The sequence below is a fragment of the Lynx rufus genome, unplaced genomic scaffold (genome assembly GCF_022079265.1).
Source record: "Lynx rufus isolate CCGP_SWC_20201006 ecotype Redwood Valley unplaced genomic scaffold, mLynRuf1.p SCAF_1, whole genome shotgun sequence".
Taxonomy (NCBI): Eukaryota; Metazoa; Chordata; class Mammalia; order Carnivora; family Felidae; genus Lynx; species Lynx rufus.
In genome coordinates this window covers 212,299,842-212,363,354 of record NW_025814823.1, presented here as the reverse complement: position 1 = coordinate 212,363,354, position 63,513 = coordinate 212,299,842, and the positions used below count along the sequence as shown (strand labels likewise).

At 40.9% G+C, this 63,513-nt stretch overlaps 3 protein-coding genes across 5 annotated transcripts in view; all 3 read right to left on the bottom strand.

The window, feature by feature from the left end:
- Window positions 1–3,110: 3,110 nt before the first annotated feature.
- On the bottom strand, window positions 3,111–34,493 carry SLC45A2 (solute carrier family 45 member 2). The gene is made up of 7 exons (XM_047074133.1): window positions 34,036–34,493; window positions 31,294–31,470; window positions 15,726–16,051; window positions 11,025–11,168; window positions 10,217–10,340; window positions 5,661–5,875; window positions 3,111–3,332 (listed from the first exon to the last, which is right to left on the bottom strand). The coding sequence occupies exons 1-7, from the start codon at window positions 34,418–34,420 to the stop codon at window positions 3,111–3,113; spliced, it is 1,593 nt and encodes a 530-aa protein (XP_046930089.1). The 5' UTR covers window positions 34,421–34,493.
- A 5,659-nt stretch (window positions 34,494–40,152) lies between these two features.
- Window positions 40,153–56,770, bottom strand: AMACR (alpha-methylacyl-CoA racemase). 2 transcript variants are annotated; one of them, XM_047093658.1, is made up of 5 exons: window positions 56,441–56,770; window positions 53,362–53,505; window positions 52,195–52,355; window positions 48,664–48,850; window positions 40,153–40,903 (listed from the first exon to the last, which is right to left on the bottom strand). In XM_047093658.1, exons 1-5 carry the CDS (start codon window positions 56,685–56,687, stop codon window positions 40,494–40,496), a joined length of 1,149 nt encoding a protein of 382 aa, XP_046949614.1. In that variant the 5' UTR covers window positions 56,688–56,770; the 3' UTR covers window positions 40,153–40,493. The 2 variants fall into 2 exon arrangements, with proteins under 2 accessions (XP_046949614.1, XP_046949624.1); XM_047093668.1 differs by lacking the exon at window positions 52,195–52,355 and having other exon boundaries at window positions 40,800–40,903.
- Window positions 56,771–63,287: 6,517 nt separating this feature from the next.
- The window catches only part of C1QTNF3 (C1q and TNF related 3), a 22,102-nt gene continuing 21,876 nt past the window's right edge, over window positions 63,288–63,513 (bottom strand). For both annotated transcript variants that reach the window (XM_047074113.1, XM_047074122.1), the window contains exon 6: window positions 63,288–63,447. In XM_047074113.1, the coding sequence (XP_046930069.1) occupies window positions 63,288–63,447 (160 nt within the window). The remainder of the gene's footprint in view (window positions 63,448–63,513) is intronic.

Below are 63,513 nucleotides of genomic sequence, written 5' to 3'. Positions count from 1 at the left end.
TCTGTCCTGGTCGTAGCAATTTAGTCCTTTCTTGAGGCTGCCTAGAGAATAGGGATCAAACATCAGCCTACCCATCCAACTGCCAGTTTGGACAGAGGTGCTACTGTTCTCTTTGGGTGATCTAGTTTGGGATTAAAAAAAAAAAAAAAGCAAACCTGGCAACTTGGGCATCTATTGTTGTGGTTCTTTCACAATAAATAATCATTATACAAACACGTCTGCTTAAATAGCCTCTCAAACTGTAAATCTTTTAGTACTTTTGTTGGAAATGTCCTGTATTGTCTGAGATTTCAGGCTCAGTGTGAACACCTGCAGCCCTAGCATCCCTCGTCCTGCATTCTGTAACACAACGCAATGTAATTACTAAGCATTCATAGCTTTGCACAAAAACGAAAGCTTCCCGATCTCCTCAATCCTGAGCAATCCTGAGAAGTTAGCTTTTTAGAAAACCGAATAATGCTTTTGTTTTAAAGTAGTCAAATAGGGATGCCTGGTTGGCTCAGTTGGTAGAGCATGTGACTCTTGATCTCTGGGTTGTTAAGTTCAAGCCCCACCTTGGGTGTAGTCTACTTAAATAAATAAATAAATAAATAAATAAATAAAGTTGTCAAATTAGTCTATCTTTGCTCTTTAGGAAGAAAAAATATTGATACTGATATCAAATAGCAATTGGGCTAATAAAAACTGAACGACAATCCCCTCCAAGTCCCCAAAAACAAAATAACCAAGCAAGAAACACCCAGAAAGAACAAACAGTAGTAGCATGGCAGTGTATCCATGTATAATGTTGATATTAGCCTCTCATGGAGAGATTCTCTTTGTTACAGGAACTTGCCATTTCAATTTTGAGAATAAGATACTGGGTTGGTTCAGGTTTTTAAGAAGGTATGTTGAAGGGTGTGCTTCTGCCATGATGGGCCCTAGAAAAACAGAAGGGGCTAAGGGCAAGGCCTTCATGAAAGAACTTTGTGAAAAGAATCCACTTGTCCCCATTCAAACTTGAGGGCTTCTGAGAACATGGCTAGAGAGAGCCAAGACTATGACTTCTGTTTACCACAAAGACAAAAAAATAAACCAGGAAATGGCCAAATTTATTTTATTTTTTTGAATGCCAGTTGTGTGCCAAGCCCTGTACTGGGTGCTGAGATCACACACATCAACTAGACACATTACCGACTTGTATATTTAGGAGACACAGCCATGTACACAAGGCAACTAGGTCATGGAACAGTGAGTTGAATGTCATAATAAGGCTAAAAGAAAGTGCTATGGTAATACAGGGGGCAGAAAGCTTGGTTCTGCTGGAGGATAAGAGACTTCCTTATCAAAATAGTATATGAGATGGACCTAGAAATAAGGGTACAAGTTAAGTGGGCAGGGATGGCAATTTAGACAGGTAGTGGGGACACAGGACATTTGCAGCTGAGGGAAAGCAGTGATTAAAGGTTTGAGGTTGGAATGTCAGTTGCATGGTGCGGGAAGCAGCAGACAAAGCAGTTTGGCTTTCCTTTCTCCTACAGGATTTCCTGGGATTTCTGATCTGAATTTAGGTGTCCCTGCATTTGCTTTATTTGTCTGGGAATAGAACATTACTGTCAGAGAGAAACAAGAGAACAAGTATACTGAGAACAAGTACTTGAGTGCCTAAAAGTGGTTAAAGGCTTTTAAAATTGGATTCTATCCACTCATTCAAACCTGAGTGGAGTCGAGTTAAGAGAGCAGAGTGTTTGAATATCCAAGTGTGTGTGTGAGCGCATGTGTGTGAGGGGATTTAGGGGTGGTGGTGAATGCATGCCCTAGCTCCTTTCTTCATCCCAGCAGCCCATCCAGTCCTTCAGCTGAAAAGAGCTTCCCTTGCCCTGTGCTTGGCCAGAGACGACTACTTTTAACTTCTTGGGGTCCAGGTAAGATGGTCCTTAACTGCAGGTCCTTCCTACCTCACCCATTCATTGATTTCAAAATCTTCAATCACCAGAACAGTCCTTGGAGAAATGATCAGGAAATAAACATTGAAGTCTGCAAATAATTCTACTTTTAAACTTTGCAGACGCCAAGGACAGGTGAATTACAAGGGAAGCGTTTCTTTTATAACACAGGGTTCTGGGTCACATGGGGTCCTCTGAGCATTTGCTCATCATCATCCCACAGTATAGGCTAGAGAGCAGGTTTCTCCCTGATCACTCCTCTCAGTCATGACCTCGCCACTCTATGATGGATAACGTGAGAGGGAGAGGGAGGAAGGAAGATGGAGTGGTTTTGAGTGTTGACTATCTCATGTAATTTACTGAATACCATACTGAAAATGGAAACCAAAAACAAAACCAATGGAGCTGTATGGAGACAGAATGGTGGTCAGTGGACCAGTTGTTCACCCTCGGGATGGTGAGACTGACTGGGAGATGTGGCTGCCGCTGCCCAGCATCACACGGGCATGTATCACCCAGAAAAGATCAAAATTCACAATCTGAGGTATGCTTTCTACTGAATGTGCACTGCTTTCCAAATATCATTAAGTAAAAGAAGAAGAAGGAGAAAGAGAAGGAGAAGGAGAAGGAGAAGAGGAAGAAGAATTGTAATTTGAACCATTGTATTGTAAGCCAGGGACTGTCTGTATGAGTAAATGAAGTATGAATTAAATATGAGTAAGCTAATATCATAAATCATCAGCAATATTTTGAGTATTGGTGAAATAATGAAAAGTATGACCCTCCGATTAAATATAGATCTCTGGTTAAGAAAAAAACAACACATGATAGAATAAACACCATTGTCCTGTGTAAAACTAGTCGGCTTCTGGTGTTTTGTCAAGGCCTGGAATGTCCTGAGATGCAGTAGGAAGGCGCATGGAGGCGCCATCTCCCACAATTAACCTTTGCCACCGGTGAATGGAGGCAGAGCCCAGTCTTTCCCGAGATGGATGATGCCTAAAATAAGGAAACTGCTGTGCAGAGGGTTGGCAGAAAGTGAGGTGCAGGCAGATCACTGTAGCTGAAGTCATAACGCAGGGCAGCCAATGGGCAGACCCCAAAGCTGCAGAGCCAGAGGACAGACTGATTTCCTACCATGTCCTTCACTGTGTTGGAGGTTAGGGATGATGTCTCCCTATTGACCTAATCCACATATCTTACGAAGAGAGCCACAAAACAGCAGCCGATCATGGCCACCACAGAGGCTGTGATGACCACAATGACGCTCCCGGCCTTGTTGACCAGGAAGCCCAGGCCACCTCCAACCAGGATCTGAGCCAGCTGCACCATGCAGGTGAGGACTGCGCAGTCCAGGCCCTGCCCTCTCTCACTGCCGTCCAGACTCCCTCCCGGGGCCTGCTGTCTCTGCAAGGGAAACACAGGAACACATTTAATCTACGCGAACGATACTTTGGGGCAGAGGTCAGCACACTATTTCTGTGAAGAGCCAGATAGGAAACACGTTCAGCCTGTGGTTCCCATGGTCTCGGTCGCAAGCACACAGCTCTACCATTGTGGTGTGAAAGCAGCTACAGTAAACACACGAGTTGGCGTTCCAATATAACTTCATGGACACTGGTATTTGAATTTCATGTAATTTCCACTTGTCACAAACGTTATCCTTCTACTGATTTTCTTTTTAAAATTTCATTTAAAAATATTAAGAGAATTCTTAGCTCATGGGCTGTACAAAAACAAGTGGCAGGCCACATGTGGTCAATGAGGCATAGTTTGCCAACTCCTGATTTAAGGTCACCGAGAAGCTCCAAATTCGTGCCTGAGGCTGTTTTTCCTACCTGCCACCTACCTTCAATTCCCTTGTTAGTGCCCATGAAGGTTAAATGATTCATATATGCAAAATTATCTCTTCCTAAGAAGTCAATAAATAAAATGGAATGGAAACTCAATACATACTCCCTTCCTTCCCTCCTTAGTGTTAAAATTTCAAATATGTGTAGAAGGATGTTGAATCCCAGATCTCCATAGGAGAAACAACATAAAAAAAAAAAAGTCAGCCTTTCAATATGGTTGATATGCGGCCTGAATCAGTTGATAATGTCGCCACTTATTGGGTGTATTCTTTATGCTAGGCCTGTGCAAGATTCTTCAGCAAATGTCGCTTCACGTCTTCCTTCCCTCCTCCCTGGATGCACGTATTACCATTATCCCCATATAACAACAATAATACTAACTACCTTTTTTGGAGTCTTTGCCAGGTGCTAGGTAGGCATCACGCTAGACAGGCCACCTGCACTATCTTGTGGAGTTTCATTTTCCAACAACTCTATAAGGTGGGCATATTATTCCCATTTGCTTGATGAGGAAGCTGAGGCTCTGAGAGTTTGAATGACAATTCCTATACTAGTAAGGTTGAAAAACAAAAGCATTGTGCAGAAAAAATGCACATTATGCTTTGCATAAGAGAGGGAAAATAAGAAAACAGATTCATACTTGTCTGATTTTCATTTTAAAATACTGGAAAGATAAACAAAAACCTAGTAAGAGTGCTTACTTGTAGGCCCCCTGGGGGGAGATGGGGAAATGAGTAGGTGGGAGCCACCTGTCAGTGTGTACGTGTATATTGTGTATATTGCTGTGATTGTTGAACCATGTGAACATATTGCCTTCTCTAAAAATGAACTCGTTCTAAGTGATATTTAATAAACAAATGGATGACTTCCCCAGTGTTGCACAACTGCAAAGTAGGGGCAGCAGGATTCGAACCCAGGTTTCTCTGAATGCAAAGCTTGTGTGTTTTTGCCCTAGCTTTCTCCTAGGAGGTTCTGTTCTTCGTGATAACTGTCTCTTTAGCAGCAAAACCTGTGTGTGCATCGAGACGTTAGTGACAATGTTTGCCAGGGGATGAGAGTAGCCACGGACTCTAATTTGGAAGGTTTTAACTCCTAGCGCAACTCTGCCCTGCGGCATTGGTCAGAACAAATGATAGAGAAGACTAGGGTTGCCCGGGCACATGAAAGGGTCCAGTGTTTTTGCAGCTTCCTGCTGGGATGGATTAAGCTTTATTTCTTTAGCTTTTATATCACTACTCCAGGTAAGGAAATGTAAGTCTATTCTCATGGAGAAAAAGTGACATGTTTTGAAAAGAAGAGGTGGTAATCTTAAAGCAGAAAGACCCCACCTACTGTTTTTTTAGGGCAGCCTGGTGCCTTCCCCTCCAGCCTGAGCTCCAAAGGCAGAGAAAGGCAGCCAGGGAGTGACCACCTGCAACCCCAGCTTTCCTCCCTGTGCCCAGGGTCTGACTTACTAAAATCTGGACTCCAAGGGAATGTGGGCTAGGAATTTCCTACCTTTAACCAATAACTCCACCACTGCAGCCATTGGGAGTGGGGGACCCAGAAATGCTGCAGGAGCACTGGACATTGGGGCCGTTGTCAGAATCCCCAGGGTCCCCTTTCTTTGTGTGATTGTAGGCTGGTTTCTCAGCATTCCTGAGCCCCCTTTTCTTAATCAAATAAATGAGAGTAGCAGTACCTGCTCCCCTGTTCTCCAGGTACACAGGGCTTCAGAGTGAGGAGGAGGGTGTGGGCTAAGAAGGTGGTCATGCTTCGACTGGACCGTCATTACATTTGGCTGGGCATTTGAGAGCTCCTGTTTTAAGACCCTTGTTTCCAGCCCTGCCCTACACTTTCCTACCAAATACCCCCAGCCTTCAGGTGAGGTTCAATGACGCACCTTCTCTTCTTGCTCCTCGCGGTGGTACTTGGCAATGAGGTTAAAGGGCACAGTGTACAGAGTGCTGGACATCACACCAAACGAGGTACACAGAGCCAGGGTGGAGTAGACATTCGGGAAAAGTCCAATAAATCCTGTCCCCAGGCCAAATAGCAAATACCCCATGAAGTAAAGACCCTTTAATCCAATGTAGGATACCAAAGATTTCTGAAAGTCTGTGGGGAAAAGAAAGAGAGAAATTGCAGCTGACGGTGTCAGTGATAATTTCAGACAATCCTTTCTTTTGAAGATTCACTTTTTTTAGGAGCCTTCCTCTGATACCGAGTCGGGAACAAAAGAATCTCCTTATCTGTGCTTAAAAACAGCTGGCTTTTGGAATCAGCCTTAAATCCTGTGCATACAGAAGAGCTGGAAATTGCCTTGCTAGGTTAATCTTGTTTTCCACAGGGAGGGACCAGGTGCTGTTCAGCAGGCAGCTGAATACCAGTGGGATGCAAAGAAGTGGAAAAGCCCATTTTGGCTATGGGACTGTGGGGGCGCAAGACATGGAAGAAAAGTGGGGTCCTTCTGGTTTACAGCAGTCTAACCTAACAGGATACAAACAACAATCCAGGCGTATCTTGGCCCCACGGCCCCAAGTCAGACTGGAGGAAACTGAAACAACCAAATTTAAAGAATGATCCAGGTCATCTGGTCCCTTCACTTCCCACCTGGGAAGGAAGTGAAGGATGCCCTTTATCTAAAGACAGGTTCCCTGACTTGCCAACACTTCCCAGGCTGGTGAGGGGCTCTCACCACACCCAGAACCTACCTCCCCATTGCTGGCTCCCTCACACCCGGTCCATTTCCGTAACTTCTCAAAACCTCAGCTTCCTCATCTAAAAAACCAACCCCCAAGATTAATAAAGCCCTTCTTTGAGGTTGTCATCAGGATCAAATGAGATCCGATGCTTATGACATCACTTAGCCCAATGCCAAGCACAGAGAAGACATCCGGTTAATGGTGACTATTGTTATTGCAACAAATACACGCTTGTCTGAAGATGGTTGTCTCTTAACGTGGTTCCCCTCCCAGTCAGTAAACTTGGCTTGCTCATAAAAGCGTTGTAGTAGATTAGTAGAGTTCATTTTTAAAAATTGAGAATTCTGTTTTAAAATGTTTTACTGAGGCGCCTGGGTGGCTCAGTCGGTTAAGTGTCCAAGTCTTGATTGTGGCTCAGGTCATGATCTCACGGTTGTGAGATCGAGCCCTGATGTGGGCTCCATAGGATTCCATCCCTCTCGCTCTGCCTGTCCTTCTCTCTCCCTCTACCTCTCTCTCTCCCTCTCTCTCTCTCTCTCTCAAAAAATAAATTTTTTAGGGGTGCCTGGGTGGCTCAGTTGGTTAAGCAGCCGACTTCGGCTCAGGTCATGATCTCACGGTCCGTGAGTTTGAGCCCCGCGTCAGGCTCTGTGCTGACAGCTCGGAGCCTGGAGACTATTTCGGATTCTGTGTCTCCCTCTCTCTGACCCTCCCCCATTCATGCTCTGTCTCTCTCTGTCTCAAAAATAAATAAACTTTAAAAAAAAATTTTTTTAAATAAATTTTTTAAAGGTTTTACTATGTTTTCCAACATGGTAGGAAAATTCCCTTAGAAAGCTTGATCTTTCTTTTTTAAATAGCTGTTCCAATCCACATGTTCCCTATCTTTCCCCTGCCCATGCTACTGGAACCCATGAATCCAGGGGATGAACGATAGAGACCTCAAATGTGTCTATTCAAGAACAAAATTTTCCATATCTGTTGGAAACAATGGTTGGATTTAATTCACCTAGACAAGAAATCTAATCTGTATTACATTTAAGTCAATTATGGAAACTAAACACTGTCTCAGGTCATCTGATGGAAGTCAGAGCTCTGAAAATGACAAGTGGGAAACGTTGTTTCCTCTATTAAATCCGTACCATCCCTAGAAGGGCTGCTGTCAAGGTTGAGAGTGAAAGCTATAGAGAGCTAGGAGAGTTCCTGTTTGCTTAATGATTACGTTTATACAAAAAAATGTAACCCAGGTGTCTCAGTACCTAAAAGACACCATCAGTATTCACTGGGGAAATGCTCTCAGCCAAGTACATAGGCCAGCCAAGAAAAAGGCAAAGAAGCACAAAGAGATATTTGGAAACATAAGTAACTTCAGTACAAAGACGTCAGGCAAAAAATCCTCTATTCATGAAGAGAATCAATAAGTGTAAGGGCCTGATACCCAGTCGTGGTTACGTCTTCATACTATGTCTTTCATCAGTACTGGAGGGAATGACTGATTTAAGCACCCACTATGAATAGTAGCGTATGATATGAAAAATTGGCTATATTTCAGTATTCGGTATTGCTATTTTCATGGATCTAAGTGTGCTTGCTATGTAAAAGGAACCTGAAAATACCATACCTCGCCCTCCACCTCAGCAGCCAGAATGCCCTGCCAAACTCCATCTGGATAGAAATTCTGGGTCTGCATCTGATGTTATATGATGAGTCCAAAATACAGGATGTACTCTGGAATTAAAGGAAATGATTGATTCTGCCCGGGGTGTTTTGGAGTGCAGAGGGAAAGAACTTGGAAGATTTAACAAGGTCATATTGGAGCTGAGTCTAAAAGCTTGAGTAGCAGTTGTCTAGATGTGGAATTAGAAAAAGCATCTGGTAGAAGGAAAAACCAAAAGCAGTTTGAAAAACACAGAGCTGAGAAAGTCTGTGTAGTGAGTCTTCAGGGGGAGTGAATCTGTGTGGGAGTGACAGAGGTCAAGGTGTAAACCAGACCAAGCTGAAAATCATGGAATGCCAGGCTGAGGACTTTGACTTTATCTTACGGGCATGGAGAGACCCTGAAGATCCTTAGGGCTGGTTGGTATTTTATAAATAAAATAGTTCTAATTCAAGTGAAAGGGATCCCATAGATCTACACATTAACATAACTTTGGAAAACTATTCAAATAATCGTTTATTGGATACAGAGCTTTTAACTCAAAAGGGCCTAAAAAATAACATGCATTTTAATTTTCAAATGCCTAAGAGTAGCTCCTAATGGAATGGTCCTTAGTAGGAATTCTTTGAGAAAAAAAATATTTTTAAATGTCACAAAACTAAAATGCTAATTACTTGTGGAAAAATGGGTTCCTCTTACAAGAATGAGGTGGTATAAATAGTCCCCCCACCTCTTGATAGCACAAAGGGATTGAGATGAATAACTTATTAGTCCCTTTTAGTCTAATGCTCTCTGATTCTATTTTAAGTACTTGAAATCTTCCTCCTGGAATTTTCTTAGTTCATTCACCCTAAAGGGAAAAAAAGGAGTTTTGCTAAAGAAATATAACCTTTAAGCCACCATTATTTGGTTATCATAAATTTTAAAATAATAAATTTTATGGTTTCGTGGTTATGGGACTCATGAATTCCTTATATGTTTGTATTAGGTCCCCTTTTCCCACTCGTGCTATATTTTGAAGATATTTTTTTGATCTTGAAGCAGGTTTCCTAACGTACTATGGCTGGTTGGAGGCCAGATCAGGTGTCATTATACATGTTCACTCTCTTCCCCCTCAGGAAGCACACTTCAGTGGCAGAATGAGTGCCCCCTGGGAATGGTGACAGGGATTGTCCATCACTTCCCCCTCTCCCACCTGGGCCATAACCCTGCTATCCCCTGGGTCTGCCCAAAGCCTAGAGCTCCGAGTTGCAGGCCAGCTATTCTCCCCAAAATCCAGGAGGAGCTTCCATTATTATTAGAAGCCCAATTTCTACTCCAAATGGGGGACCTGCATACCTTTTATCAGCCAGATTATTTCACTTAATTCAATGTATACAGAGCTTGGAGATTTCCATACACATTGGCAGGCACCATGAGACTAAGGTTATAATACATTAGTTTGGGGTTGTTTAAAACCAATCACAGAAATCTCTTTGTTTGCAGTGTCCTTACAGCTGAAACTTAGCTAACGGGGGTTAATGGACTCCAGTCCCTGTGGAAAGCTGGTACCTTAGGAAAAAAGTTGTCATCTTCAATCCTTGAAAAGTGCTCCTGTGACATTTCACCCTGCCTACCTGAGCTAAGCTAACATTTTGCATGTTAATTCTGTCACCCAGCATTTTAAGCATCCTTCCTATGCTCAATCATTTATAGTTCTAATAAACATATCTGTGAAACTCCACCAGTGATCTTACTCCAGTAGAACACTAATTAATACTCACTGTTAATCAATACTCTCTGCTGGGACTCTAGCCCTTGTCCATCCAATACTTCTCCATCTTGTTTACAAGATTTCCTTTTATTTTCCAGGGAACTTTGATCAGGTTCCCATAGATTCCAAGGAAAAAAGTGATCAATGAGAAAAACAACATAGAATTCAGTATGGAAAAGGATACTTCATGTGGTCCTTCCTAAGGGACTAGTCTTTCCTGATCTCCATATATTTATCATGAATCTTGTATTTTAAAGAGCAAAAAATAAATACAGAAATATAAAGTCCAAGATTCTTCTAGACCAGAGCCCTTTAGAAGATACCCTCAGGAAGAAGAGACTTACAAGAATAAAGTGAGGAGAACATGGAATTGATGCACAGGCCCCAACATCCAACCTCGACCCCTCTTTCGTAGATGAGAAACTCTGTGGAGTTGTGTGCAGCATAGGGATCTCCATGGTACACAATCTGAAAGAGATATTTGGGGCTGTTGAAATGCAAACGCAGTGTGGTAGGGACCCTTTCCATGTGCTCTGCTTCTCCATCTCTAGGGAGTGGCAGTCCCTGCCCAAAGGGCCCTTCCCAGGACACAGAGCTCATTCTCCCATGATTACATCACCCCTTTCATCCTTTTATACTTCTACTCAAGGACCATCAGGAAGTCCTAATGCCATCAAGTCTAGACAACATCTCCCTAGATCATTAACACCCTTCCTTCCACGTAACATCCTGCCCCCAGCTGACTTAGACAACCCTGTCCCCCTTCTGGTACAGCCAACAGGCTTCTGACTCATCTCTGCACATGCCATTCCTATAACTGCTTGAATTATTTTCTCTCTTCTCTCTTTCTCCAGTTCCTATTCACCTTTCAAGGCCTGGATCATACTGTGTCTCCTTTATTATGCCTGCCATGACCACTGCAGCTCACATTGATTCCTTCTTCTTTGTTGTATTTGATCAAGCACTGGTCCCATAGAGATGTCTAGGGTGTAATAACTTGTCTCTGGGACCTGTCTACAAGGCAGCTCTTTGAAAGTACTCCTTCTCACACTCTTACTGTGCCCATCTTAGGGGTTAGCCCAGAAGGCACTCAACAGGTGCAGAATGAAGGATTAATGTGCAAGTCAGTGAGTGTGTTCACACATTTATTACCTGGCCCATGAAATCTGTGAAGAAGAGCATGTTAGACAGGAAGGCAGTCCATCCAAAGAGGTGGCTGATGCAAAGACAGCGGTAGTGGGGAGGCATATTCACCAGCTCCCTCAGCAGTGATTTCATGGTCATTGCCTTCCTAGTCTGGAAGAAAACATGAAACAGGTGTGACCTTCAGTGCAGACATGCAGCCAGCTGTGTGAGCCAGAGCACACAGCCATGTTACATATCTGTCAGTTGACAACCTCAGGGTCACACTTACTGGGCATGGCACCAAGGTATCCATGGAGAGGTCTTATAGGAGGGGTTCTGTTAATTGTGTGTGGATATTTAGCAGTTTCAGGTCCAGAAGAGGCTTTGGAGACATAAGGGTAATGGAACTGGAAATGGGGCTTGTTTTGGGTCAACATGCAAGAGATATCTAGCATCCTATCTTTGAATGACAGAACCACTGCACAAGGACAGAGCTCACAGACCTAAGCTAGCCCCGAGATTATTATAATTCTTAGATTTCTTGACTCTGAAAGTGTGATAGACCAAATTCTAAGATGGCCCCATGATCTCTGTTTCCTGGTGTTACATGGCAGAGGGATTTTGCAGAGATAATTAAGGTTACTAATTTGTTGACTTTGAGTTAATCAAAAGCAAGATTATCTGGGTGACCCTAACCAAATCACATGAGCCCTTTAAAAAGCAGAGAGTTTTCTCCAGGTGGGAGCAGAAGAAGAAGCCAGAGTTTCAAACACAAGCAGTGTTGGCTTTGAAGGTGGAAGGGGCCACACGGAAGGGACCTGAGAGTGAACTGTAGGAGATGACAGTGACTCCTGGCCATTAGTCAGCAAGAAAACAAGCACCTCAGTCGTACAACAAGGAGTTCTACCTGAATGAGGCTCAGAAACTGATTCTTCCCCAGTTGAGCCTCAAGATGAGACTGCACCTCCATCAACACCTTGATTTCAGCCTTGTGAGACCCTAAGCAGAGAACCCAGTGGAGCCCACCCAGACTCCTGACCTACAGGACTGTGAGATAATAAATATGGCTTCAAGCTGTTCAAGCTGTGGTAATTTTCTAGGTAGCAATACAAAACTAATACAGAGCCAAACAGTTCCCTGTTCTTGACCAAGTATCTCTTCTCAGTTTATTTCCCTGGATCTTGCGATGAGTCAGACATATAAATGAGCCCTATGTGGAGTCAGAAGTTAAAACAATATAGAACACACACACACACACACACATACACACACACTGAATACACATGCCCATATTCTTTAATTTAGACTTAAATTATGTTAAAACCAGAAGCTACACTTTCTTTTTGTATCAGAAGCCTTGAGAAAATGAGAATTTTGAACTATTGACACAACAGTTTTGAATACAAAGAGTCAAACAGCCTTTAGCATTTAGTTATATAAGAGAAGAAAGAAAGCTTGAGAATATTGAGCAGTCAGCTGCCCTGAAGACACTGAGACTATAAACATCAATCATTGTGGGTGATGGGTCTTTCTTGTCATATCTTTATTTAATCTGAATCTTGACATAACGAAATTGAGTCCTGGCTAGTTTATTTATAAGATGGTCTCTGGGGAATTTCTATTTTCACTATAACAAAATATTGTTTTTATAACTCTACACTTTATATGATAATGCTTTTTACTTTTTGTTGTGGAAAATTATATTTACTCATTGTAGGTTTGTTGTATAAGTTGATTTTTTTAAGTTGTCAATTTTGTAGTATTTAACCAACTGACCATGACTGAACTGATTTTCTTATACAGTCATCCCCACCCTTATCCATAGGCAATACATTCCAGGACTCCCAGTGCATGCCTGAAATTGCACATGGTACCGAAACCTGTAGACTATGTTTTTTCTTACACATACGTACCTGTAATCATGTTTAATTTATAAATTAGGCACAGTAAGAAATTAACAACAATAGCTAATAATAAAATAGAACAATTATAATAATATATGCTAATAAAAGTTATGTGAATGTGGTCTCTTTCTCCCAAAATATGGTATTGTGTTATACTCACTCTTCTTCTGGTGATGATGTGAAATGATAAAATGCCTATGTGATGAGATGAAGTGAGGCGTGGTGACATAGCATTAGGGCTACTACTGACCTTCTGACGATAAGTCAGAAGGATCATCTGCTTCCAGATGGCGGCTGACCACAGGTAACCGAAAGGTGGAAAGTGAAACCGCAGTTAATTGGGGACAACTGCACTTAATCAGTATTTAAAAAGTATAGGCATTCCTTTGGAATTAGAAAAAATAACTGTTTTTGCATGTAAAATATGGTAACTGTTAAAATAAATGTTTGCTGTAAAAGAAACTCAGTGCAGGATTGTTACTTTTTAGTAACCACAGGAAGATAAAGGGGTGCCTGGCTGGCTTAGTTGGTAGAGCATGTGACTCTTGATCTCAGGGTTGTAGGTTCAAGCCTCCTATTGGGTATAGAGGTTACTGAAGAAATTAAAATATAAATAAATAAGATAAAATAAAAAGCCTGGGTTTCATGCCTCAGACTAAGTGATTTATTTTTACTTTCCCTGTTTTCTTTCCAAAAACGCAGAATTTTAAAAAGTGAATGTGGCCAGCAAGTATTCATCCTCACTCCAAATATTAATTTAGGCTTCTGCCTTATACATAATTTTCATTCTACTTTCATTGTTAATCTAACATTTTCTTTCATCCAAAAATAAATATGAGCTTTCAAATTGTGCCTACTATTTCTGTAAAAGCTGGGTATGTGAATATTCAAAGCCCTTTGGGTATTTTAACTCAGAATGAAAATTCAGCTGGCATCTTATTCCCTGACTCATCAGCTCCCTTGGTGAAACCCTTTCAATGGTTTTGAGCCCTGAGGAGTTACTCTACTGCATGTATTGTGCTCCTTTGTCAGCCGGAGATTGGGTGGTGGTGAATTTATACATGAGAAAGGCAATATTGGGAAGAGAGCTTCCTAGTCTCAAAAGGAGACTATTGAAATGCTGAAGTAAGCAATGATGGCATGGAGGAATTGCAGATAGATTTTATGGGATCTAGTTTGAATCCTGAAATAATTTAGGCTTCTTGCCATTAAAAAAATAATAATCCCAGTTATCAAACTGCACAGCCACCCTCATTTTGTAAAGTAAGTATATTCTACCTTGGAAAATAAGTATTGGTAGTAAGTATTGGAAAATAAGTATTGGCTTATTATGCCCCCTGGTAGGGCTGTCTAAGTTCTTGAGCATAGGAATGGGACATTAGTCAATTTTATGATCCCTAAATACCTGGTAGAGAGCTTTGTACATACTCCGTACCCAAAGTAGTTTGTTGAGTGAATACTGACTGTGATATGCTCATAGACTTATATAAAGCTTAAAAAGCACCGTTCCCTGCTTCATCTTAGTTGAACATCCCAATAACCCTAGAATATAGAGAAGACAACCCAACAAGAGAAGTCAAGCTCATAGAGATGAGATTCACTGAGCTTGTTTGAAAGTTCTGTTAGAGCACAGATGAAGTCTGTTCCCTATTTGTGTCTGGACTGCTCAGCATTCTGCCAGGCTCATAATAGGCACCTCTACCAAACACCTCACTATGTGGTAGGAACCACTCTAAGTAACATTGCATGGATTCTCTCATGTAATCTGCACAAAATACTTAAAGGTAGACAGAATCACTTTCTCATTTTACAGAAATGTAAATGCCCAAGGTCATGCATTCCAGAGCTGGTAGAGGCAGGATCTGAACATTTGCGCTTTTAATCTTTAGGCTCTTTATAGCAAATGCCTGATGGTTGTTGAATGAATAAAATAGGTCAGCCAGCTAGAGGAATCAAAATTTAAACCCAGGTCTTTCACAACCTCTTTGCCAGTGAGGAAATCCTCTGTACTTCCATCCCTGAGGTATTGCCATCAAAGTCAGCTTGAAGGAGTATGCAGCTGTGTGTCAGTGTTGTCCAACAGAACTTTCTACAATGATGGAAATGTTCCATACCTGCACTGCTTTGTACTGTAGCTCCTAGCCCCAAGGGGCTATTAAGCCTTGGAAATGTGGCTAAGGCAACCAAGGAACTGACATTTTAATTTTTTTCATTTTAATGAATTTAAACTTAAATAGCCTTATGGGACGAATAGCCAATATATTGGTCAACATAGCCCTAGCCTCTTCTCTCTGACCATTTCCTCCTAACCTAATTTCTCTGTAATTTAGTAGAATTTTCCTTAAATTCTAAGCTAATTAATTCACTGACTAGTTCACTGAAAATGGCCTAAAAAAATTTTTTTTCAAATCAGTTCATTAGACATGAATTAAACATGCCCAGCCCAGTTACCAACCCAGGGATGCTATCATTTGGAAGAACAAATTTATAATCCCAATCTAAGAAGTAAAGATATTTCTTAAGGCCTGAAGATGGTTTCCAGGCTTCTCTTACGGTCTAACATTTTGGAACTGGCTTCATCTTTCCTAGTTTGATGCTCTGAAAAGAGTAAGAGGAAGACCAGAGGAAAACGCACACAATTTTTTTTGAGGTGCAAATTTTAATTCAAAGGGATAAGAGCTATAGGAGACTGGAGAATTCAATTAGACTTCACATCAAATTTTCATATCAAAAAAGCAAACAAAACCAAGAATAATAAACAAAATAAAAAGGGTAAGAACAAGGATATTTTTCCTGAGTGAAGAAAAAAGAATTTGCATCTTACCTGTTTAGCAGGATTTGGGGGTTTTTCCCCATGCATTGCCAGCTCCGGGTTTACATAACCATTTTTAGCTTTCTCAATAGACCCATACTGGTACATTTTGTCTGGTGACAATGGAAAGTCCTGGGGGGCTTGCTGTGGGGAAATGTCCTTTATAACATCTTTAAGTGGGGCTTCAGGGATACTACAGAGATGAATAGTAAAACACAAAGTGAGCACCAAGGCGGAGAAGAAGAACATGACCTGGAATTCTGTGCCCAGCACTCTTCCTAGCTCCAGATGGGCCCAGTCGATGGCACCCAAAAGGTAACCCAGCGTACCTCCAAAACCTGGAAAGCAAGAAAGCTGCATTAGCATATTTAGCAAACTGCCTTCTCTTCCCATGGTGCCCAGGCCCTCCCCTTCAGTGGGAAAGCTCCCTGAAGCCAGCAGAGCCTGGTTATGATGGAGAGTTACAGCAGCAAGTCAAGACATCTGCAACCAGGAAACGTGTGTTCAAAGCTTGGTTCTGGCATGTACTTGCTGTGATTTTGGACTTTCTCACTCATAATATGGGGTTGATAATAAAAGAGTAAAATGGACCGGTGCCAGAAACGAATATTGACACCAACAGAAGTCCCGTGGCCTTGCAAACTGTAGTCTCTAAACTGCTTTGGAACTAAAATTCCTGCCCTTAAATAGCCCCAGAGAAAACCAACCTCTGGTTGCAATAAAATCATTTGTAATGTCGTTTATCTATTAATAAGCTTCCTAGCACGACGCAAGTTTGCAAAGATGAAACAGTTTTGCACTCTGTCTTCATTCCTTTATTAGAAGCTAAAGGAACTTGTTCCTAGTTGATAGCCACAGAACAAATAACACAAGTTGAAACATGAATTTTTAAAAATCGTATCGTCATGTCACAGGACCTGGACCTTTCAGGTCCCTGTCTTTCTGTTGCTTGTTTTACCTACTTTTGCTGATGACTGTGACTTGAGGAACACTGAGAAAGGACTCCCCCAAATCTATCCTGCCTTAATGGTATAATAATTGAAATCCCATTAGCAGTGATTCATTCTCTTTGGATTTTAAAATACAAGTGCCCCTCACCTAAGCAGGACACTGTATTTGTTCATTGTGGAGGCATCAGTGATCCTGAGAATGCAGGGATGAGAGAGGGGCACCCCCCAGAGGTGGGAGGTACCCAGGGATGTGAGGAGATGAATGCCCAACACACCTCCTACCTGAGCCACGAACTTGTGTAGGCTGATCAACCTGTCAGACACCTTTAAATGTCAACCTCCCATCATGTCTCACCAAACACAAATATCTACCTGGACAGAAAAGTTTTGTTTTTGGTTTTGTTTTTCTTGTGTGAGTGAAGTCTCCATTTTATTTCCCAGATAAAGACAATATCTTTATAAACCAGGGAATCAAGGAAGAAAATGGAACTTAAGGAATTCTCTTTCTCTAACCCTGAACACCTAATATAAATCCTGACTCCAGGAACACAAATCTGAATGTCAAATGCCATGACTCCTAATTTATCCCAAATGGTGGGAGAATGGTTGATTCTGGTCAGTCTACATTATGGTTACTTGCAATTTACTATAGAGGATATTTACAGATGACCAACTGTTCAACCAATGATTCCCAAAAATAAAGCATCATTGTCATGCCCTGAGTGTCAAAGCATTATAAGACAGAATTATGGGAAACTGTGATAAATGGATGTGAAAAAGTTAAACTTATGTCTCCTGCCAACAGGAATATATGGTCTAGTTATGGGTGATGGGAAAATACATAAATAAATGACACATATAGTGACCTGTCCTAGATGGTAGGTCCCAGGCTTTGAGAAGAAAGAGAGGCCCTTGAGCCAGCCATACTTATGATTCAGAGGGCAGTTCTGGGACAAATGGTGCCTCTGGATCACTATCAGACAATGACTCTCCTTATCCAATCATGGAGATGCCATTGGTTTCAGAGGTCATGTGCTGAGCCAAGCAATCAACCAATAAAGATGTACTAAACTCCCAGCACTATTTGCGGGCCTATCCAAATCAGGATTTCCCAATTTTGGCACTGCTGACATTTTGGGCTGAAGGATTCTTCGTTGTGAAGGACTGTTCTATGCGTTATAAGATGTTTAGCAGCATCTCTGGCCTCTACCTACTAGATGCCAGTAATGACTTCTCCACGAGCGATGACAACCGAACATGTCTCTAGACAGTGCCTAATGTCCCATAGGGGGCAAAATGTCCTCCAGTTGAAAAGCCCTCACCTTAATTAATTCTATGAAAAACTTACACATTCCTTTTTTGAAACTACTTATAATTTATAGCCAGGTCAACGGTTGTCATTTGTCATTTAATTATCCTGTCATTTATGCCTCTTTCCTTCACACTTACTATTCCACTGAACAAAGAAAATTCGGAGCAAAAGACCCCTGCCTATTTAAAAGAATTTATATGTGGGGCACTTGGGTGGCTCAGTGGGTTAAGCATCTGACTCTGGGTTTCAGCTCAGGTCATGATCTCACAGTTTTTGACTTTGAGCCCCACATTGGGCTCTGGCTGCATGGAGCCTGCTTGGGATTCTCTCTCTCTCTCTCTCTCTCTCTCTCTGCCCCTCCCCACTCACATGTGTGTGCTTATTCTCTCAAAATAAATGAACTAAAAAAAAAATAAAAGAATTTACGTGTGAAATAAACCTTCCACGTGCAATAGAATGGTGGTTTTATTTTATGAATATAAATGTATGGGTATAAATCTAATAATGGATTGATATTAGATATTAACTAGAATTATCAAGTCCTGCAATTGGAGGGTTTCCTAATCTCTTTTTATGTCTGCTGGCTTAGTGTACTTCAATAGATATTAGTGAGCACTGAATATATGTGAAAAGCTCTCCTAGTTTCTGGGGATATGGATGTAAATAAGACACTGCTCCCCATCCCCTTTTCCCCAGAAGGAAGTTCCAAGTGGGAGAAGCAGGTAAGTAAACAACCACTTTAATTTTTTTTTTAATGTTTATTCATTTTTGAGAAAGAGAGTGTGAGCAGGACAAGGACAGAAAGAGAGGGAGACAGAGAATCCCAAGCAGACTCGGTGCTCTCAGCACAAAGTCTGATGTGGAGTTCCAACCCACAAATTGTGAGATCATGACCTGAGCTGAAGTTGGACACTCAACCGACTGAGCCACCCAGATGCCCCAGTAAACAGCTACTTAAAAAAAAAAAAAAAAACAACAACCTGTAGTTGAGGAGGTCACTTGTTGGGATGAGCACTGGGTGTTGTATGTAAGCCATGAATTACAGGAATCTACCCCTAAAACCAAGAGCACCCTGTATATACTGTATTTTAGCTAACTTGACAATAAATTTAAAAAATAAAAAATAAACTACAGTATTAAAAAACAGTAATAAATGATGCTAAAACTGTGACCTGGGTATTCAAATATGATAGAGGAGTCTCGAAGAGTTTATTTGTTAATAACCAGGGCTTAGCTACTGGTACCAAGATGATGTTGATTTTTTTTATTTAAAAAATTTTTTTTAATGTTTATTTATTTTTGAGTGAGAGAGAGACAGAGTGTAAGCAGGGGAGGGGCAGAGAAAGAGAGGGAGACACAGAATTCAAAGTGGGCTCCAGGCTCTAAGCTTCCAGCACAGAGCCTGACGTGGGGCTTGAACTCATGAACTGTGAGATCATGACCTGAGCCAAAAAAGATGCCTAACCAACTGAGCCACTCAGACACCCCAAATATCTTTATTGATTATTTTTGATTATTAATAATTTTTATAGGATTCCTCTTAATTAGCAATGAAGTTCATAAGAGTTCAATATATTAATGGATTCAAAGATTTTAGAGGTGGGAGGATGTTTGGAATTCATCTGGTTGAATTCGATCTGAAAGCCACAGGCTACAGTGGTTAAGTGACCAGAGACAGCATGGAGAGAAGGGGTTTGGAATTTTCCCTGATTTCAGTTTGCATCTGTGTGCTTTCTAGTCATGTGATCTTGGGCACTTCTCTGAGAAGTGGGGGTCGTGAGGCCTCCATGTATGAGTTTTGTGAAGGCTAACACGACAACACTATGTAAATGATTAGCACATACAGTGGCAGAACAAGGGCCCAAAAATGAGTGCCCTGTAGACTTGCTACAGAAACCCTAATTCCAAACCCTTCCCCATAAGTGGGAGAAGACAGTTACTGCCTTCGGGTGACAAGCTGCGTAGGGCTGGCTGCAAGGACTTGGTCATCAAGGCCCAGTGATTAGAATCCAGGGATCATTCTGGGGGCTGACTTGGGCCTAGCGCTGACCCAGTGTGGCAGAGAGCGGCAGGTATTGTGGAAAAAAGATGTATCCCAAACCTGGAAAAAGTAACAGTGGCAAGTGCCTGATTTACAAAGTATCAGTCTAGAGCCATGCTTCTTAAACTTTAAGGTGTGCCTGGATCACACGGATGTCTTATTAAATTGCAGATTGTCTTGGTCTGTTTGGGCTGCTATCACAAAAATACCAGAAGCTGTGTGGTTTATGAGCAGCAGAGATTTCCTTCTCACACTTTTGTTGTTTGGGAAGTTTACAACTGTGGCGTCCGCAGACTGGGTGTCTGGTGATGCAATGCTTCTTGTTGATGGCTGTCTTCTTACTGCGATCCCACTTGGCATAGGTGGTAAGGTAACTTTATCGGGGCTCTTTTTTAAGAGCTCTAATTCCATGAATGAGGCCTCATGACCTAATCACTCCACCTCCTGATAACATCACATCGGGTATTAGGTTTTTAGCGTATACATGGAGTCATTCAATCTATAGCACAGATTCTGATTTTAAAGCTTCAAGGGTACGGCCTGAGATCCTGGATTCTTTTGAGCAGTTTCCAACCAACCTGGTCCACCCTTATCTGACATTCTTGGGAAATTGTAACAACAGTTCTTTGTTGTTACAGGATATTTGACCAACAGTCTAAAACTGACAAGGCACAATGGTGTGTAGTTCTATAAAGTTGAGGTTAATTTGCAGACATTATTAGGGTTCTATGATTTGTATTATGTTTTTATAGCCTAATAGACAAGTTACAAACATACTTGTAACAAAAATATTACAGAGGACTTATAGTTTTACTGACTTGTAGAAGGCTAATCAGATTTATATCTAACCTACCACTTTTTCTTTTGCTAATCACACACACACATGTGCACACACACACACACACACACACACATACACACTGTGCAAGAACTTGGGGGAACTGTTCTTTATGTCTTTCCTGTCAGTTCCCTCACGAATTGGTCAAGCAAAATTTTGACACCTGCTTCAAGGACCTTGGAGAATTTCCAATCCTCTTAGGGAGGGGAGGAAAACAAAACAGGCAAAACTGTTTTGTTTTTCCCAAAGCTATTGGGGGATGTTGTAAATGTTACAACAGAATATGCCCTGTGAAGGAATAGTGGGCCATTGGGTAATTATTCCATAGACACCATATTAAAACTCTGGATGGAAACATTTAAATTTTATCTATTCACACCCTCCGATATGATAAGGGCCAGCAGAGGGCTGTAGGAATTCATGGAAGGCTTTCCTTTCTGCTGCTTTTGCTTAAGCTAAGGATTTTATCTTCAGAGATAGTCTCAAGACAAAGCCCCATCATCTTAGCTGCAACAAAGGCCAATAACAACTCCCACATCTACATCCAGACTGCATTTATCTCTCTTCCAACATCACTCTCATTGGGGCCCTGGAATTAATCATCAGGCTATTGGCCAGACCATAAGCTGAAACATCCACAGGACATCTGCTGATGTCAGATAACAGGCCTTTACAAAGAAGAGCCCATAAATGATCTAGCTGGCTCCTTCACATAGCCAGGCCATGCTGCAAACTCAGACCATAACCAACCTCAGAAGAACGAACGGCTTGACAGATAGATGTTGCATTTCATAACTTACGATGTAATTCCAACAATGGCTCATCCTGGAAGAAATCCAAACACACTGAAATAGGGTTGTTTTTCTTTAGTTTGCAACTATAATAGGTAAAATGGGTAATTCGGGGAGTTTCAGTTCTAGAGAATCTATCTGAGACAAACTCCACATCTGCTATGTACCTGTAGCTGTCTCTCTGCTTCAGGGGTGTGGCTTAACAATCCATACTCTGCTGGCAAAATAGCTTAAGTCAAGAGAGCTAACAGTGTGCTGCCAGCTACTTCACTTCAGCAAGAGATCAGACTAAACCCTCCCCCCCCCGCCGCCCATTTCCATGGTGTTCACGAGAGAGTGATTTTGACTCTACTCTATATGCTAAGAAAATAGCCATGAAAGTGTTTAATTAGGTATATGGTTCCTACCTTCCCCCAATATATACACACTAATCCTGGAGAATTACCATAAGTACCAGTTACTGTGCGTGTGTGTGTGTGTGTGTGTGTGTGTGTCTCCTCGGACCTATTTGTTTATCAATAAAAATTGATGGAGCATCTACTCTCCAAGAACTGTGCTAAGCACTGGGGACACAGCAATGAATAAGACAAACGTGAACTGCCCTCTTGGACGCTGAAAGTACAAGGAAAATCAAACAGACACATATACTCTGGTCAAAGAGAGAAGACACAAGCAGCTTGACATTTCTTTAGAGTCACAAGGCAACTTTTCTCCTAAAAGATGGTGAGATAACATTTAAAGTGTTGACCACTGTTTCCATCCACCCACCACTACCTGTGGTCCTGGGGTATTTCCTTATATCTTTGTCCCTTTGGGCCCTTCTTCACATTCAAGCTGAGCCGCAATACCTCATTGCTTTGGGGGAAGGACATGAAAGCGGAAAGCACAGAAACAAGAATCTGTCTTCTTGCTTCTGAGTTTCAAAAGCCCTTAGGCTCCAAACACATAGAAGGAAGATTCAGTAGAAAATGGGATTTAAGAGCAAGGCATTCATGCTGGGTGCACATATACCGGTGAATTCCTAAGGCAGTGGTTCTGCTCCTCTTTCCTAGGGTCTAGCTGGTATTGGGGGTGGGTGGGAGGTGGGGGAGGGGTGTAGGTAGAACCACCCCCAAATGTCTAGGGGCATCCCAGAACAGAAGGGACCAACGCCTCATGCCCTGGGTAGACCCCAGGGAGGCAATAAGACCTCGAGGAAGAAATGGCTTGTGGTGGGTCTAGATAGAAGTGTTTACCGTGTCAGTCTCTATTCCAAGTGTTTAACATATATTAGCTCATCCATTCCTCACAACAACCTTTCAGGAAAGTACTTCAGCATATTAATTTTTAAAGTTTATTTATTTATTTTGAGAGAGAGAGAGAGAGAGAGAGAGAGAGAAAGCAGGGGAGGGGCAGAGAGAGAGAGAGGGAGAGAGAGCATCCCAAGCAGGCTCTGTGTTGTCAGCACAGAGCCCGACATGGAGCTCAATCTCTCCAATGATGAGATCATGACCAGAGCCGAGATCAAGAGTTGGACACTCAATCAACTGAGTCACCCAGGTGGCCCTGCAATATATTCTTATTATTAGTGGTAGCTGTGTTCTTGAAAGTCACCCCAAACACTGAATTAGCAAGTAGCAAATGACTCCTCTGAGGAGAAATACGGGGCTAAGTTACTGCAAACTTCTAGTCACATCTTCAACAAGTGAACAACACAGTGCTTTTCCATTTACGCACATGGTGTTCTTCCATTTAAAGATATTTAGTATATATCGTTGCTTCATTAGCACTGAGCCCATGGGCAACAGAACTATAACTCATGCCTGAACAAAACTTAACACACATATTTTCTCCACAAGGCACATCACAATGTTCCTGCACTTTTGAAGCCCGGACAGCACTTGAGCACTACATCGGGGACCATCTTAAGCAATGAAATTACACACACACACACACACACACACACACACACACAAATGCTAACAATTTGGTACCAAATACACCACTAAAGGACAATTGTTTACAGAATGAAAACCAAACAAGAAGGCAGAGTGCTACCTGGACCTACCTCAACTGGGCATGAGGCTGTGGGTGATTCAAATTGCCCTCCTACACTCTGCACTTGTTTGCAAATGACTGGCAATGAGCTAACAGTATTGCTTTTGATGTTACAAAGAAATTTTAGTGAGCAAATTTGCAAGTAACAACCCACGAATAATTGATCAGCTGTATTTTTATCTCTATTTTAGAGAAGAGGAAAGCAAAACACAGAGTTTGCAGCTCCCAGAGTTCACCTCACCCTGGCCTGGTGTGGGAAGAGCAGAATGGCAGAGGGGGCTGAGAACCCTGTGGTTCTGCAGGGGCCTTACAGATGAGAAGAGATGACTCCATTGTGACCACTTCAGCTTGGCCGAGATGTGGTGGGACAATGGACATCTCAGGAAATGCCAGGGTGAACAGATGACATTGAAACCCAGGGACTCTATGCCCTCAAGCCCTTGCACTCTAAGTCCCCAGGACTTCGATGCAACCTTTGGGTAAAGGGATGGGAGAACATTCCAAACTGAGACTAAATTTCCACCATCCTGTGGTGATGGGGCTCAACAAAGGAGTGATTAAATTAAGTTTGGGGTTTAGGATCCCACCCATTTGCGACATAAAGATTTATCCAACGCTTTCCATTATTGGGCATAAGCTATGCTGTAGGCAAAAATATTTGCAGTAAAGCAGTGCCAAAATCATATTCTTCTCCACAATTAAACAAATAAATGCAGAGAACTGGAGTAGTGTGTTTGCCAGAGGTCAAATGCAATTTGTGTTTGTGTTGAACGCTACTGATATGTACTAGTATGTCTAATGCAATAAGGCTCACATAAAGGTATATTCACTTTAATTATCTCACCATTTTCCCAGAAGCAAATTTCTTGATTTGAGCATATGCATAACCGTTGCTACTGTAGTTCAGATAAGATTCCTGAAACTTCTCATTTCCTGACATGACACATAAATCCTGACTCTTGTTTCTTTTCTCAAGGATTAGAAATGACTGCAAGGTCAAGTAATTAATTGGCCGGGGTCTGGAGCCATTTGTGATTACCCTGAGTTTTCTTTAACTCTGCAGAATTAATATTTTAGTTCTGGGTTGCAACAGCTCATTTTACTATAAGTACTATAAGTGTTCATTTTACTATAAATCACTGAGCACTTTGCAAAATGCTTTAACCCTTCCAATGTCGACTGAGTAGCATGAAGCACTTATGCTAGAGAGAATAAGCTCAGGACTAGATGTCATGAACTGAAAGGGACAGCCCATGTACAATACAGCCGGTCTTCTCAGCAACACCCCCTTTCTCCAACAGCTACTGCAGTGGCCAGTTCCAAACCAGTTTTGACCACCTTTTTTCAGGTGCATCTGGACCCACACTCAGGTCGGGGTCAGCACTCACACAAGTGAGGTTCACACCCATGGGACCACCGTTGGCCAGTAGAGACTGGAGCCAATGGATTAATCCCCCTTCTTGATCCCCTCAAAGAGAAAGTTCTGAGATGAACTACATTAGGCTCCTAAGAGGGTCTTGGTGAGATGGACAGTCACCTAGAGCAAAGGCCAACTCTGCAATGCTTCTTGTATTCTTTGGTCTGTTCCACTCCACCACTCCCCCATTCTCACTCTCTGGAATCCTTTCCCAAGTAAACTCTGCATACAAACTTTCTCTGGGGTCAGCTTTTAGGGGAGCCTGGACAAAAACATAAACCATATTTTTAGTAGGCTGATGATTTAGTTGGTTGGTAGGTTGGTAGGGCTTTTGCCCCTGCTCTAGTCTACTGCTACCTAGCTGTGTGATCTTGGACTAATCACTTTACCTCTTAGTAACACAGCTTCCTCAAAGGTACAATGAGGATGCTAAAATACAATATTTGTCCCACCAATAGTTCTTGAGCATATTCCAGGAATATTCTAAAGACTGTTGCTATAGCAACGAATAGGAAAGATAATGTTCCTGCTCTCAGGAAGCTTATATAGGTCAGGTACAGAAGCATAATATACACAATAAACAAATGAATAAATAATATAGTCACGTAATGATAAACACATCACAGAGGAGGGGTCATGTGACCAACTTGCCAACGAGCCAAGTTGATTTGGTATCTGGGGGAAGAGCTTTCAAGGAGAGGACAGAGCCAAGGAAAAATCCCCTCAGGTGTTTCTTTAATCTGCCTTTGAGATTCTTTGAGATGTATGTTGCTCACCCTTGAATGGAAAAGAAATGGCAATTTGGAGACATTAATTGTTTTGCTCTGAATCATCCATGTTGCCCACAAAGCTGAAATTCCTGTGTCCTTGGCTTACTCTCTAGCCACATCCTTCCTAAGCTAAGTGACTGAGGAGATGTGAAAGTCCACGAGTGACAGAAATTTCAAAGGAAACCCAGTTGACACAAGAAAACCATTCATGCGGCAATTACTCAAGGAGAAACCATTCAAACAGACTTTAACATGAAACACAGCATCTTTTCCACTTGTGTGAAAGATTTGCTCATAGGAGCCCATGTCTAAACTTCATTTTTAATAGTCTTTTCTTAGTCCTTAATTACTCTTAACCAGAGCATTTGTAACCTGAGATATTAAAAAGCTAGAAAAATTAAAAGAGGTTGTGCTCCACAAGCTACCCAATCTTCTTGCAATGATGTACCTGGGGGCAAGTTCCTCTCCGAGTCACCACAAAAAAACTTTGATGGGTTCTACAAGCCCAGTGGAAACAGAAAAAAATGAACTAAACACAGACATTTGGTGTTTGATCCTTTTAAATGATTCCTTGCTCTGGGCATTTGGCAGGATATTAATAACTAACATTGTGTGAAGATTCACAACCCTGTGAGGAAACAAAAGTTCAGAAATACTAAAGGCACTCAGCAGTTAAGAAAAGGGGCCAGGATTTGAAACGGGACAACCTTTCCCATCATGCTTTGCCCTGGCCACCCCCTGCTGGATAGAGCCAACTGCTAATGGTAGCAAGGCCTTAGGTTCAACTTAGCAGGTTTGTGCTCAGTTAGAAGCATTCTGGCACAAAGAAGGAATTCTTTACTCGTGAATGTGAGTTCTGCAGGCCCAGATGCACCCGGAGGTGAAGGCATGGGGTAGCAAGACAAGGGTGTATCTATGAAATACACCACATATGTCAGGGATGGAGGGAGAGTAGGTTTAGTTACCTTTAAATATAAGAGAGAGAAGAAGCCGGGAACTAAAATGTTCCCCTGGGAGTCAGTAGAGTCTTTTCTTAAAAAAAAAAAAAAAAAAAAAAAAAAAAGAAGTCAGAAATATGCTGGGAAATATTTTGGCAAGAAACCCTTTGACATTTTTTGCAAAGCACTTGGAATTGTTGGGCCTAGGCTAAAATGAAATAAATAGCTCTGAAATAAATAAGAAGGATTTCAATTTACTCAGATGATTGAATTCCTTGGGTGAATGAAAATCAAAACGGGCTCTGACAATGAACAGGCCTTTATCATAAAATGCCTGATGCAAGGAGTATGCTTTAGATATCTCTTTGCCAGGTTCATGTACATTCAGGAGATCTGGCCTGTATGCAAAGACAGAGAAGTATGATAATGTACTGTTATTTTTCACTCCATTTTCCAATGTGGTCTTCCATTCAGAGCAAGGACACTATGGTGGGGTCGCACATTCATCTTTAACTGAGCATTGACAGTTACTATTCACACTTTGAAAAGAAGGGGAGTTAGGACACCTGGGTGGCTCAGTCGGTTCAGCATCTGACTGTTGATCTCAGCTCAGGTCATGGTCTCACAGTCGTGAGATCAAGCTCCATGTCCGGCTATGCGATGAGTGTGGAGCCTGCTTAAGATTCTTTCCCTTCCTCTCCCTCTTCCCTTCCCCTGCCCACTCTCTCTTTCTCTCTCAGAAAAAAAAGGGGGAGAGGGGAGGAGAGAGAAAAGAAAAACATTCTAAATAATACAGGTGACCCTATCTTCTACCTCTTTCTTTGAGCCCATGTCCAGCAGTAAACATTAAAGAGCAGATGTTTCTGCAGATATATTTATATGTATATCCGTCACTATGCAGGTCTGTGCATACAAACAAGGCAAAAAGGTATACTGTATTTTATGTGTGATCTGAGAGATATTCATGAATAATGTAGACTCTCTGTGATTATCACTTAGGCATGGACTTCTAGAATCTAAGTTTTAAATGAGGTGAGACTTTACTGTACTGTTTTAGAAGAGGAAGATGTTTTAAGCTAATTTTTCTAATAGGAAAAAAAAACTTGCTTTGAGCTATCCACACACTCTCAGGGGTCCCCCTATAACTGGAGACAGTTGTCTGGGATTCAGAGTTCAGTGTTGGTCAGGAGACAAAGCAAGGTGATTAAATGAGCATATTCATCTGATTGATGCAATTTGCCACGCAGTTCAACCTGATGTAAAACTGCATGAAACTTAAGGGTTATAAAAGTCTCCTTTTATGTAACTAACATTTCTAAGTACCTGCTGTCAATGATGCAACGGGTTAGAAGCCACGGGGAAGAAAACACTCATGTTTTTACAAATCTTGTATTTTACAAAATCTTGTAAAAGAGAAAGATAAATACACACTTAATTATAATATAGGGAAGACTGTGAACAGTACTATAATAAATGTGGTCAGGTAAAATTGTGAACTGAAGTATAACTTTAAAATATAATTACCTGTCAATTATTCCTTAATAGATTGGGCTTTGAAAGCTCTTTCTTGCAATAGTCTTGGTCTTTAATTTTTCTCATTAGGCTAATACTCAATCATGCTTATATTCTATGTGATATCTACCAGCTTTGGCCTATTTGAAAATAATTACCCTTTCCTCCTGGCAAATAGGACCCAAATAGAGAGGATCTGCTCTCCCACCCCTGCCCTAAACCCTCACTTTCCCAATATCCTAATTCTGTGGCCTAGTTCTGTCCAATGAGAAACAAGCAAAAGTCTGTGTGAGTTTTAGGAAAGCTTTGCTTTCTACCTTAAAAGAGACATATGTCAAAGTCCTAGTCCCCAATGTGACTATATTTGGAGATAAGGACTGTAAGGAGGTAATTAAGGTTACATGAGGTCATAGGGTGGGGCCATAACCAATAGGACTGGTGTCCTTGTAAGAAGAGGAAGAGACATCAGGAATGCATGCACAGAGGAAAGGCTGTGTGAGGACAGAGTGAGAAGATGGCCAGGTACAGACCAAGAAGAGAGGTCTCACCAGAAACCAAGCCTGCGGTCACCTTGTTCTTGGACTTCCAGCCTTCAGAAGTGTGAGAACATAATTTCTGTTGTTTAAGCACTCAATCTGTGGTATTCTGTTATGGCAGCTCAAGCAGATGACATGGGCCCCAAGGGCAATGAAGTTCAGGATATGTATGAGATGAACTGTTATCTTACCATCTCTTCCTGCTGAAGTTACCCACCTCATTCATACCTCTATGTTCATCTACTTGATACTTTTGCTTTGATCAATTTTTGTGTGGGGTCCCTGACCAAGTTAGAAGTTGTTTGACTGCAATTTAGAAGAGAGGGGGTCTTCTCCCTGGGAAGGGGGTGGAAAGTTCCCATGCAGCTTTGATTTCCAAAGGGTAAGGGAATTTGGGCATGAGGAAAGACCCAGAAGTTGGAACAGAAAGGACAGCCTCTTTTGTTTGTCCCATTAATATTTATTTTGAGCACGTATGATGTGCCAGGCTGTATTGAAGGTGTGATGGATGCAGTGAGTAAAACAGAGCTGGCCTCTGCCCCTAGGAGCATGTTGGGAAATTATTCAAAGCACAGAAAATGTGGAGGAAGTAATGAGAAGTAAAGCTTGAAGAGTAGGATGGAAACAGATTATGGGGAGTCTTGAATCCTGTCTAGGAATTTGTTCTTTACCCGGCAGGCAAATGGGAGTCACTCCAGGTGATGGAACAGGAGAGTGCCCTGGTCATAGTTTGCTTTTAGGAGTATAAATCTGGAGGCTGTGTTTTGGTTCAATTGGAATTGGAAGAGATTAGAGGCTAGATAGATAGTTAAGGGAAAAGTGCTAAAGCTCAGACAAGATGTAGTGGGAGCCTGAACCAAGGTAATATGAAAATTATACCATATTTGCTGAGACCACCATACACTAATATCGACAGAAAACGTCAAGATATTTTCTCAGATTTATAGAAATACTACCATGTGTTAGCCTTTGAAAAGTTCCCCAAGGACCAAATTCAATCTTCTAATATCCGAGACAACAAAGCAGAGACCGTTTAGCCAAGACTAACAGGGACATAAGCCAGGGCGGGGGGGGGGGGGGGGGGAGGGGGTTGCTGGGAAAGGGTGGCCACATTGCCCACAGTACTTGAGAGCAGTAAAACTCTCAATGTGTCAGGTTGGAAAGCGCAAGAGTCTCCCACTGTTGTAATTAATTTCAGCAAATTATGATCAAGCAGAAGGAATTATGGGGTTTAAGTTAGGAGAATGCAGTTTGAATCTCTCTTGTGGGACCTTTTAGCTGCAGGCTAGTGTGGTCAGGGGCCACTGACAGATGGGCAGGGCTCTGGCTCCTCCATCTTCCCTAAAGCAAGGAGGAGCTACTCTCTTGGCTGTGCAGCCCCCTTTCTTCCAGAGTTCACCATCTAGATGTTTGCTCGAACATCAAATATTGAGCCAGTGGCTTCAATGGGCAAGCACTGCTCTTGGCTGTGGAAAATAAACTGAACAAAACTCAAGATCCTGCTTCTCATGGGAACTACCTGGCCATGAACGGAGATAGAACATATCAAAATATGAAATAAATATATCGGCTGGGCCATAAAGACATCAAATAAGGTGGACTGATAGAGCCCCACCCCTAGATATAAAAACACTCCCAGGACAGGATCATGTTGTCATTTCACGTATGACCCCCTCCACTTCCCAGTCCTAGAACAGTCCTGACTGGTGTTCTATAAATGGATATTGAACGTTGCTACCATTGCTGTAAATGAATGACTTAACAGCAACAAAAGGAGCCTGCCAATAGCCCCAAGAATTGAAGAGAGCCCCCCATCGTCCCTCGGGCATGGCCTTTTTCAAAGCAGGAGGTTGAGGAAATGCCAACTGTTTATATAACTAAGAAATCTCTAGGACATGTGGGATTTTTTCATTTGCTTGGTTTGTTTCTATTTTTGTTTTAAAATGTGGTTGTTAAGTCACTTGCCACAGAATCATGCAGGTTACTTATTAAAAATGTAGACTTCTGGGCCCCACCTCAAACCCACTGAATCAAAATAACTGGAAGAGAGGCCCAGGAAGCTGCACTTTTAACAAGCTCTTAGGTAATGCTGATGCCACCTTAGTGATTTAAAAAGAAAAAACAAACAAACAAAACAAACAAAAAAACACCAAAAAGCAAAGTGCACAAGGCTTCTGTTCACTGCAGTTGTAAATGTCTCCACAAATGACTCTTCAGAAAGCTCTTATGTAAACTTCCTTTGCAAAAACTCCATAGCCTAGTCACAAGCTGATTTGTCTAGAGAAATGCACTGAAACACAGAGCCCGCGTGATGGGTACATTCCATCAACAGATCCATTCATTCAAAAACTCTGACATGCATAGACACTGGATGGCACCAGAGGAAGCGCCTCCCTGTCTGGGGAACTTAAGGAAAGACTTTCTGGAACATTCCTTACCTGTGAAGAGGGCATGGTAGTGGAGGCCCCTCTCCTTATCCTCATGGGAACAGACATCAAATAAGTAGGCTTTAATGGGCCCATCAATGAAGTCAGCAGCAAAATCAAAGAGAACTACACCTATCATGGTGATGGTTATGGCCCAAATCAGCCTCCTCCTTGGATCAGCAATCAAAGCTAAAAAGGAAATAAACATACATCACCTAAATCCAGAGTTAGGATGATTTGCATTTTTGTTTCCAACAAAATGTCCTGTCATCAAATTATCTTCCTTTGCTTTCATTTTGTGTTGCTTTTCCAAATAAACATAGCTTTACCATTTTTTCAGGTTTTCAAAATTACACAAGTGAATGCCAGAAAGGGCAGATCTATAGAGACAGAAAGTAGATTGAGGGGTTGCTTACACCTGGTCAGGGGGAGGGACTGCGGAGTGACTGCTAATGGTTGCTAGGTTTCTTTCCGGGGTGATGAAAATGTGGTGCAATTAGATAGTGGTGATGGTTGCACAACCCTGGGAATATACTAAAAAGCACCAAGTTATGTCATATCTCTTTTTAAAAAGTTGTGTAAAAAATTATACATGTTTATCGTAAACCATTTCAGTGATGTAGAAAAGCTGGGGGAAATGTTTCGTCCCAGCCCCTACTGATGGTCATTCTTCAGATATCCCTTTATGCACTTACAGACATACAGGAAACGGTGTATACAGGTGCCCTAATGCAGTACTCCTCAAACTGTAGCATCCTTAATCATCACTTGGACAACTCGTTAAAACATATAATCAGAGGCGTGCCTGGGTGGCTCAGTCAGTTAAATATCTGACTTTGGCTCAGGTCATGATCTCACGTTCTATGAGTTCAAGCCCTGAGTCGGGCTCTGGGCTGGCAGCTCAGAGCCTGGAGCCTGCTTCGGATTCTGTGTCTCCCTCGCTTTCTGCCCCTCCCCTGCTCACTCTCTCTCCCTCTCTCTCTCTCTCTCAAGAATAAACATTAAAAAAAAATTTTTTTTAAAAACACAACAGAGTATCGGGCTCTGTCTTCCACAATTCTCCAGTAGGTCTGAGGTGGGGCTGGGCATTTGCATCTCCAACAGCCCCCGGATGCTGATGTCCTGGGTCTGAGGACCACGTTTTGAGGAGCACTAATGGGATCATGTTGGACACGTTCATTTATAACCAACTCTCCTCATATCTTTGTATTTCACTTAACGGAGAGCAACTGCATAGTTTTTAACAGCCGAATAATATTCACTCTGTGGACATGTCAGAATTCATTCACCCTATCTCCTATTAGAGGAAGCAAAAATGTTCCCTTTCTTTCAGTTTCACTTGAGAACAATGTGTAACTTATGCACATTAAAAAAACAAACTACAGTATAAAAATAAGTGGAAAATAAGCCTATACTCCACTTTTTACCTCCAAGTTCCTTTAGTACTCCTCCCTAGGGGAAACCATACTTACCAGGGGTTTTTGTAAATACTTTGCAGAAATAAATCAAATTTATGTAGTTATGCCCACTTTTAAATATATACAAATGATGGGTGCCTGGGTGGCTTCATCAGTTAAGTGTCCAACTTCAGCTCAGGTCATAATCTCATGGCTCAAGGGTTCAAGCCCCACATCGGGCTCTGTGGTGACAGCTCAGAGCCTGGAGCCTGCTTCAGATTTTGTCTCTCTCTCTCTCTCTGCCCCTTCCCTTTCCCACTCACATTCTCTCTCTCTCTCTCTCTCAAAACTAAATAAACATTAAAAAAATATTTAAAAAATACATACAAGGGGCGCCTGGGTGGCTCAGTCGGTTAAGCAGCCGACTTCGGCTCAGGTCATGATCTCGCAGTCCGTGAGTTCGAGCCCCGCGTCGGGCTCTGTGCTGACAGCTCAGAGCCTGGAGCCTGTTTCAGATTCTGTGTCTCTCTCTCTCTGACCCTCCCCCATTCATGCTCTGTCTCTCTCTCTGTCTCAAAAATGAATAAACGTTAAAAAAAATTTTTTTTTAATTTTAAAAAATATTTTAAAAAATAAATAAATAATATAAAATAAAAAATACACACAAATGATAACTGATTATCCTGCCTCATTATAATCCATTCTGCTAGCCTGAGAGTTAATGGCCAAAAAATGTGTATTATTTTTAACGATTCTTTATTCAATGAAATGAAGTACTTTTTATGTACTACCACCAATTACTGATTAATTGGTGGCTGATGAATGGCAAGAAAAAGTGCTCACCATCAGGGGTTTTTTGGTCCAGCATTTGCAGTGCAAAACTGTGCCCTTGAGCTGACAGGCTGATGCCCTGCATCCACTAAAAGACTCTACCTAAAGCTATGAAGAAAATTAGCCCTTATTTAGACATACAGGTAATTTATTATTAGTATTTATGGAGTCATTTGGCAAACGGTTAATTCAACAAAGTACTAACTAAAGCCGAAGTTCAAAGAACACTGCAATTAATAAATATGTAAAAATATTTCATTTGATAAAACAGATAAAAAATTATTCCTACTTTGCAATCCTCACAACAATGAAACAACAGCAATGGATCCTGATGTTCCTAAAAATGAAGACTCCCCAACCACAGAATTTGGGTCCTTCCAAGGTGGAAGTTTATTTTAACCTAGGAGAGATCATCAGTTTAACCGGTTTCCAATGAAATGTCTCATAAAGAAATCCGCATTCTACTCCTATTGAGTTGCATAATGGGCCCCTTTCCCCCGCCTGCCCGCCTGTGCAGTGCACTGACCTGCTACCACAGCATCCCCGTTGAGGTACAGAGTCATGCCCAAGAGCATCATGATGACCAGGGTGAGGATGTATGGTCTCCGCCGGCCCCACCTGGCCCGGCAATGGTCGCTGGCTGATCCCACCACGGGTTGCAGCAGAAATCCCAGGATGGGGCTGAGGAGCCACACCATGCTGTACAGACTCTTGGGCAGCCCCACGCTGAGCAGGACTGGGGTCACGTAGGCCGCCTCCACTGCGTAGCAAAACTCCCGGCCAAGCATGGCCATGCTGTGCATGATGAGATTGCCCGTGTGTCTTTTGGGGGGCTCCTCGGGGTCCAAGGGCTCATCGTCAGCTAGGGACTCGTAGGTGCGACTGCCAAGCTGCCCGATGTTGCCGCCCATGGCCACAGGGTGAGGAAACTGCCTGCAAGCCCACCACCTTCTGTGTGGCCCTCAGGTTTCTGCCCCAAGCCGGATTTGACATGGAGCCTGACTGAGCAGCCAACGGAGATGGTCAAGCTGGGGGAGGGGCTCAAATTCTTTCATGCTTCTAAGATCACAAGTTATGATGAGAAGGAAGGGGGTGGGGTCAGGAAAGCATGAGGGAGATTAGCTGCTGTGAGCCCTCTGGCTCCTTAGAATGTTTGTCTAAAGCAATCTTTCCTTCTCTGTTCTTTCTGTTCTCTCTGTTTCTGTCACACACATGTATCTATACACACACACACACTTACACACAATCACATGCACAGCTTTGAGACAATGAAGCTGTATTATGCAGGTCGTAAGTCAAAACATGAATAAATACATCAATATCTTCTTCTAAACTTTGTCTAGACATAAATATTCTGTATTTTCCTGAACACAAGTTTCTGCACACACACCTCAAGAATCAGCTAACTAGACTTACAGCCGTGAGAGGCTGCACCCTTTCTCCAATCTCTAGCCTGTCTCAGCACTGTGATATTTCCCTTCATTGCATTTAACACATTTTCCAACTAGATAATTCTGTGTTTATTCTATTTCTTCTGTTAGTCTTTGATCCCTTTAAGAGCAGTGATCAGGTCCATTTCTGTCATTATGGTAATCCCCAGGTGTAGCATGATACCTGGCACCTAGTAGGTCCTCAACAAATATTTGCTAAAGGAATTACTGAGTGAATAAAGTGCATACACGAAATTCTGTAGAACCAGTCAACAGCCTGTTTGCTCAGGTCCATTCCCTGTTCCTCCTCACAGGCTCTGTATCATAAGACACTACACTTCCCAGGTTCCCTTGCTTCTAGGTAGATTTGGCCAATGAAAGGCATTGGTGGGAAGACTGGGGCCAGGAGAGAAGATCCTGGTATTTCCCTCCCTCCATTTCTCCTTCCTGAGCCGTCTGTGGTAGTGGCTGCATCTCCACGATGGGTCTAGCTTCCACCAAGCAAACTTAGCTTCAGGATCCCGGTAACACTGCCTTCCCCATTGTTCCTGCAGCCATAGGAGTGGCCCTGGCTTCCCATTGCTGTTTATATCTGGGTTGCTTCACTGTCCCCTGGGCTTCTCAGCACTTATGTCACCAGTGTAATTCCCTATATTAAATTTCCTGATTGATTGATTGATATTTCACCCATCCCCCCACCCACCTCCCCTCTGGCAACCACCAGTTTGTTCTCTGTATTTAAGAGTCTGGGTTTGTTGTTGTTTATTTTTCTCCTTTTTTCTTTGCTTTGTTTTTTAAATTCCACATAGGAGCGAAATCATGGTATCTGTCTTTCTCGTTCACTTAGGACTATACCCTATAAGTCCATCCATGTTGTCGCAAATGGCAAGAGTTCATCTTTGTTTGTTTGTTTATTTTTGAAAGAGAGAGAGTATGTGCAAGCAGGGGAGGGGCAGAGAGAGAGGGAGACACAATCTGAATCAGGCTCAGGTTCTGAGCTGTCAGCACAGAGCCCAACACGGTGCTTGAACTCACAAACACGGGGCTTGAACTCATGAACATTGAGATCGAGACCTGAGCCGAAGTTGGACACTTAGACTGAGCCACCCAGGTGCTCCAAAAGTTCACGTTTTACATGGGTAATATCCCATTATATACATAAATATGCACACACACACACACACACACACACACATCTTCTTCATCCATCTTGGCTGAGTTGCTTCCATATCTTGGCTATTATAAATAATGCTGCAATAAACATAGGGATGCATATGTCTTTTCAAAGTAATGTTTTTGTTTTCTTTGTGTAAATACCAAGTAGTGGAATTACTGGATCGTAAGGTAATTCTATTTTTCTTTTGAGGAAACTCCATCCTGTTTTCCTCACTGGCTGCACCAGTTTGCATTCCCACCAACAGTGCACGAGAGTTCCTTTTTCTCCACATCTTCTCCAACACTTGTCATTTGTTGTTTTTGACTTTAGCCATTCTGACAGCCGTAAAGTGGTTGTCTCAATGTGGTTTTAATTTGTGTTTCCCTGGTGATGAGTGATGTTGAGGATCTTTTCATGTGTCTGTTTGCCATCTGTATATCTTCTTTGGAAAAATGTCTATTCAGGTCCTCTGCTCATTTTTAATTGGATAATTTCTTTTTTTGGTGTTGAGTTGTATAAATTGTTTACATAGTTTGGATATTAACCCTTTATTGGATATATCATCTGCAGATATCTTCTCCCATTCAATTGGTTGCCCTTTTGTTCTGACGATGGTTTCCTTTGCTGGGCAAAAGCTATTTATTTTGATGTAGAATCAATAGTTTAATTTTGTTTTTGTTTTCCTTGCCAGAGGATACATATCTTGTAAAATATTTCTACAGCTGATGTCAAAGAAATTACTACCTATTTTCTTCTAGGAATCTTATGGTTTCACATGTAGGTCTTTAATCCATTTTGAGTTTATTTTTGTTTATGGTGTAAGAAAAAATTTCCTCTAATTTAAAGACTCTGAGTGGGTCATATTTTCCTTGCTGGATCCTGAGTTCAAATGAAAAGTTCCTGTGGCAAGAGGAACACAATCTTATAGGAAGGGCCTTAAAAATGGTATAAGAGCAAGACTCGGAGTCAGAATATTAAAATTTAAATTCTGGTTCTGCCTCTTCCTACCAGTATCTTCCTGGGCAAATCACTTAAAACTGGTGGTTCCCAAACTGTGTGCCAAGATGCCCCGGGCACCACAGTGACCTCAAAGGGGTGCCTCAGGATATTTAAAGTTTTGAAGATAGTAAACAGAGTGAAACTCAACATCTGTCAGATACCCCATGAACTATCAGTGAGGTAGTTCATCCTTTCAACCTAAGATTGCACTACAATCCTTTCAATGATTACGTATTGTGAGGCTGGATTTCCCACAATCACGATAAAAAGCAAGTACTGTATGAAAAGCAAGTACTGAACAGAAAATGAGGGTAGTGGTGCCCAATATTATTTCAAGGCATGAGAAGCTGCATAGTGTCCAACACATATGTGACCTATAAGTAAGAGTGTTAAAAGTGAAATAAAAGTGCTTTCTCTCAATGTATGTGTGTTTTCTCAAACAGTTAGTTATTAGGGCATAAATACTTAAGCTGTTGGGACCTAATTCTTTACAAATGGAATGGTTAGATATTTCTTTTGGCCAAGAGGCACCATGAAAAAGTTACTCAGACACAAAGGGAGATACGAACTAAGAAGGTTTTAAGACCATCTGAGCCCTGTGTTCTCATCTGTACAATGAGATGAGAACTCATTGTACCCCTGCTTCAACTACCCCTGTGACACTTGTGTCTCCTTTGATGAAGCCTAAAATGTGCAGAGAGGCCTGGATGCAACCAGTCACCTTATTCCATGTCATTTGATTCATCGCCATACAGTGTGTAGCATCCCATCACTTCCTACGTTGTAGGATCAAAAGTGTAAATCAGTGTATATTGAACTACACATGCAAGAATAAAATTCCTATGTATTCAAGAATATAATCTGTCTTTCACTAGAATTTGCCATCTTCAATTGCCTGCTACTCCTCCATCCTCCTTAGAGCCTCCTATTTTCTTCTCACCTACACTCTTGCCCATTTCTAAGTCTACAGTTTGTCAAAAGAGAACCAAAGAGGAAGTGTACATTTTCTATACAGGGTCTTAGACTCTTCAGAAGAAAAGTATGGGTCATTAACAAAATCGATTAGCCTTATTTATAGACCTGTATTCTTTAAAAAGTATAAACTACAGAAACCAATTTTTTCATTCAAACATTTGGTATAAAATCGATTAATCACAGAAATCAATATTTTGAGCTAGCCCATCTGCTTATTTACAGATTTTTGCCAACTGGCTTTTATTCTTTCCCTCATTAACCCTTCAAGAGATATTTTTTGAGCACCTATTATGACAGTAGCAAAGGGGAAAAGACTTTGTTCATATCCATTAGGACAGTGGCACTCAAAGTGTGGTCTTTGAACCAGGAGCATTATAATCACCTGGAAGCTTGGCAAAAATGCAAATTCATGAGTCTTGCCTTAGACACTCTGTATTAGAATCTCTAGGGTCGGGCCTAGGAATCTGTATTTTAATCTATCTCTAGATTATTCTCTTGTGTGTGTGCTAGAGCAACTACTCTGGGAGCTTATGACCTAGTGAAGAGTTATGTAAGCTACACTAAAAGCAATGACTATCCTTGGAGATATGTACAAAGTGCAATGGAAACCTAGGAAGGACCCCTAAGAACAAAACTAGTAATCACTGAGCACCTAGGATGTTCCAGGCACATCACAGGCATTGTCTTAGATACCACAGTGATTGAGTGATATTTGAACCCAACTGATACTTGACTCAAATTTTATAATCATTGTATAAAACTGCCCTAGGGCTGAGAAACACAGGAAGTTTCACAAAGAAGGCTGTTTGAGCCAAGTCTAAATTTGCTAAATCAACAAGCTGGAGCAAAAGGGGCTAGGAGTACTGTTATCCCTGGAAAATGTCACAGAATATGGAAAGGAATGGAAGCAAAAGAGACCATCACATAATTAGAAACTTGAGTCAGTCCAATAGAAAGTAGAGATGCTGTGGAGATGGGACTGAACAGCTAGGTAGAAGTCTTATTATAAAAAAGGGTTGATACGCTACATAAATGGATTTATATTTGTTACATAAGGAAAAGAAAAGAGAACCATTGAAGAATCTTACAGAATGAAAAGACCAGTTTGATGTGGTAAAGATTACCAGTAGAGTAACAGGATAAAGAAGAAGAAGAAGAAGAAGAAGAAGAAGAAGAAGAAGAAGACGACGACGACGACGACGGCGGCGGCAGCAATGGTACTGGAGGTGTAAGTCAGGTAGGCAAGCAGAGCAGTGGTCCAGGAAAGAGGTAATAGGGGTCTGAATGAAGGCAGCAATGGATGTTGGGCAGAGCGGATCGGTATGGAGCCATGAAGATGAACACTGACAGCACTTCACTATTGAGATTCACTTCTTTAATAAATATTTACAAAGTTTCCACTATGAGCCAGGCACTGATCTAGGAAGTGAGGATTTAACAGTGAACAAAACCTATAAAGCCCTTCCTAAAGCTTCCATTCTAGCGTGCACTGGTTAAGAGATAGTTGGTTAAGAGGGCTGGAGTTAATCAGTATAATGTCAGTAATAATACACGAGGTGAAGAAAAATGAAACGGGAGAGGGGAAAGAAAGTGATAAAGTGGCTGCCTTTTTTGGGAGGGGTCAGGAAAGGGTACTCCCTAAGGTGACATTTGGGCAGTGGCCTGAATGAAGTGAGGGGTAAGCCATGGGCACACTGAGGGCAGAGGCAGATGTGATGGGAATTGAGGCCAGAAACCTGTAAGAGGAGGAAGAGTCTAGCAGGATTGTCTGATGGTGGCAATTTACTAAGAGATATGGTAGGTGATGCTAAGAGGCAGCCACACAGAGCCGGGCTCTAGTCCTATGGTCTAGATGGACAGTGGGGGTTATCTGAAGGAAACATCAAGAACGTTTTCTAAAATTACAATTCAAAGATGCTGGCTGAAAGATTTTCTTACCACATTAAAAGGATCAGACTTTTCTAAGGACTTCATTTTGGTAAATAGTAGAGCCAACGTTATTTAAATGAGTCACAAATTGCTTTTTAAGTGCTATTTCAAGGACTTTCTTGAAAACTTCAGAAACTTAAAAGCAGAAGTAAACTTTAGGGGGGGAAAGGCTTTATTTAATAAAAACCATTATATTCATCCATTGAAAGTATATGATTCATATCTTAATATTAAAAATATAATCTATCAAGTAAATTGAGAAGCAGAAAAACTGCCACAATTTAATATTAGTAAACTAAAAACATTCCTAAATCAATAATCATGTTAATCATTTTCAGAATTCAATCATTACTGTGTACTCATAGTCTTGTTTCTTGATTAGAACAGCTGGTCTACCAGGATGCTGTTCCTTCGTGTTTCTGTGCACACAATTTTATGTATTATCCCACACTGAACACGTAATATTCAATTCACTTGAGCTGTGAGGCCTGGAATTTAGAGATTAGCTCGTGGCTTATTAATTTCAATGATTTTATCTGAGGTAAGCTGATTGATCTCTACCTGACTGAACCCAAACTCTTGAAGTATCTCTTCAGTATGTTCTCCTACAAAAGGATCCCTCTTGGAAGAAGGGGCAGCGGGGGTGTCTGACAGCAGAGGTGCAGGGCGGGGACTCACACTCTGCTCCTCATCAGTGATGAATGAGCCTCGTTCTTTGTTATGATCATGCTGGGTGACCTCTTCAAACGTCAGAACTGGAGTCACACACGCATCTGTGCCATCGAAGATCTGACACCACTCTTCTTTGGTCTTCTTTGCAAATACCTCTGCGAATCTCCTCTTCATTTCTGGCCAATCAGTCATGCTCATTTGATTAGGAAGCTCATCAGACTTTAGTCCAAGTCCTGAGAATAAAAGCACAATTTCTTAAATTATTATGCTTTGGGTGGAGTGGTTATAGTCAATAAAATGAGTTTTGACCTCACCATAGTGTCCCAAATAGGGTGTCTTTAAGGGTTTCTCAGATGGGTCAAGAGACAAAATTCAAACTCAACTTGGAGCCAGTAGCCGGAAAGGGCAAAGGTAATAGGGTAGCAAGACTGAAAACAGACTTGCTACTGCCAAGATTTTATTATTTACATTTCACCAAAAGTAGTCTATTTGTAAAGGTCTAGTTTCCAGAAATTGATTTTTCCCTGAGTAGGTTTTCAAAAAGAAATTTCCTCAAGATGTTATTATCTGTCATACTGATTTCAAATAACCCCACATTTTATATAGTGTTCCCAAACCCTACGAAATATAAAATTTAAACAACTTTACACATGACTATCCCAGTTTTTAAGGAAGAAGCCTGAAGATAAATGATTAAATTCAAGATTGCAATTTAACATGTAATATTCGTCTCCCTTTATTTTGGACAAATAAAAGAGCTCTAGTCAAGCAGTGATATTTGACTCATTACCCTCTTACAAAACTGCTGTGAACTAGGAACAAAGGATTTGTAAGGAAACCAAAGACCCATGCAAAAAATTGTTCCTACAGCAAACAGGACAGAAAGTGGTCAACCAGTCAAATCATGAACGGGGCACACAGACTTTTGTGTCAAGCATGAAGGGGATCATGAAAAGCTCATCAACACATAGTGGAAAGAAAATGAAAGCATTCAGCTGGGGATTTAACAGAAAGGATGGCTTCTCGGCCCAGGACCTGCTCACTGCTTCCTTTATTAACTACAAGCACCTACCCCTGCAGACACACCTGAACTCCAGTGCCGATTAAATTATACCCCAAAAGCTACTTTACTAGAGTTTGGTGTAAATGTCATTTTCTATTCCCACAAGGAAGAGGGTTTTTAAATGTGGATCTTAGAGTGGAATAATCATGAAAGGACCTTCGTATGCATGTGATTTTGCAGAAGTTCAGTCAAGTTAATCTAATAATTCTCACTTTTGTCATCCTTTCCTTCCCTATCACGTAGAAGAACGATGACTAATTAATTGCATGTAAGCTGCTTTGAAGAAGAAAATCCCTATAGAGGAAAGTAGATATGAATACTGCAGGCCCTTCTTAGGGTTTTGGGATATATAAGGAAATAAGGAGAACTCACATAGTTCTGGATAGTTGTGAAAAGACACCTGTGGGATAAACAAGTAAATTTTCCTCTGTCCCATTCATATACAAGGAAAAACACTGAGCCATTACTTCAGGTTTATCACTATAATCTACACACACACAAAAATGTTCCTAAGGATGTCTTTTACTTTTCTTCTTTTTCCTGACTACCCCAAACTCTGTGATTGAAAAACAAATAAAGTGGCCAATTAGCCAAAAAATAGTGATTTAGATCATAGCTACTGTTATAAATATCTTTGCATGCTTTTCAGTTTTTTTTTTAATCAGAATGTGATCAGAATCATAATACTAAATAAAATTGGATCCAATATGCTCTCCCTGTAACAGACGTTATATTTGAGATTAATGGTCTCACAGGTTAAAGTTTGTATACTGGAAAAAATACTAGAAATCAAAAGACTCCAGCTCCTACCCCTAATTCTGACACCCCAGCTTTTCCACTGTCTTATTATCCTTTCTCAGCCCATAGTTTCCTATCCTGCCCATGACTCTGATCAAGGCCACAGGACTAACTACCAATGGTTTAGGATAGGCTGTTTCTTGTGCTCTTGACATTCCTGTATGGAACTCTAAAACCACTCCCCTACATGAATATAATTGTAGATTGCAGCTAGTTTTTATAGCATAATCAATTATTAAATTTAAACAGACTTTTAAGGACTGGCCTATAGACTCAGACTATTTAAAACCTGGGAAAGTATGTTTTGATTTCCAAAAAGTGATCTTATATATACATGTAACACATATACATACACACAATTACACAAAATACTTATTATTTTAAGTACATGCCATAAACTTTACTGCTTTGTAACACAATATTAGGCATATATTAAACAGTTAAAAATTCATGTTGTAAGTATGCAATGATACATGTACAAAGATTAATGTTTATTAGTAAATAATAAATATTTGTTACAATGCAAAGCTGTGGAAAAAACGTAAATGAACTTGAACAAGGAAACATTTAAAGTTTAGTACAGGCGTACCATACAGTTTCATATGGCTGCTAGGTATATCATGAGGGTGCAGAATTTTTGTATTGACAAGAAAGGACATCTTTAGTATACTGTTGAATACAAAAAGACAGCTATTAATTGTAAGTTTGGATAATTTTATATTATATATAAATACAATTTATAAATAAATAAAACAACTGTGTTGGTATGTGCACAGAAAAAAGTTCTTGAAAGCCACATCCCAAACCTCCCCCAAGTGAAAGAACAAGAGAGAATTTTTACTTCTTTACAAATTCTGTATTACATTCTTTTCTAAGACACGTATTATTTTGAATTACTTTTCATCTTTTAAAAATTGTGGTAGCATAGGGGCGCCTGGGTGGTGCAGTCGGTTAGGCGTCCGACTTCAGCCAGGTCACGATCTCGCGGTCCGTGAGTTCGAGCCCCGCGTCAGGCTCTGGGCTGATGGCTCGGAGCCTGGAGCCTGTTTCCGATTCTGTGTCTCCCTCTCTCTCTGCCCCTCCCCCGTTCATGCTCTGTCTCTCTCTGTCCCAAAAATAAATAAACGTTGAAAAAAAAAATTTTTTTTAAATAAAAAAATTGTGGTAGCATAAAATTTATAGAAATTCTATTTAATTTTTTGAGGACCCGCCATATTACATTCCCACTAGTAGTGCATAGGGGGTTGCAGTTTCCTCACAACCTTGACAACACTCGTTATTGTCTGCTTTTCTTTTAATAAGATTTTGAAATTTTAAAACAACTTAAAAATTCTCTACTGCTTATCTGAATATACTTATAAGTGTCTTGTTATCTCAAAACGTCATGAAATTCTCTGTATTTACAGATTTTTTTTTGCCCCAGAAAGCAGCAGAGACACAGTACAGTAGAATTTTTACCTTATAAAAACCTTGTGTATTATGTTAAGATTAAAGTATGGTCTCAAAGATCTCAAACATAAGATAAAATGAATAAGGTAATAAAATCAGTATAGATGTGGCAGCTTGTCCAGCTGGGCCTGAGAGAGAAGTAATGTATACGTGATTAATAAAAGTAGTACTTTTGTAAATAAATATTGTGAAAGAAAGAGTATGCTGTGGCATTTTGGCATGGACTATGTAGATTCACCAAAGCTGGTTTAACATGGTAAGCCGGCCTGAAGCACAAACCACCTGTCAGCCAAGGATCCCTCGTGAAGTTTGAACGGAGAGAGGAGGTTAAGGACACCATACAAGGCTGTGGATACAAAGAGAGGAGGCTGTAAAAAATCAGAGTGGTTACAGAGTTTAGACTTAGAAAGAGAAAGCCCAGGAGAAAGTGGTCAGAAGATGAAGGGCTGGAGCAATCAGCCTGCTAGAATAATGTCTCGTTTCATTTTCAATATTTCCAGAAAAATTCACTCCTTGTGGTGGAGTGTGGATGTTAGAAATGATCATTCCAAACACATATGTTTTAAGATAACAATAAGACATGCCAAGGAGGGAAGTTAACTTCTGGAATGGCAGAGCAAGAACCTTCAGAAACCTGTTCTTGCATAAAAGCAACAGAACCCTGGCACAAACTGTCAGAATGAACTTTTTTGTAACTCTGGAAATTAAAAGTTTACAACAATCCAAAGAGCATTTATTTAGGAAAAACAACTGCATCTCATAAGATCAGTAAGCCCTGTGGTATTGTAACTTGCACTAATTTCTCCCTCTCTCCCCAGCTCTGTGGTAGTCATGAAAACCAACAGACTCTCAGTCACAGCTCTGTAAAACAACTAGCAGGGTAACAGCCACGGCAGGACTGAAATGAGTTGAGAGCTTCCCCCAAATCCCATCCCCCAAGAACTGCCATTTGTCTAGCAGCTCCCTGAAAGGCTCCGTTCTCATGGCTTGTCTTTATTTGATCTGACTTGGAGCTCACAATGCCTTATTTCTGGAACACTGTTAACATTTATCAAAAAAAAAAAAAAAATCAGTGACAACTATTTAATATCATAGCTATCTGAGGTGGCATTCCCTGTTGGGATAACAAGAAGCTGACAAACAAAAGAAAAAAAGTGGGGAATAGGATGTTCATGGGGGGCTTTGAAATGCTCCAACATCTTTCCGGGAATTTAGAAGGCACATATATAGGGCTATGAGTATGCCCAGGAAAGATCTGAGAAGGTCCTAATCTTTCACCTCTGGCTGACCCTGAGTCTGCACAAGCAAGAAGTAAAGACACAGAAAAGGAAATTTATTGGTTCAAGGCATTTAAGGACATCTCTATCCAATTATTACCTGATGACCAAGCTAACCAGACAGACTCCTGTGGCTGCACATACCAAAGAACACAGATTTAGTCCAAGAAAGTCATTACATAAACAAATAGCAGCAATAATAAATCCAGGATAGGGGAGAGGGAAGGGAAGTGAAGACCTGATTTCCCAAGTGGTGATTTTACATTATTTCAAATATCCAATTTCAACAAAACTTGTGAGACATGCAAAGAAGGAAGCCAATGTGGCCCTTACACAAGACAAAAAGGAATCAACAGAAACTGTCCCTGAAAAATCCAAATACTGGACTTACTAGACAAAGACTTTAAATCAACTAGTTATTTTAAATATATTCCAAGCACTGAAGGAAACCATGTCTGAAAAATTCAACAAAATTTGAGAATGATGTCTAATCAAAGAGAATATCAGTAAAGAGTTAGATTGTTAAAAAAGAAAGCCAAATAGAAATTCTGGAATTGAAAAGTATATAACAAATAAAACTTTCATTAGAAGGACTCAGCAAGGGGCACCTGGGTGGCTCAGTTGGTTGAGCGTCCAACTTTGGCTCAGGTCATGATCTCATGGTCCGTGAGTTCGAGCCCCAGGTTGGGCTCTGTGCTGACAGCTCAGAGCCTGGAGCCTGCTTCAGATTCTGTGTCTCCCTCTCTCTCTATCCTTCCCTGACTCACACTCTGTCTCTCTCTCTCAATAATAATAAGCATTGGGGCGCCTGGGTGGCGCAGTCGGTTAAGCCTCCGACTTCAGCCAGGTCACGATCTCGCGGTCCGTGAGTTCGAGCCCCGCGTCAGGCTCTGGGCTGATGGCTCGGAGCCTGGAGCCTGTTTCCGATTCTGTGTCTCCCTCTCTCTCTGCCCCTCCCCCGTTCATGCTCTCTCTCTGTCCCAAAAATAAATAAAAAACGTTGAAAAAAAATTAAAAAAAAAAAAATAATAATAATAAGCATTAAAAACAATACATATGGAAATGGAAGGGACCCCGAATAGTCAATCTTAAAAAAGAACAAAATTGGAAGACTCACACTTCCTAATTTCAAACCTACTACAAAGCTACAATGATCAACACAGTGTGGTACTGACATAAGGGTAGACATGTACATCAATGGAAGAGAACTGAGTCCAAAAATAAACCCTTACAATTATGGCCAACTGATTTTCAACAAAGACGCCAAAACCATTCAATGGAGAAAGAATAGTCTTTTTGACAAACAGTGCTGGGAAAACTGGATAGCCATATGCAAAACAATGAAGTTGGACCCCTACCTCACCCCATACAAAAAAATTAATCATAATTTAACAGAGACCTAAATGTGGATGTTGAAACTATACAAATTTTAAAAGAAAACACAGGAGTGAGACACCGTAAAATTGGGAGTTCTCTGAATAATTTCTATGTAATATTTACTAAAGGCTAAGTATAAAAATGTGCTAATAGATCTTACATATGTTATTAGAACTCAACAATAGCTGTAGCAATTGTTTAGAACTCAAACTAACATTTGTTTTCTTTTTCTGTTGATTTATTTTTGAGCGAGAAAGAGACTGAGCGCAAGCTGGGGAGGGCCAGAGAGAGAGGAAGACACAGAATCTGAAGCAGCCTCCAGGCTCCAAGCTGTCAGCACAGAGCCTGACAAGGGGTTCGAACTCACAAACCATGAGATCATGACCTGAGACAAAGTCAGATGCTTGACCAGCTGAGCCACTCAGCCTCTCCTAACAAAATTTTTTCAATGAGTTTATTTTACCATTGTCATTTAGAATTGCCTGTGAATGATGATGACAAAAAGCTGACTGATGGGCACCTGGGTGGCTCAGTCCGTTGAGTGTCCGACTCTTGATTTTGGCTTAGGTCATGATCCTAGGGGCATGGATTGTGCCCTGTGTTGGGCTTTGTGCTGAACACGCAGCCTGCTTAAGATTCTCTCTCCCTCTCCCCTTCTGCCCCTCTTCCTCACTCACACTCTGTCTAAAAAAACAAAAACAAAAACCGACTGAAGTTTAGTCAATTTTATTATTGCGTTTAAATTCTCTATAGACAATGCATAAATATACAAGATTTATGTCAGGTACAAACTTCACCTTGCTATATCCCTCCTGCCTTCCAAGGCCCTGCACCACTGAGGTAAGGGTGTTGATCCCTCTGTGTTCAGCCCCTCATATAGCATTGTTCTGTCCCTAATTTTGAATTAATACCTTCCATTCTTAGTTTTAATTTTGGAACAGAAAGACTCTTATGATCTACATAAACCATCTTGTTGTTTGTTTTTCCAACTATATTTAAGTTAGTGAAGTTAATATTGTTGATCATAGGGGCGCCTGGGTGGCGCAGTCGGTTAAGCGTCCGACTTCAGCCAGGTCACGATCTCGCGCTCCAAGAGTTCGAGCCCCGCGTCAGGCTCTGGGCTGATGGCTCAGAGCCTGGAGCCTGCTTCCGATTCTGTGTCTCCCTCTCTCTCTGCCCCTCTCCCGTTCATGCTCTGTCTCTCTCTGTCCCAAAAATAAATAAACGTTGAAAAAAAAAAAAATTAAAAATATTGTTGATCATAAAACGCTTTCTGATGCTAGCAAAAAACAATGATTTCAGCTATATGCAAACAACTTTGAGTAGTATATTGCATCTGAAAAGCTACGAAACATAATGAGACTCCAACCGTGAAGTTGAAAAGACAGACACACCATGACCAGCTTGTCATACCTCTTCAATGTCTATTCTAAAACTTCTTAGCTATTCATTTACCTGTAAAGTAAACTTCAAATTCAAACATGTTACAGGAACAAAATGTTAGTCTGATTGTTTAATTAGAGAAGAAGAGATCGCAAATTCTCCTGCTAACTTGTGGCCACATGCAAATGAGACAAGAATCTGCAAGAAAGGTAAACTGTAGAAGCATCAAGTGATAATAACATATTCCAACAGAATCTTATTCACCGAAGTCACTCTGTGCTCTGGCACCCCATGGGGGCATCTATCAAGGAATAAGAACTGGCAGAACCAGCACATCATTTCTGAGAATAAGACAGGGGCACGCAAGGGCAACATAAATATCTAACACTGCTGAGTATGAAATGTAACAAAAAATTGAACTCGCATAAAATGGATTATTTTTTAAAACTCTGAGCTATTTTATAGACTTATGAAAGTATCTGTAAATTTAAACATAAGGGAAATGCCCCACAATATAATTATAATTATAATCATAAAGTGGATATATAATAAAAGACATAATGAATTTAAAAGGCCTAAAATCGAGGCTAAAGAACACCCACAAGAAAAGGGGAGGGAGCAGGAGAGGCACAGGAATATTACTTACCTTTGATTAGCAGCTTGTAGAACTGGGGTTCTATTGCTCCAACAGCCATGAAGCCCCCATCTGCTGTCCTGTAGGTTGTGTAGAAAGGTGCTCCACCATCTAGCATGTTCTGTCCTCGAGGTCGTTCCCATAGTCCTACTTGTTGAGATTTCCACAGAAAAGAACTTAGGTATGCCGTTCCTTCCACCTTTGGAAAAGAAACAGTATACAATATGAATCCAGACATTTAAACTATAAAACAACAATTAATTTCCACTTAGTTTTTTTTTTTTAACATTTGTGTAACAATGTTTCTTAGAGTACAGGAAGACTGTATCTAATTACACAACTTCTTGATATTTCAAGAAAGTGTGTTAGAACAGGTTTATGATAGAGGGTTTCTCCACTATTCAGTTCAGAAAATACAGTTCAGAAAAGACTTAGAAGGAACTACTTTTGTTGTTCTTTTCAAATAAGACTGCCAAATGTTGATAATGTTTGAAGCCAAGTGAGGGTACACAGAAGTTCATTATATATTCTCTCCATAATTATATACATTAAAAACTTTCAGGATAGGGGCACCTGGGTGCCTCAGTCGGTTGAGCCTCTGACTTTGGCTCAGGTCATCATCTCACAGTTTGTGGGTTCAAGCCCCGCATTGGGCTCTGTGCTGACCGCTTGCTCAGAGCCTGGAGCCTGCTTCAGATTCCGTGTCTCCTTCTCTCTGTGCCCCTCTCCAGCTCATGCTTTGTCTCACTCTGTTTCTCAAAAATAAATAAATGTAAAAAAAAAAAAATTTTTTTTTAACTGTCAGCATAAAAAGTTAAAAATAAAGCAAAGAGGTTTTGAAAAAATCTTTCTTTTGGTCTCAATACCTATAAACACATACACATAGGTAATAGGAAACTATCACATTTTAAAGGTAAACCACATTACAGTTAAATTTAGCATACTCTAGCTTGACTCCAAGCCAAAGAAAACTATATCTGAATATTTAATATACCTTAACAATCACTAGAAAGTTACACAATTAACATAAAATATAAGCAGCAGATATACAGGTTTTCTGAGTCCAGACAAACTAGTTTGGGAATGCTAACTTCCCACTGAGTTCTGAAATAACAGGAATGGATTCACATCTTCAGGTATAACTGTCACAAGGCTGGATGCATGTGGCTCTCCAGAGAAGACTACCTCCCTACCCTCACGGCTTTATGATCCTAATGATTCTTGAACCCCAAGGAGAAGGCCAGCAAAGCACCCTCATGTCAAATAGCTGGAATTGGGGGTCCACGGAGTTTCTCACAGTTACTGGCTGTATCTTTGGAGACATCCCAACTTTCCCTTTAAACTTGAAATCTCACACACACCTGATTTTATGGCTCTGACAGCTGACATACCAAATAGTATGTCACAGGGGCGCCTTGGTAGCTCAGTGGGTTAAGTGTCCAACTTCAGCTTAGGTGATGAGTTCACAGTTCGTGAGTTTGAGCCCCATATCGGACTCTCTGCTGTCAGTGCAGAGCCTGCTTTGGATCCTCTGTTTCCCTCTCTCTCTGCCCCTTCCCTGCTTGCTCTCTCTCTCTCTCTCTCTCTCTCTCTCTCTCTCTAAGATAAATATTAAAAGAAAAAAAAAGATCAATCACACACCACACTTTAGAGATGGACGCAAAGGACATGCAAATGTATCCTGATAAAAGTATCAGAAGGAAGAGAAATAGCACAGGGTTTAGCCTGTGAGAAGGAAGCATAAGCCAAGCCCCCAAGATAAGGGCCATGGAAACGGCTTTTGCAAAAGGTCACCAGTGACAAATCCAATTTACAGTGTTCAGATCTAAACTCTTGAGGCGGGTAACTGGGTGGCTCAGTCAGTTGAGCCTCTGACTCTTGATTTCAGCTCTGGTCATGATCTCATGGTTTGTGAGTTCAAGCTCTATGTAAAGCTCTGCACTGACAGTGTGGAGCCTGCTTGGGATTCCCCCCTCTCTCTGCCTCTCCCCTGTTCGCTTTCTCTCTCTCAATAAATAAACTTAAAAATATATAAAAAATAAATAAACTCTTGAGGTCTCTACTGACACCTGACCCTCTGACCATTTCTTTTTTTTTCTTTTAGCACTTTCTTTATCTTTCGTTTCCATGGAAACACTCCTCGGTTCTCCACTTTGCTCTCCTTATGCCCTGACTTCTCCTCTACTGCCCACTCTTCAAACATGGTGCTCTGTCCCCTTCCTTAGAGGACCACACGGTCTCATGTGGCTTCCAAATGACAATAAAACCTGTTTCTAGTCTCTAACTTCGAGTACTCACTCTGTCTGGATATCTGAAAGAGACTTCAAACTTGAAATGACCCAAACTGAATTCCTCTTATCATACAAGAATAACAACAACAATAATAATACCAAGTTCTTACATAGCACCTCCTTTATGCCAGGCATTGTTTATACACTGAACAAGGCATCAATTCGCTTAGTTCTCTAACAATGCTATGAGGCAGGTACCATTACTGTCTCCATTTTACAAAGAAGAAGCCGAGGCACAGGGAGGTAAGTAACTCACCCAAGTCCCAGAACCAGTCAGTGGCAGAGCTGGGGTGGAGGAAACAGGTGCCAGAATCCGTGCTCTTAACCACTGACCCATACTGCCTCTTCCATTGGCAGTCCGCCCCCAAGGTGCCAGTGATGCCATCCACCAGGTCATCCAAGCCAGAAACACGGGAGCCACCCTTGACTCCTCGCTCCCCCTTTACTGCCAACGCGTCACCAGATCCTGGCAATTTTATGTCTCAAATAGCCCTCAGATCCACACCTGTTCCACCATCAATGACTTTAGTACTTGCTCGTATCTCCCAGCAACAACCCAGTAACTGTCCCTCTGCCTCCAGTCTTGTCTTCCTCAAACCCATCTTCCTTCTCCCTCCAAAGATCTGTCCAAATGCAAATACATACGTAGAATGCTGGATTGGGCTCTTATCAACTGGCTGTGAGAACTTGGGCAAATTTCTATGCTTCAGTTTCTCCTTTCATCAAATAAAGTATTCCAAGTGGAACTGGTGTTTTGAGGATTAGGAGAAATCGCACAGGGAAAGCGCCTAGCATACCGCAAGGCACGTACTCAGTGCGTGACAGTGAAAAAACTGAAGCTTCATGATGTTGGAGTCTCCCCTGCAAACTGTAACAGGAAAGTCTAGACTGGCTACTCTAGCACCCTTAAGAATCTTCTCTGTTTGCTAAGGGAGACTTCCTTCCCGAGCCCAGTTTTTAATGAAGATTGCTTGAAAACTGTATTCTAAGCACAAGAAATGGCAGGGGAAGATTGTTGAAACCAACGCAGGAATCAGATGAGTCATGAAAAGTTTAGAAAACTGATTCTACAAACAAGATACTCAATGAAAGGATATGAGGCTATTTAAAAAAAAAAAAAAAGGATATCCTGGATAATTTGGATTCAAACTTCAAATCTCATTTATCTCTTATTCACAAAACAATCTGAGGCAGCCATCTATCATACTTAGAACAACTGGTAGGCTTATCACCTCCCCCAGTTAACACTTACCATGCTGGCATCAATGACCTGACCTTTGCCAGAGCGTGTGCGTTGAAAAAGAGCCAACAAGATGCCCAGTGTGCATATGAGGCCACCACCACCAAAGTCAGCCAGGAGATTCAGCGGTGCATACGGATTCTCACCACTTCTGCCAATCTTTGACAGAATACCTACATAATTTAAAGAAATCAAGGAACACGAAATGTAAATTTAATGTCACTTTTAAATAGATACATGAACATCTTATGAGGAATAACCAATCATTCTAGTTGCCGACATGGTGAAAACCGGTACATGATGCTTTTCCAAATCTAAACCTAGTCAACATATTTATAAACAGGCTTTTCCCCCAACAAGGCTCCTTGTTTTCTTTTGTTGTTGTTTTCTCTCTAAAACTTTATTCCAACTAACACTTTCAGAATTTTATTGCTAAGTTTTTACTCACTGAGTTTCGAGGAAAAAATTATTGTTAGCAATTTAGATTATGGCTTACCAACAGTTATGATCCACTTTCAGTCTTATTAGAGATGCAAGAAAATAATCAAACACAAGAAAAAATAAAAGTAATTCTATTTTTAAATAGATGGAAAAAACAATTCTACCCACACTCTCATCCTCAATCTTTAAATGTGTACTCACAGGAAATTTGAGGCCTTTATTCAACAACACACAGTTTCTTAGAATTCTAGGATCAGGCCATTCTAAGACATGTTCTCACAGGCAAAAATTCTAATAAAGTGACAATACGACCTGAAAGCTACAGGTATTCACAGAAGTCTAAAATGGTGACTCAGGCAATGATTCAGAATGGAGGTGGAAAGAAAGGGGAGTTCAGATCAAACTCTATCAGCATTTTAGAACTGTACAACAGCCATCCCCATTACCACCAAGGCTCTTACTTCCTGGCAGGGTCTTGCCTGAGAATTGTAGTGAGAAATGTAGTAAGTAAATGTGACTAGTGAGAGTATATTATCCCTCAAATGGGTCAAGTCAGAGGGAAAGGGGTTGGGAATAAGTGTTCTATGACAAACCAACTCTTTTCAAACCATGCTCTCCTTATTGATTCTGATAAATATTTAAATTTTCACCTTTAAAAAATTCTTTTTAGTTGGTGTAACTGTAAATCTTGACTGGGAACAAAATAAAAGGTGTAGAGAAATTATTTTGTCAACATACCTGACAAAGCCAAATAGTTGATGTCATGGCCTGCTACCCTGCAGAATCTTCCTGACTGGCCAAATCCACTCAACCTGGCATAGATGAGCTTTGGATTCACCCTCTGCAGAATCTCCGGGCCTAGCTGGAGTTTTTCCATAACACCTTAAGAGAAAGGGAACAATGATTTTTTTTTTTTTTTTTTAAGAGGGATGAATTGAGGATAGGAACAATCCTCTCTCTGTGGCAAACATAAAATGGCACTCTTCCAAATCATACCAATAACGTTTGTTGTGGGTTTTAGCACGTTTCCAATAATTAAGGACACAGAGTGAAGCCACCATTTCTGGAATGTGTGACTTCTGCCCCCAAATCCTATTTCCTTCCAGCCCCACCTTAATTCCCTTCAGGCATATCCAAGTTCCTGCAATCCCCATAGTGGGCCATTCCTTCCTTTAGTCAGTGCCTTCATAGTTCCCCAAATACTCTCCTTAGTAATTTATTAGAAATGGCTTGTTCTCCTAGAACAGTTACCCTGGGGCTGAATTTGGTCAAAAATTCACTTTCGAAAGCTTTTAAGGTCTTTTCTTTTTCTGTGCCCCCATCATCCTCCACCTTCTACCTCACACTGTGCTTTTGTGTATATATTCCATCATCTTCCCCTCAGTTTAGAAGCTCCTCTGGCAGAATTCACACCTGATCTGTTTCCATGGGTCTCTGAAGTGCCTAGCATAGGCATCTTCACAACAAAGCTCACCAAAATGTCAGTGATAAAATTTGCTACAATACCATCTAAGAGCTCTCATGAATAAGTATAGTATTTATTGCACAAAATCCAGATAACTAGTATTTTTAACCTCCTGGGATTAAAAATAATGAAGACTATATATTTACAGTTTTGTCTTCCTAAAGCTATAGTAAATTACAGAAAACTCTAGTCTTCTACCTAAACACCAGCCACAATCCTCTCACCTGACAGCTACATCTGTATTCACAGCTCTATTTTCCTTCTTTTTAAAAAAAAAATTTTTTTTTAATGTTTATTTATTTTTGAGACAGAGAGAGACAGAGCATGAACGGGGGAGAGTCACAGAGGGAAGGAGACACAGAATCTGAAGCAGGCTCCAGGCTCTGAGCTGTCAGCACAGAGCCCAACGTGGGGCTCCAACCCACGGACCGTGAGATCATGACCTGAGCCGGAGTCGGACGCTTAACCGACTGAGCCACCCAGGCACTCCTCTATTTTCCTTCTAATTGCAAGATCATGGAGTCAACCATGTTGAGCCTCTATCTTTAAATGGGGCATTATTAAATTATGATATAATCCTAATTATTAAATTATCATAATCCTCCAATCTGGCTGTGTGAATAAATGACTTAACATTTAATATGCCTGGTGCCCCACAGATATTCAATTCATTCACCAAACATTTACTGACTTCCTGCTATATATCAGGCAAAGCTTTGGATTTGTACTTTGAGCAAGATTGCCCTGGGAGCTGAGAATGGATCCAAATTGTGCTAGACCCACACATCATCTTTAAAAAGGCTGTTACAACAGCGTGAAGGAAGCTATAGAAGCTAAGGAGGAAGAATGTCTGGATTCCTGGTAACTGAAAGCAAATGCAGTTAACAATATTTGGAGTCATGGGCAGAGTACAGGGTTTGGATTCAGGCAGCTGGGAGAGTACTGGTTCCATTTAATGAGAAAAATAACACAGGAGGATGGGAATGCAAGCTGGTGCAGCCACTCTGGAAAACAGTATGGGGGTTCCATAAACTAAAAATAGAACTACCCTATGACCCAGCTATTGCACTACTAGGTATTTACCCAAGGGATACAGATGTGCTGTTTCAAAGGGACACATGCACCCCCATGTTTATAACAGCACTATCAACAATAGCCAAAGTATGGAAAGAGCCCAAATGTCCCTCAATGGATGAATGGATAAAGAAGATGTGGTATATATATAAAATGGAGTATTACTCGGCAATCAAAAACAATGAAATCTTGCCATTTGCAACTACGCGGATGGAACTGGAGGGTATTATGCTAAGTGAAATTAGTCAGAGAAAGACAAATATATGACTTCACTCATACATGGGCTTTAAGAGACAAAACAGATGAACACAAAGGAAGGGAAACAAAAATAATATAAAAACAGGGAGGGGGACAAAACATAAGAGACTCAAATATGGAGAACAAACTGAGGGTTGCTGGAGGGGCTGTGGGGGGTGGGGGGGTGGGCTAAATGGGTAAGGGGCACTAAGGAATCTATTCCTGAAATCATTGTTGCACCATATGCTAACTAATTTGGATGTAAATTTTAAATAAAAATAAAAATAAAAAATAAAAAAATAAGTAACACAGGAGGAGACGTTATTCTCGGAGGTAAGATAATGTGCTTGTTTTGGGATTTATGGAAGTTGCAGTGCCTGGGAGATAGACAGCCAGTTAAGACACGTGCACGGTCTGTGTATTTCAGCGGTCTATGGCTCTAAAAGACGGAGGTACGATTACAGATTTGGCCATCATCTGCCTATAAAAAGGTGAAAACAGTGGGGATGGAAAAGGTGGCTCCAGGAAGCAAACTGTAAACCAAATTGAGCTGAAGCTGGAAGGAACTTGGAACACCAGGATTTACCGCAGAGAATGTTAGCCTGGGTCTAGAGGCTTCAGAGGGTACACCAACCCCCAAAACGGTAGAAAAACGACTGTGTACCTACATGCAATTTTCCAGGAAGGCAATCTTTGGCTTTCCTTAGATTCTCACAGGATTCGGGACTCTCAAATAATTAAGAAAGACAAGCACAAATGAGTGATTACAAACAAAGAGAATCTGGGGAAGGGGGCGGAAATGGGTATAAGGAGAACAGGTGCAACCTCAGTATCTGAGATTCCAAGTATAGATCATCTCATGGGGGGACTGATCAACAATAGCAAACGCGACAGAAAAATCTAGAAAGGCAGTGACAGGAAAAGGTTCTGTCGGCAACAGAGCTTAGATGTGACGGGCTCGTACGGCCCAGCCCCTCCCTTCGGCGGGGACCTTTCCGCGTCTGGTCCCCCGTCGGAGCCGCGGAGGCGCCTGGGGCTCACCGTGGCGAAAGGGCTCCAGCACCACGTCCGCCTGGGCGCACAGGCGCCTCAGCACCAATGCCCCGTCCTGCCGCTTCAGGTTCACCGCCAGCGAGCGCTTGCCCCGTGCCATGAAGCTGACGTCCCCTCTGGCGCCCGGCCGGTCCACACGCACCACCTGGGCCCCGAAGTCCGCGAGGACCATACCGCAGAACGGGCCTGGGGCCAGGCCGGCCAGCTCCAACACCCGGATACCCTGCAGCGCCATGGGACCCGGCTTTCCAAGTGAAGAAGTCTCGGGTGGCCCAGACCTAGCCTAGACCGCCCGGGAGGCGAGCCCCAAGCGGCCTCCAAGCGGTCCCTCCCTCCTGCGCCTGCGCAGGGCCGTCCCTCCTCCTCCTCCTCCTCCTCCTCCGGTGCAGAGTCCGTACATTGGGAGGATTCTGGCCCCGCCTCCTGGCTAGTCCAATAGGTGGTTTTCCTTTCCGTTGGTTGCTTTCCCTTTGATGGGTTGCGTGCCACTGGGTTCAGGCAGGTTTTCTTTGCCTCCCTCTGCAGATCTTCTGTTAGAAGTTAAAGTAAGGCTTGTTAAACATTTTAAGATTTCTTTCCTTTTTCTTTCTTTCTTTCTTTCTTTCTTTCTTTCTTTCTTTCTTTCTTTCTTTCTTTCTTTCTCTTCCTCCCTCCCTCCCTCCATTCTTTATTTCTTTCTCTCTCTCTTTCTCTTTTCTTTTTCCCTCCCTCCGTTCTTTCTTTATTTCTTTCTCTCTCTTTCTCTTTTCTTTCTTTTTCCCTCCCTCCGTTCTTTCTTTATTTCTTTCTCTCTCTCTTTCTCCCTCTCTCTTTCTCCCTTTCTTCCTTTCTTTCTTTCTTTTCTTTCTTTCTTTCTTTCTTCCTTTCTTTTCTTTCTTCCTTCCTTCCTTTCTTTCCTTTTCTTTCTTTCTTTCTGTCTTCCTTCCTTCCTTTCTTTCCTTTCTTTCTTTCTCTTTCTTTCCTTTCTCTTTCTGTCTTTCTGTCTTTCTGTCTTTCTGTCTTTCTTTCTTTCCCAGCAAAATCTAGTCTAACCAAGCAGCACCAACAAGGAGGTGGTTAGGAGCATTCTACCCCCAGGAGTTGGGAAGAGGCTTATATACACAAAAACAAATAAATCATTGATTAGCTCTAAATAGATTAAAGTCTACTTGGCTGTTTGTGATGGGTTGTTCTTAGTTTCAATTTCATTAACTGAGGCATTTACAGGGTTAGAATTTGGTTTGCTTAGTAGGTTGCCAGGGCATTAGAACCACATCAGTCTAATAGCCTCCTTGTTTAATTAATACAACACTTCCTTGTTCTTATCTAGCCTATGTTACTACCTTTGTTCAGACATCAGCTTCCTTACCCTCTTGTTTTATTTCTATTTTAAAAAACTTGAAAAGAAAGTAAATTGCAAAGAATGTTACAGAAGACATACAGATTGACAATATTTTTTCGTATTTGCTTACAATCTATTGTTATAAAAAATAAACAGTACAGAAATAGCTTAAGCTAACAGCCAGGATCAGATTCACATGACTCAGAGATATTGCCCAGCATCAAGTAATAAGCTCAAAGATAAAGGTCATGGAAAAGCTCAGCCAAATCAAAAGTCTGGAAAATCTTACATGACTCTTCCTTCTTACATTGGACACATATCCCCTGTTAGAGGCTGAATTAAGTCCCATCAACATTCATATATTGAAGTCCTAACTCCCAGTACCTCAGAATGTGACTGTATTTGGATAGAGCTTAGAAAGAGGTAATTAAAGTAAAATGAAGTCATATGGATTGGTCCTAATTAATATGGCTGGTGTCTTTGCAAGAAAAGATTAGGACACAGAAAGCAAGGACTGAGGGATGACCATGTGAGGACACAGCAGAAGGTGGCTGTCTATCTGCAAGCCAAGGAGAAAGGCCTCAGAAGACACCAAACTTGAAGATATATTGGTCTTGTACTTTTAGCCTCCAGAACTGTGAAAAAATGTTTTTCTGTTGTTTAAGCTACCCAGCCTCTAATGCCTTATGATGGCAGCCTGAGCAGACTAATAAAACTATTAAGAAGGTTGGGGGAGGGTGTGGCACCTGAGTCATTCAGTCAAGTATCCGACTTCAGCTCATGTCATGATCTCATAGTTCATGGGTTTGAGCCCCATGTCGGACTGTGTGCTGATAGCTCAGAGCCTGGAACCTGCTTTAGATTCTGTGTTTTCATCTCTCTCTGCCTCTCCCCTACTCACAACCAATCTCTCTCTCTCTCTCTCTCTCTCTCAAAAAATAAATAATAAACATTAAAAAAAAAAGAAGGTTGGAGTGGGGAGTTATGATATTTTGTTATAGCCCTAGCAAACTAATATACCCTCTGACTCACGATTATAGTTGAGATCTCTAATGAGGTTCTCCTATAGCCAGAGCCAGCCTGTTAAATGCATTAAATAGATAAATTCTCTTCCTTGTAACAAATATCATTCATCTACTTACCCAAGGTAAATAGGTACAACAGGTACAATTGACAAAGAATACCTTTTCCTTTGGCAAAAGCTGCCTTTTTCTTCAGCTTCCTGAAGGATCCATGTACTAAAGGGAGTACATAGATCACAGGCCAGCTGCTTTGAACTCCTTCCATAGTTAAAGTCTCCTATACCCACCCACTCCCACCCAAAGTTACATGTCTTTGCTTCTGCTCACTCCACCATTCAAGACACAAGCACTCCCATGATTTTGACATATAGTACCCACAGTCTATCGATGCTATAGCTATACTACTTATATACTACCTTTTATTTATATTATTATATTTTGTAGTTTTATATTACATAAATGATGTTACATTGCAATCACTTTTCTGAACTTGCTTTTGTACTCCAGCTTATCCTAACTTGCCTCCCTATTTCTGCTTCTTTTCTTAGATCAGTTGGATTCTTGGCTTAAATACAACAGAGTTCATTACAAGGGTATCAAGTAGCTTATTGCTACTTGAATTTAGGTAATTGGCAGGACCTGGGCCACTGGAGTCACATTCAAGGTCACAGCATGAAAGTCTGGTTGGGATACAAGTCTACACGGTTTCCACTCACTGCTGCTCTGCTGGGAGAGACCCAGCCTGATTCTGGGTCAAAAGAATAGATAGAGGAGTGCTTGGATGCTCAGTCGGTTAAGCGTGCTACTTCGGCTCAGGTCACGATCTCCCGGTCTGTGAGTTCGAGCCCTGCGTCAGGTTCTGTGCTGACAGCTCAGAGCCTGGAGCCTGCTTCGGATTCTGTGACTCCCTCTCTCTCTGCCCCTCCCCCACTCACGTGCTGCCTCTCTCTCTCTCTCTCCCTCTGTCAAAAAGAAATAAACATTGAAAAAAATAGATAGAGGCACTAACTTGAAGGACCTTCCACTGACAATTGAGATGGGGTCATTAAGTTATAATAATGACTATGGTGGATTGAAGCACATTAAATATATGAAAAATCATAAGTTAATAATAATGCTTTTTAAGAGACCTTATTAATTATCTTTAAAGATTTCTAGGGCACCAACTCATTATTCTAAAAATTGGTAAATAAAAATGATAAAAATCAAGTATGTATCTTGTTTTCCATATGAACAGTATTTCAGGATACCAAATAGCTAATGAAAGAATGTGTTTCTTTTAAAATGTTGCTATTTTTGCAGAGTGAAGGAAACCATCAACAAAGCAAAAAGGCACCCTACTGAATGGGAGAAGATATTTGCAAATTATACACCCACTAAGGGGTTAATATCCAAAATATATAAAGAACTTATACAATTAAACATCTAAAAACCTATAATCCAACTAAAACTGGGCAGAGAACCTAAACAGGCATTTTTCCAAAAAGACATCCAGGTGTCCAACAGACACATGAAAAGCTGCTCAACATTACTAATTCTTGGGGAAATGCAAATCAAAACTGCAATAAGGTATCACCTTACACCTGTCAGAATTGCTGGAATTAAAAAAGAAAGAAAGAAAGAAAGAAAGAAAGAAAGAAAGAAAGAAAGAAAGAAAGAAAGAAAGAAATAACAAATGTTGGCAAATATGTGGAGAGAAAAGAATCCTCGTACCAGTTGGTAGGAATGTATATTGGTGCAGCCACTGGGAAAAACAGTATGGACGTTCCTCAAAAAATTTTTTAAAAATATAATCAAATTATCATATGATCCAGTAATTCTACTACTAGGCATTTACCAAAAACAAAAACACTAATTTGAAAATACATATGCACCCCTATGTTTATTGAAGCATTATTTACTATAGCCAAGATATGAAAGCAACCCAAGTTCCCATCAATGGATGAATGGATAGAGAAGATGTGGTACATATACTATGGAATATTAGCCTTAAGAAAAGGATGAAATTTTGCCATTTAAGACAACATGGATGGACCTAGAAGGTACCATGCTAAGTGAAATAACTCAGACAGATAAAGATAAATAATTCACTTAGATGTAGAATGTAAAAAACAAAGCAAATGAACAAACAAAACAGACCAGAGACAAATTCAGAAAACAAACTAGTGATTTGCAGAGGGGAGATGGTGGAGGGTGGCGTAGAACGGTGAAAAAGGTAATCGGGATTTTTTTTTAAAGTTGGTTACTTAGACAATACCTACCTACCATCGCCTTTTTAGGGCCTCAGTTTAATGAAGACTTGTAAAATCAATCTTCCAGATATAATTCTGGTCATGGGTAAATTGCAAAACAGTCAATCTTGGCCTTCTCCCACATTCCTTAAAAAATCACTTTTTTCCACCTGGGACCTATTTGCAAGACTGAATAAAGTCCTTTCCACCTGACTGCAATGCAACTGGGAGTCTCTACTAAGAAAAAAATTAGAATTTACATCAACATAGTAAGACCTCATGTATGTGATAAAGATCCTGACCCCTTAGAGGTATTCAGATTTCATTAAAGGACCTCCAAACATCAATATCATAAAGTTTCAGAGGGTTGAAGTCAGAACAATGGAATAACTGAAAAGTGGAGTATTTTGTAGATAAATAAGTTCTGTGCCCATATCATTGATGTATGGCTGTTTACATCATCTGCATGAAAATATTTTAGCTTTGTGTTAACAAACCATGATGATTTACAATCAAATGGCTATTCAACTTTATTAAGGACCTTATAAAACAGTACATTTAACAAAAGTATGTTTCCACACAATGCTTTTACATTTTTCTTGCCTTAGTTGTATCTAAAGCTAAGCCAATATCTTCTTCTAAGGCAGTTTGTTAATGGTATGTGTTCTTTAGAAATGAAATCTCTTTGGGCAACATGCAAAATTCAAATATCTATTGGCAATACACTTTTACAAAATATTTATGATGTTTAGAAATAGTAAACCTCAACACCCACAGCTCCAGGGATGGCAGGGAACATACACACAAAATCACGAAGACATTATCAACCAGTCAAGCACATTTTGGCTAATATCCAGTCACTTTAAAATAGCATTGCTTGTATTGGTCAGGAAAAGAGTTTTAAAATATTTATAGATCAAAAGAAAGGGTCAAAGAATGGAGCAAGGAGACCACTAAGTTAGTTAATAGGGCAGCCCTACTTAATTCTCTCTGCTTCCAGCTGTAGGGGGTAATCAATACAATTAAACCCACAGTTTAAAAGCTTTTGTGGAAATTCAAATTGTTACAGAAAATTAGTCAAGGGCTAATTGCTTCCAAGGGAATTCATTAAGTGATATTTGTCAGAAAGGCATCTCTCTAGTGCCTTTTAAATGTGATTTGACCTCAGGGTAAACACATATTCCAATGATACTTTCTTTGCTTAAAAGAAACCAGTTTGGGGTACTATCTTCTGAACTTATCCCTTTTGGGGAGGGATAGGCAAAAGTCAAGGAGCACAGCTGCTTTATAAATGTTGCTTAAATATGGTAATCAAAAAAGTCATATCGTTGTTTATTTTTGAAAAGGTTAAGAGATTTTATTTTATGTCTTCTAAATGGAATGCCCTTGTATTTTGCATCCATTAGTTTGACTGTATATAACTGAGTTTACATTTCCTTGAAATGACATGTCAGTGTGTGTAAAGTTTATTGGGGTAATTTCTAAATTGAGAGAGAACTTCACATATATCTGTATATGTGGATCTAAGCTCACCTCAACTGGTTCTGCAGGCCAGAACCAACAAAGATCTATTTTAATCTAAGAAACTCAATGGAAAAAAAGTCAATATAATAAGTCAGACCTGATAAACTCAATTTTGGATCATGAGAAAATTTTATATCCAAAAATACAAGCCATTACAAATCCAGATTTAATTACAGCAGTATCCTTATAAAAAAGGAGGAGTCCATTATTTATGGGCATTATGAATACTTTTCCTATCTAAAGCTATCTAGAGTTACTAAAAATATCTATACTTCATTCATAAAAATTGACCCACTGGATCAAAGTGTTACTTCCCAGTCTAGGCTTTACAAATGTTTCTGGTAACTTGGTCCTGGCAAGTGCCCTTGCTCCTGCTGGCTCCATCATAATCACTGCACCCTATTCCTTGAAACGTTATAAAGAATGATGAGCCTCAAACCTCAGGAATTCCCGAAAGTTGCTATTAAATTAAAAACGGAGTAGCCAAATTCTTTGCAAATGAATTCTTTGATGAGGAAAATTATTTCCAACCTGTATCAAGAAGGGAATTTTTTTTTAGGTGCCTAGGGAAGAGTAAAGGTGCTGAGTATATTAGTCAAGGTCACTTGGGAAGACAATTTTGTGGATTCTTCTTCTGAGCTCCTGAGTAGAACCCTCAACTCTAATGTCCTTCAGCTCATACCAATACCAGCTTAGCCATAAGTCTTCCCAAAAGTAGAGCTGGTCTATTCATATATTTATTTGGTTTCAAAGAGCAGGAAGCCTGCAAAGGTAGAGAAGCGCTGATGGTCCCCATGAAGAGCGCCATTGCCCATTCTCAGCCAAACCTCATCCCCTTTGGCCAGCTTCAGTACTGCATGGTTGCTGGATGTGTCCGATTTCCCCTTTGTTTCATAGCTGTAAGGAAAAAAAAAGGCACCAGCTACTTAGTCTTTGCAGTAGATAGCCACCTCTTTACCAAAA

Bases quoted from the DNA above. Each gene is read 5' to 3' on its own strand.
- SLC45A2 (XM_047074133.1), bottom strand. From the start codon at position 34,420: ATGGGCGGCAACATCGGGCAGCTTGGCAGTCGCACCTACGAGTCCCTA. The intron at 11,169-15,725 runs GTAAGATGCAAA...GTTTTCTTCCAG, and splicing joins CCCCAAATCCTGCTAAACAG to ACTAGGAAGGCAATGACCAT. The intron at 10,341-11,024 runs GTAATAAATGTG...TATCTCTTTCAG, and splicing joins TCACAGATTTCATGGGCCAG to ATTGTGTACCATGGAGATCC.
- AMACR (XM_047093658.1), bottom strand. From the start codon at position 56,687: ATGGCGCTGCAGGGTATCCGGGTGTTGGAGCTGGCCGGCCTGGCCCCA. The intron at 52,356-53,361 runs GTATGTTGACAA...TAAATTATGTAG, and splicing joins CAACTATTTGGCTTTGTCAG to GTATTCTGTCAAAGATTGGC. The intron at 48,851-52,194 runs GTAAGTGTTAAC...TCTTTTCCAAAG, and splicing joins AGGTCATTGATGCCAGCATG to GTGGAAGGAACGGCATACCT.